The sequence below is a fragment of the Lygodium microphyllum genome, chromosome 22, assembly GCF_053477565.2.
Source record: "Lygodium microphyllum isolate KBCC chromosome 22, Lygodium_microphyllum_v1.1.10, whole genome shotgun sequence".
In the NCBI taxonomy this organism is placed as follows: domain Eukaryota; kingdom Viridiplantae; phylum Streptophyta; class Polypodiopsida; order Schizaeales; family Lygodiaceae; genus Lygodium; species Lygodium microphyllum.
Window position 1 is genome coordinate 97,403,059 of NC_141156.1, and position 72,089 is coordinate 97,475,147.

General features: G+C 40.5%; 1 protein-coding gene across 3 annotated transcripts; it reads right to left on the bottom strand.

Annotated features, from left to right (window-relative positions):
• Positions 1 to 19,908: 19,908 nt before the first annotated feature.
• On the bottom strand, positions 19,909 to 39,246 carry LOC148017426 (uncharacterized). 3 transcript variants are annotated; one of them, XR_015687934.1, is made up of 3 exons: positions 38,597 to 39,244; positions 29,396 to 29,486; positions 19,986 to 20,113 (listed from the first exon to the last, which is right to left on the bottom strand). XR_015687934.1 is itself a non-coding variant. In XM_087663314.1 (2 exons), exons 1-2 carry the CDS (start codon positions 38,952 to 38,954, stop codon positions 19,989 to 19,991), a joined length of 483 nt encoding a protein of 160 aa, XP_087519440.1. In that variant the 5' UTR covers positions 38,955 to 39,246; the 3' UTR covers positions 19,909 to 19,988. The 3 variants fall into 3 exon arrangements, 2 of the variants coding, with proteins under 2 accessions (XP_087519440.1, XP_087519439.1); XM_087663314.1 differs by lacking the exon at positions 29,396 to 29,486 and having other exon boundaries at positions 19,909 to 20,109; positions 38,593 to 39,246; XM_087663313.1 differs by lacking the exon at positions 29,396 to 29,486 and having other exon boundaries at positions 19,911 to 20,113; positions 38,597 to 39,238.
• Between the last annotated feature and the right edge of the window lie 32,843 nt (positions 39,247 to 72,089).

The window sequence follows — 72,089 nt, forward strand, 5'->3', positions numbered from 1 at the left end:
AGGCCTTTCAAAAGAAATTTTTGCAGAATTTTCTTCCATCTCAATTCCATGAAAAGGTAATCAAACAGTGGGATCTTCTGTAACAAAGAGATCGTGAATCCATCTCGCAATACACTAAGCGATTCTGGAGTGCCTTACTAACTTCAAATGCTTGAAGATGTTCTTGAGGCGATCCACAAGTGTAAGTATATGTCCATTTTGCTTGGTCACTTCTATGCAAAAGTTAACATGTTCAAGCCAAAGACTTTGGAGGATGTGATTTCTTTAGCGCATGATGCTGAAGATAAAAATCCGTAGATGAGAAAATCAACTGCAACAATTTTCAACTAATGGTAACTTTTGTACAAAGCAATTCAATTCTAACTTCTGAAGATTCAATCAAAATCGCTTTGTTCTTTCTTCTTTCCGTAAACCTTGGACTCGACCCCCTGCTTTACCATCAAACACAAATTCAAACCCTAAGCCTTCTCTCCAGCCAAATCCCAACATACCCAAATTTTTAGCTCTTACCAATAATGTTTTTAAAGCAAAGCCTATAGGTTGCTACAAGTGCCATCAACCTAGACACTTAACAGTGAACTGCCAATCCAAGAAGCAAGTTGTTCAAATCAATCATTTAGGAGCGACTGAAGACGAAGACCATGAAGATATGTCAAACTTCACTGAAGATGACGATGATATCAACAATTCTTCAAATACTTTACTATGTATGCCAAATTCTCATTCATTATTAACGATGAAATATTTTGTATATGGTCAAGAAAAGATTGTTTTACATGATTATGGAAGCACGCATGATTTTATTTCCGCAAAGTTGGTAAAAGAATTAAACTTACCTACTGTTCCAACTCATTATCACATAAAGGTTGCATTCTTAGGCACTAGATACAATGGTACACAAGAAGTTTATGATTTAGAAATTAAAATTGGTGATTATGTCGAGTGTAGAAATTTCTTGGCTGTGCCTTTGCAAGCTAGTGATATTATTTTAGGAATGCCTTGGCATCACAAATATAATCCCAATAGTCCACACACTCCATGAAAATTCATTCTAACATAAAACAAATCACATTACGTGGAACGTATACCTTTGATAATTTTTCCTTTCTTAGTCACACACAAGCTAAACATGCATCGAGAAAAGGTAGCAAATCATACTTAGTATGTGTAAATGAAATTGAAGCTAAGGAAAATCAAATGCATCTTAGTCCTACACAATTTCTTTCACAATTTAAAGATTGTTTTGTTGTTGATTTACCACCTGGTTTACCACCTACACGTCTTGAAGACCATCAAATATATTTAATCCCTAGTTCTCAACCACCATGTAAAGCACCTTATAGACACAATCAAATTGAATAGAAAGAAATCCAAGCACAAGTTGAAGAACTATTGAACCAAGGACTCATTAGGCCCATTAGTTCTCCTTTTGGTGTACCTGTGCTATTAGTCAAGAAGAAAAATAATACTTATAGGATGTGCATTGACTATTGTGCCCTAAACAAGATCGCCATTAAGAATAGATATCCGATCCCTAGGGTAGATGACCTCATGGATAAACTCCAAGGAGCCACTATTTTTAGCAAAATAGATCTTAAATCTGGATATCATCAAGTACGATTGGATACACCTGACATTTTCAAGACTACATTTAGAACTCGGTTTGGTCATTATGAATTCCTTGTTATGCCTTTCGGTTTGACTAATGCACCAGCTACATTCAGTCGTATGATGAATTGTATATTTTTAAGTATCAAAATTATGTGATTGTCTTCTTTGATGACATATTGGTTTTTAGTAAGAATGAGAATGAGCATTGTGAATATTTATCTTTGATTTTCAAATTGTTGAAAGAGAATCAATTATATGCTAACCCTGAAAAGAGTGAATTTTTTCAAACTCAAATTGAATACTTATGACACATTGTTTCTTTTGATGGTATTCATGTTGATCCTAAAAAGATAAAGGCAATTTTGAATTGGTCAATCTCTAAAAATGTACATGAGTTACGTTCTTTCTTAGGTCTTACCAACATTTATAGAAAATTTGTGAGAAATTGTTCATTGCTTGCATTGCTTTTGACAAAATTGTTAAAGAAAGGTGTTGTGTATCATTGATCTGATAATAAGCAAAAGTCTTTTGATTTATTAAAAAATGCTTTAACACATGCATCTATTTTGCAATTACTTGACTTTAATCGATCATTCTTTCTAGTAGTCATTGATACTAGTAGCGGATCCAAAGTAGGAGCTGTTCTCATGCAAGATTCACATCCCATAGCCTATTTTAGTTGCAAACCTAAACCTTGTAAACTGAAGTATTCCACTTATAATAAAGAATTGTTAACTGTAATTCAAGCCTTACGTTAATGGAAACACTATCTAATGGGATCTAAATTTATGATCAAAATTGACCAACAAAGTATCAAGCATCTCCTTAGTCAGCCACAAATTTATGATTGTCATATTAAATGGGATGTTTTCATTCAAAGTTTCCATCCACTTATCCAATATTGACCCAATAGAGAAAATGTTGTTGCTGATGCATTGAGTAGAAGACCAAGTATCCATAATATTTCCATTCTATCTTTTGATTCCCTTGTTCCTATGAAGGATACCTATGGCCATGACCCTAGTTTTCAAGCTAATTGGAATAAATTAGTTGCTAATAACTGGATTTCAATTGATTATTTGTCTTATTCTGCTAGATTTATGTTTTATGAGAAAAGATTGTGTGTCATTGTTCGATTTAGATCATTTGTATTGCATTAATTCATTGTCCGCCATATCAAGGCATAAAGATATTATTTCTACTTTAAGAACATTGGTTGAAGATTTTTACTAGTCACAAATGAAATTTGATGTTTCTAATTTTGTTTCTGAGTGTTTGATTTGTGAAAGAGTCAAGCGGCACCGTGGTAACCAATATGGCTTGTTAATGCCTTTATCAATTCTTGAACGTCCATGGGAACATTTTTCAATAGATTTTATAACTAGTTTGCCTAACACACATGCTAATCACGATATGATTTGAACTATAGTAGATCGATTTAGCAAACAACCATATTTCCTACCATGTAAGAAAACATTAACTGCATCTCAAGATTCACAATTATTTTTTAAGACTGTTTTCACTAACCATGGTTTGCCAAAAGTTATTATTTCTAATTGTGATTCTAGATTTTACAATAATTTTTGGACAATGATTGATTTCTCATTTGTATTCCATCTTGAAACCGATGGGCAAACAGAAGCTACTAACAGTACAATTCTAGATCCTTTGCATGCATACACAATTTCAAAACCACAAACATAGGATACACATTTACATCTACTTCAATTTACATACAATAATACACTACACACAGCTACACAGAAAGCACATTTTAAAATCATTTATGGACATAGATTGCCTACACCTGTTACATAATTATCAAACAAAGTTAAAGCTGCTGATGATATTGCCAATAAGCATGCTACTATTTTTACTGAAGTTATGCAAAGGCCCAACAATCATACACTAAACAAGCTAATAAGAAAAGAAAAGCCATGAGTTTCAATGTTGATGATTATGTTTGGTTACGCATTGAAAAGAAAATATTGTAAAGTGTTGAGAAACACCCTGTTGTTAAGTTAGCCCCTAGATTTTATGGACCTTTCAAAATAATTCACAATATCAATGACAATGCATTTAAATTAGAACTACCCCAACATTGGAAGATACATAATACTTTTTATATCAGTTTACTATGACCTTTTAGAGGCCAATTATCTGTCCATCCTGTCTATGAAAACCCTCCTTTGTTAGAAGAAGAAATCGAAATCCTTAAATTACATGACCACTAGAACTAGCAGTAGATATTCTAGATATTTGGTTAAGTTTTAAAATCATCCTGTTGAAGAAGCCCAATGGATGCACGTCCGCGACCTAAGTGCTTACCCCTCACTACTCGCTCCACATTGAGCTAATAGCAATTGAAGACAATTCTTATCCCACCTCGAGGGTATGATACCAGGGGGTATATTCCACAATGGATTTCGTGAGGTTTTTCGGTGGATTCTGTAAAACTATATGCATTTGTTGGGGCTCATACACAATGTGGATTCCTTGTGCGAGAAGTTGATGGGGACGCTTCTCCTTTTCGGGCGTCAGATTAATTTAATATGCACGTGGGTGGTTCCACAACGGGTGATTTCGTAAAATACATATTTAAATTAATGGACGTTTATAAGTTTAGAGTGTACTCGTAATAAATTAAGGTTAGGATAACAAAGTTCTAACCTATTTTATTATTTTGTAGCTGAAGACTGCTAGGTATTCACTTTTGTGGGTTTTATCTTATTATTTTCTAACAACTGTGAATGCTTCACTTGATGTGTAGAGCAGGCAGTTAGGTATTCACCTTTGTGGATTTTATCTTATTATTTTGTAACAATTGTGAATGCTTTAGTTGATATGTAGAGCAGGCAGCAGTGACATTGAGAAGCACACGGCGATGGCATATATTCAGATTACCTAGAAAAAATTATCATTTTTTATGGACATGCGTCTTATCATTTAAGGTGTGGCCTCAATATTTATTTAGACGTGCTTATTTACTAATGCGCTTGATAAACATTTATTATTTTGTATGTGCATAGACGCTTGGTTTTAAATATTTCATTGTTAGACATTGTATTTGAACACAGCAGCCCGATTTTTAACAAATGCCCAACTACTTTACTCTTTATTTGGGCAAAAACAAACACAAAAGCCAAAAGCATGCTAATTTTAAATTGGGCTATTTTTTAGCATGGAGATTAATAAAGTTATAAATACATGCCTTGTGAAGCGCTCACACAAGGCCTGGGGGGAGATTGTGACTAATTTGTCTTTTTGTCTCATGTCGTGTAAACCTCTCTTCTTGCTTTATAACACAATATTAATAAGTTTGGGAATCTCCCGATTCCCATTTTTTTGATACTAAAAAGGTAGCACCATGATAACATGCCCATAAGTTTCTCAAAACTCATGATGTGACCTATCATTGGAAAGCGCTTGAAAAATGGAATCGATTGAGCTACAGAACGCTTGATTTAGAGTTATTATGTTCCAGTTATGACAAATCCAAAGATTTGACCATGTGTCCCAAACTTATGGGAAATTCCCATATTTCCCAATATGGTGTTTTATGAGCTTTTGTAGAGTTCTTTGTTCTTGGGGACCTTCCGGCGTTCACTACGCGCGCATACAGTATCCGATTTGCGCACCATTTTAATTGAAAGGTCATATCCATCGGGAATCAAAGAAAGAAGGAAGTCGGGAATAGGAGATAGAAGAGAAGAAAAAGAATAAGTAGGAGATTCAAATGAATCCAAGAATGCTAGAAATCAAGTTCTCTCTAAGACATCATACATCATGAATCAATTATAAAACCTTTTGCCAAATCTGCCAAAGCCTTTACACAATGATTCAAACTCTGTATGTCTTACATGTAAACTCTATTGTACATCCAAGACAAAGAGTCTAAACAATCTAAACGTCAATAGGTTTCGATGATTTCTTGGTAGGAGAAGCCCAAGTACTTCTCCCGGGAGCACTATGTATTGATAGAACCTGAGAAGGAAAACAAAAGCCTTGTATGGGACTCCAAACAACTTCAGCCATGTGTATTTCTAGTTATTACACCAGTCATAAGCTGATTATTTGATGGCTAAACTCCAAGAGACTTGGTTCTTAGATTATCTATACAATGTTTGCTACTACTCGAAAGCAATCTCCAAGCATTAGATCACCTAAAGCTACCTATTATACCCAAAAATGTGCACCAAATACTAGCTTTTATTCTACTGCGCTCAGACAACAAATTTGATTGTTCTGTTGGCTTTGAAAGGGGGATAAAACTCTAGAACACTTTCTTAAAATTCTCTCGGATCACTCCTTCTTTCCTCTTCCCGTGTGGAATGTTGTTTCCTACCTGAAAACTGGGATCACGCATTGCACAAATTCAGAAGCTCTTCTTTTTTTATGAGATTTTTCAAAAATTGGCCGAATAGCCACTTGGTTTCTATATGTCACCCTACTCTAGAAGTTTTCTACACCTTTTTAGGACATTTACAAAAAATAATATTAAAAATAGACCAAAATTATTCAAAAATCCCATATTTTTGAACCATCCATACTATGGATACTGAGACTAATTATTAATATGGCATTGACTTTCTGGATTAACAAGAAAGATAGATGATGATGTACTTGAGGATTTTTCACACTGTGTTTGTATAGCAACACAACAACGAGCACACACCTCACACCCCACCTCCTACACACACACTAGGCAAATGTATATACACTACACATATACACTCACTACACACATACACATGCCTCCCACCACACATCTACACATATATACATATCCACATCGATAGACACGCATGCAATAACTTTGCACCTAGTACACCCCACCCACCTTAACGCACACACTTACATAGTGCACCTAGTCCACCAATCACCCTAGCACCTCTTGCATTTGCACATGACCCAAATACATCTCATTACATGGAAATGTATCACAAGGCACTATTCACCTCTTCATAAATAGAACCTAATCACATGCTCACACAAAGTGCACTTACACGCTAGAGGCCCACTTAGGTACACATTGTGCTTAAGCACCTCATACCCCCGCCATGCACACAACTAGGCATATCACATAGGGTAGGCCCAAATCTAAGCACCTTCGGCACATATGAGAACATGCACGCACTAGGAGCCCTCTACCATTGCACCCATGCACATTGTATTAGTGTAATACAAGTAGGTGCAAATATGACCAATACCTCTCATGTACAACCTTAAGCATTGTTCCTATTTTCCTAGTGTAGTCTTTTGGGTTCCAAACCCTAGGTCACACCTTTCCAACCCTAAAAAATCTTCCAGTGCACCACTATGATCCCTTAGGACACTAACTTGGTGCATTACCATGCAATGCTAGTACGCAATATCCAAGAAATAGGTGCACTAGGGTAGCACACCAATTCATTGCACACTTGCACATACCTCCTGCACTAGTGCATCATTTCACCCACTTGCATACAATGACTAGTGTGCACCTAGTATGCACTCGCCATATAGACACGCACATGTAGGCACTCCCCTAGTGCACTACTATCACACATGCATATGTAACTTTGCTTGCACACTCAAGCACCAATAGTTACATGTGCACATGTTAACCTACACACTCATCCTAGATTCCACAGTCTAACATTCACCTTTGCATCTTACATTCACCTTTGCACACTCAAGCACCGATAGTTACATGTGCACATGTTAACCTACACACTCATCCTAGATTCCACAGTCTAACATTCACCTTTGCATCTTACATTCACACATGCATACAAGTAGGGCACATAGGTTAAATTGCATCATTGCATGTGCAACCACTGTTGTGCATGTGAGCTTGGAAGATAAAAGATTGAGCCAAAACCTACAATACGAGGAGTCAAGGACACAAAATACCAAACTACAAGGATTTGAGGGAAGCATAAGCTAGAATACGACAAGCCAGGGATACTGAAAACTCAAGAGCCAAGAAAAATGAAAGGTACCACCATCCCTACTATCATTGTTAACTTAGGCTAGCTTATTTAAAGCATTGCAAGATCCACAAGTGTTTGAAATTAGGTTAACTTAGGTCATCTTCATGGATTTTGGGATCATTATGGAGAGGTTTAATTTTGGGGTCACTATCTTCTTCAAAAAATATATATTTGCCCTCAACAAAACTCAAAACATTAGTGCCAACAAGAAAGTATGACTTCCTAGCTATCATAACTTCTTCTCACCTTACTATGAAATCAAACCTTTCCATAATGACCCTAAAATCCATGAAGCTAAATGACCAAGGTACAAACCAATTAGCAAACATCATGGGGAGTGAGAGGATTGAGTGCTCTAATATTGCCACTATTGAATCCAATAGCACTCTTGAACTAGAACAAGTGATCCTCAATACTTCAAAGGACTAACTCTTGGAAAGGGAACTCATACTTAGAAATACCAAACTTCTTCTCCAGCTCCATAATAGGACAACCCAACTACAATGCAAATGCAAGACATAGGTACCCAATTCAAATGAACCCTAAATACTATGAAGTCATCTCATGATTCACTCCAACAAACCCCCACCCCACAACCATACAAGCCTAAAACTTGCTTGAATTGCCATTAGCTAGGCCATGTGGCCCACTACTAGCCAAAGCAACAAATCCATAACCCCGAATGCATTGTGTGTACCTACACTCATATGCATGAGGAATGTCCAAACACAAGGCACTTACTAGCAATCCACTTATGTCAAATATTTCACACATTGTGGCTATTGGAGTTCCCACACAAACACACACACACACACACACACTCTCTCTCTCTCTCTCTCTCTCTCTCTCTCTCTCTCTCTCTCTCTCTCTCTCTCTGTGTGTTGTTCTTGCTCCTTCCACCATAGCTCTTGCTTCTATTCCATACTTCCATTTTAGGGGTCACTCCCTTCATAAAACTTGTAAGCTAAAATTTCTTGTGCAACCACCATGTCTTTGACCATTAACCAAGCCCATGCTCGTATCCAAAGGTAATAAAGATATAGAATGACCTTGTCTCTTGAGAATGGCATTGTTTTTATGTCTATCTCTTGCAAAGTTCATAAATACATGCATATTCTATATGCAAGAATTAGCTACATGTAGCTGGCGCAATTCTATTCTAACTTTTGCATTGTGTCTATGTCTACATCTAGTTACATTAAGAATGTGTCCATGCGCATTTAAGGCATGATCCCTATGTAAAGAATGCAATAGGAGCACCCTCGTGGAGAAAAACCTAAGAGAAAATATAGTACAAACCTTCATCTTACCTAAATAAAGAGCAAAAAAAAAAAAAGCAAACAAAAAAACATGATTTAGATCATATGTGTGTAGAAATGGGAGCCATGTTACAATTCATCAAGGTATGAAACTACCAAAAAAAAACACAACTTGAATATCAAGAGTGTATGAACAGAGACCTAAGAAAATACATCAAGCAAAACACAACAAATTGGGAGAATTGAGTATGGAGCTTCGATTTACTTTAGATCAAAAAACGCTTGATTAAACCAAGACACATACACAAACCAAAGGAGGTTCATTGAGAACAAAAAGAAAGATAGGGTACCCAACCTAATCCCATGTATAAAAACTGAAAAATGAATGAGTGAGCTCATTTGTGTGTGCAAACTTTGAAAGATCCACTCGCTTCTTACTTTTTCTTGCTATCTTACTTGTATGGTGGGGGGGACTGAGGGAAAGAGTGTGTACGTGAGGGAGGGAGAGTGAGGGACCTTGGGAGAAGCTCTTATCCATTGTCACCTTCTTCTTGCTCTTCTTCTTTTCTCTATCCATGGAGCTTGCAAAAATTAGCATGAAGGCTATGGAGTGAAGGTGTATTTGAAGGAGCTGCACTTGGATCATGGATCTATTGATTATCTTTTGAGTCACAAGTACAATGTGGAGGTAAGTCTATAAGTTAACTACACCAGTCTCATCAATCGTACTTTCTTGCTTTTTAGGTTGGAAGAGGAGAGAATTATTCAATGAAAAAGAGAGTTGCAAAGGTTATGTAAGAGATAGCCATATTTGATTTGGTCAAAGCTCTTGAATGGATAAGAACTACATCCAACATCTAGTCATTGCGATCGAAAGACATGATGCACATACCTAGTCCCAAGAATGGATGTTATGGTGAGCATGGAAAAAAGAAGCTTAGCATATTTTTGATAGAGAAATGTATTTAATATTTGTACAAGTTTTCCCAAGCCTTCAAACCAAGTAAGCACAATGTGATCCATGGGGATTGCAAACAAATGAAAAACAAGTGAGTTAAATGGAGCTAACAAGACAAGCATTGAATAAAGAGAAGATGCAAACTTATGAGGAGTGGTCTACAAGTCATAAAAGTCCCAAATCACTTTGAAAGTCGCAATCATAAACCATGAGAATGTATCTCAGATTTACCTCCTAAAGCAGCTTTTTGTATTCTACATTATAGACTCCATGTAAACCTTAAAGAACTATAAACACCATACTAATAGAAATTTATATGTTTTACCCCTGATCCACTTTTTATATCCTACTTTATACACTCCATGTAAACATTGAAAATTTGTAAAGTTAGATTGATAGAAAATTATAATGCAAGAGTTTCTAACATATTGATATGTTAAGCCAAAATACATAGTAAAAGATGTACTATTATAGATATTTTCTTCTCTTTATCCATCCAACATATATAGATTTGCATGGCTGTGTATAGACTCCATATGAAACCTAATGGCATGGACCAAGTGTGAATACATGAGAATAAGGAGCTTGACAACAACAAGCAACTACCAAATATCTTTGTACACTCTTTCATAGTAGTGTCCACCAATCACCTACGAATTTGCTAATAGGACATTACCCCAATTAACAAAACATACTCATGTGACATTTTCCTTTACACAAATACATTTAATCTTGAAAGTTTCTACCCCATTGAGGTTTTTCTTTACATTCATAGTAAAGTTATCCCCAATAGGCAAGGCATCACTCAATGCATTTGGGTACTTTCCTGCATACACTCGAAGACCTGTGTCATCCTTATCACTAGGACTATTGTCTTCCTATCAAATGTCAATAACGGGTTTAATGGTGTGGTACTCCCAATTTACACAATCTACTTGTTTTTGCATCTTCTCTAACATCCATCCATACATCAATGAGACAAAAGCAAGATAGTGCTTGATATCCTACAAAATTTGTATCAGTTGATGAATATCTTAAATGCATGGAGCAAGGATTGAGTATGTGCTTACAATCCCACTAATTTTCTCTCTCCATGTCACCTACCCTAATATTCCAAAAAAAAACAATGTATATTATTGTTAGAAAATATTTCCCTCAAGAAAGCAACACAATCCAAAGCACATTTTAGCATACATTCATTTTGCTTCAATTATTCATGTCAACTCTCTCTTTATCATAGTATATACACCATAATGCTCTCCCTTTTCATGTCCCAACTATGGATAACTTGACAATATCTTTAGGTCAATTCTAGCAAAGTATCTTGCTATAAAACAAAATGGACACTTTGCCTTGAATTCTATTGCACAACCATTGGACCACACCCAATTATGTTTCAACTCATATCCCTAATCCTTTAGCCACCTATCATGCAAAAGAAAAAAAATGCTAGACAAAGAATGTCATGTGCTTTATCATCAAAGATAAAGACATAACTTACATTTATCAATATTGTGACCTTGTCACATTACCAATACATAAACTGGATTTCATTTTCTTCTTTTAAGTAGTTTTCTACAAAGTCAATCACTAAGTCCACTACATCATCAAGAAACCTTGTTAGGAGGTAATCTTTAAATTGCTAAATTTGCCACTTTAAGATAAAATTATGTACAATGAATCTTTTGATCTTCTCTTTTAGCAAGACCATGAATTGTAGACATCCCAATTGCACCACGAAGAGATCTTTCCTCTTCTTTTTACCACTCTCATCGACTCCGCGGGTAACATTTTCATGGAAAATCAAACAGTGGCAGATGGCTAAGCTGGAGTTTTCCTAGATGCAAAACAATGTCAAGAATCCTATGTGGTGCAAAGCCAATTTTTCAATGCCACATTGTGAAAAAATCCCAAAAATGTGTTTTCTATCATGAAATCAAACCCTTGACCCTTGGTACATAAAGGGCATCATACACACATGTAGCTTCTATCATGAAGCCTTTAGTGCATAAAACTATATTATCCTTCAAAAACAACATTTGAACATAAGCCATGTGATAACATTTATATATGTCTTCAATTTTCATATGAAGTATAGCTTCAAGCCATGAAAATTTTCAAAGAGACCTAAACATAAGGATAGGTTGCCATAATCTCCTACAAAGCTATTTTTGCATGCCAAAAAAGTTATATTATATATGTTTTTAGTTGAAGTAACAAGTGGTTCTTAGTAGATTTCTTAAAGCGAAAGTTATCACTATGATTGAGCTTACTAATAAACTATATATCAAAAACGAAAAATACAATCTTCTATGTGAAAAATGTGTTTTAAGAGTAAAAAGATGTGCTATTTTAAATAAAAAAGTGCTTCCTAAAATTAAAAAGGGCTTTTTGAAATTAGAAAGCCCATTTCAAAATGTAAGTACTCTTGAAAATGGAAACATGCTTCCATAGGGGAAAAAAAATATTTTCTGTTTACTAAATACTTTCCACATATAAGAAGTGTTTTATTTAATATTAATAGTGTTTTCTATAGTATAGTAAGTGCTTTTCTATACAAGATCATTACTTTGAATACCATAAAGTATCTATTAATGAAGATAATTATTTTCCTATATATGCTTGATTGAGAAAGAATATGAGAAGACTACTCTCAAAAGAACAAATTAGACTTTCCAAAAAAGAGTGTTTCTAAACTAAGAGAAAGTACTATCAATAGAAAACAAAGTACATTTCTATACTACATAAATGCTTTGAACCATGATAAGAAGGAATTAGGAAAGAAAAAGTTACCATTAATAATGTAAATTATGTGAATACAAAAAAGCAAGAAAATAAGAGAAATGGAAGTATAAAGAAATGGAGATATTTTTTGTATTAAAAAACTTCTTTGGACAATATGTATCTAAGGCTCATCGAGTAAGTGGATGTGTAAGGACACACCTTCCAATCTGCTTACATCTTTTAATTTAGAGATATAAGCGTTGTCTCTAGAAAACAATACTCCATCTTCATATTGTAACTGAGAATTTGCTACAATAAATTTTCTTGTGGACACTAGGACATTTGCAACCTTTGCCATGTTGACTAATTTATTTATACATATCATTTTCATCATTGTTAAACAAGGAAAAATGTATCAATCTCTTTAAGAAAAATTCATTCTTTGATATAGACCTTTTCACTTGTAACAAGGTTAATGTTGGCCATGAGTCCATCATATCACAATATTGGAGACTACAAATCCCTCAATTTAGAATGTTACAAGAGATCTTTAAAAATATCTTTCTAAGTTTCTATATCAATATCAATACCCTTTGTTTGTCAAACCAAACAATTAGCCACAATTGTACATATTTTCCTCTTCCTCATGTTTGTCAAACCAAGCAATTAGCCACAATTGTACACATTTTCATCTTCCTCCTATTTGTCAAGCCAAGCAATTAGCCACAATTATACATATCTACTTCTTTCTCTTGTCATCAATGTACCATGGTCGAATAATCATATTCCTTGTTCTTTCGTAATGCTCTCACTGCCTTATAGCCTAGTAATTTCATATAGCTCTTATATCTTCTTTCTTGTTGCCACCTGAACCACTTACTTCTACATCCAATTGAAGAGTTTGACCATGTGTTATATTATTACAATGGGCCTCACCTTCATGATAGTAATATTCAATTGGGCCAAGATCTAATAGGGGCTTGAAATTCTATCATAATAGGGTTGAACATGTGTAACACGTGTGTGGAAGATCACACACACACAAATACCAAAGAGCGAGACAAAGAGAGGAAGAGAAAAAGGTACCACACTCAAGGAGAGAGAGAGAGAGAGAGAGAGAGAGAGAGTGTGTGTGTGTGTGTGTGTGTGTATCCACACCATCGGTTATTCTATTTGTAAAGAAGAGAGAGAAAGGAGTGCAGGTGACCCAATTTGCTATTGATTAGTACAAAAGAATGTGGAAATTTAAGATTTCAAATTTCCTACACATTTTCCCTCTTAGAGTCCTCTAAATTACCTTCACAAACCACTTAAAATGTAGTGTCAATGACATCACTTTTTTGTGCCTCCAAACCATACTTTCACCCAAACAAATTTTGACTATAACAAAAAACTATGAGATTTCCATAGGAAACCTTATTTGCATTTCTAAGTCTTGTAGGTCACATTTCATGGATGGATAACCCATCTTCATTTCTAAACAAAGTAATATAGAACAATATTCTCAAAGTAAGAGTGAAAAATTAAGTACAACATTATCCTTTCAAGGGATTAAGGGGTTTTCTTACATCAATAGCCAACCTTGGATATTCACTTTCATATTAACCAAACATTCTAGCAAGTAGGGTTAAATACTATCATATAATCAAGGTATCTTATGGATATTCCAAAAGCTAACAAGAGGAACCTTGATAGCTTTGAGTAATCCTTAAACATAATCATTCCTTATTTTCCCAAACAAAATCTATCCTACTAGAAATCCAATGTGGCACAACTTGCTCTTCTGTGAAAGTTTTTTAGTTGTTGTAAAATCTTATAATTATCATCATGTTGGGTCCAATTAGCGTGGCTTCTCATGATTGCTATTTATATGATTAATATCAAGAATTATCATGATGTTGGGTCCAATTAGTGTGGCTTCTCCTGATTGCTATTTATATGATTAATATCAAATCTTCTTAAGACCTTAAAAGGCCTAAGAGTTCGATACATTACAACCTTGAAATGCATAAATATATACATTGCTTGCCTAGTTGTGCCACATAGTCATCCAACACCCTCCAAGAAATTCATTCAAGCACCTAGCTTTCCATTTATGTTATGCAAAACTAGGCTCTTATAGTAGGAACCATATCTACCACTTAAGATTGCAAATTACACAATCCACACTTATAGTTCTCTACCCAACATATGGGCATTAGACTTCACTTTTAGCTAGTTCTAATTGAGATTAGCTATTTGTATGTCTATTTTGCAGTGTTTTGCAAGTTCGAACTAATAGCTCAACCTTGACAAGCATTATGCAAAATGGAGCGTTGAAGCACACATCATCTTGTTCCTACCAGTTACATGTTATGAGGCCTTTATTTGTTAAATTCCATGAAATGCTCTACCTATTTGACACCATTCTTGGCTTAGCATGGGAGTTTGTTAGAAGCATGCTATGGTATGAACTCCTTTAACTTGGAAATGCGATTGGTTTATTAAGGTGCGAAGACATTCGGCCTGAACACACACACACATTGCTGGTGTAAACCAGCTGGCCCTTCAGATCATTGGCAACTCTTAACTTGCGCGCGCGCGCGCGCGGGGTCCCTCTCTCTCCCTCCCTTACAGGTGTCTGGTCTGCAACCCTACCTGCCTGCATCGCGCTGCTCTCCTCTCTGTAAGTCGATGGTCTCTACAACCCTACCTACCTGAATCATGCTGGTGTCTTCTCCCTGCAGGTCACTTTCCTAGTGACTGCAACCCTCTCTGCAGCCCTACCTGGACTGCGCCTCTGCCTGCATCGGTCGCGGGACTGCACATGCATCACGGCTGTCGGCTATAGGTCTGCATCACGTTTATCTGCAGGTCTTCTGTACTATCTGCCGATCACTTTGTCATCTGCAGGTTGTAGGTACTCTATTACGAGCCTGCCTGTTGCACCATCTACATGAGGTTGCAAGGTCGGCCAAGGAATACCTACTTGCCTGCAATACCACGCCTACAAAGAAACATTTATAACTGAAAGAAGAAGGGTGAGAAATAGGAATCGTTTGCAGAACTCCTGCAGAAGTATCAAGAAGGTTAATAATAACAAGGATCGCAGACAAACCGGAGAACAAACTACAAGATTAAAACCACAAATATACAGTCTGGGACAACAAATATGTAGCCCGAAACAACACTAATAGAGGAGCTACCTTCAGTCGAGCAGGAATGGAACACATTGAAATTGAGCAAATGATCAGAAATTGTATCAAGACAATCAAGAGTGAAAATGGCAATGCCTTAAACACAGTGAATAGGCAGCTTGTTGAGCAAATTACCAAGATAGAATTCAAGTGCATATTGTTCCGTGCCAAAGTTGCAGTACAAGATGAAGAGATCCACAAACTTAGAAACATGCTAGAATAAAGCCACAGACTAGAGGATGACAAAATTCGGCCAAGTATCATTGAGAAAATGACCAAAATCAAAGAGAAATGTCACAATTTGCAAGAGAATGAGGATATGCAGTATTAGATAAGGATATCTTCTATAGAGATGGTAATGTCGTTCTACTGGGGGGCTTTAATCCCCAGGCATCCGATCACTAGCCTCTGGGTGATGCCATTCTAGAGGGGCACTTTAATGCTCACGCACCTCTAGAGAAGCTGATGTCATCCTATTGGGGGCCTTTAATGCTCAGATATCCTACCACCAGGCATGCTTTTTGACACATCAGAGAAGACGTTACAAGAGGTGGACCTATCAGATTTGGAGATGGATCACACCTCACAATATATAGAACACACAAAGTATGGGTGCTAGATACAACACATGGATTAGCTATACTCAACGGCATAACCAGATTCCCCTCATCAGGAGCATTCACACGTTACCCCCACCAACATGGCACCCGCACAATGGACTATGTATTAGCTCTCCCCATGCTCACTCCCCATATCATCAACCTCACAATATCCCAACACCCTATTGGAGTTGCACTCAATCATGCCTAACTCTAATTCGCAGTGGATCTTCCATACACATAAGATAGTGCCCCCCATGTAGTTCCCAAATACTCAAGATACGACTTTTCCAGGGATACAGCAAGTATATCTACTCAAGAGACATCTTTAGGCTATTGTATGAGATCTTGATCAGTATGATGATGAGTGCGAGGAGACTAGAGCACATCTACAAAGGGAGGTAGTACTAGGATCTATTACTCACAAACAAGCAAGGGCAACAGATGTCCCATATAGCAGAAAAAGATAACCTTTCTTGTCCAACTGGAAGGGGATTTGTTTCGGCTATTTTTGAGCTAGGATTCTAGAGAGGCATGGAGACTTTTCAAAAAGTATTGTTTGAACATACCCATCACATTCCCTTACACATGGACACATTAGCATCTAGCCTATGCACACTGCCAAACCAGTCCCCTTTACCAGATCCATCAAATGTTGCCCACATTCAGCTTCCTTCTTCACAAAGGTCATTAACAAGCTATGCATAGATAAGGCATGTGATCATGATGAATTGGTCACTGAAAACTTAATATATGCTACAGATATGGCAATAAAACTATTGGCATGCATGTTTACAGAGCCATTTGTGAAGGCTTCTAGTGCGCAAATCGGATATTGTATGAGCACGTAGAGAATGCCAGAAGGTCCCCAAGAACAAAGAACTCTACAAAAGCTCATAAAACAAAAAGAGAGTTTTGCATGACAAGAGACAAAAAGACAAATTGGGTACAATCTCCCCCCATGCCTTGTGTGAGCATTTCACAAGGTATGTATTTATAGATTTATTAATCTCCAAGCTCAAAAATAGCCCAATTTACAATTAGTATACTTTTGGCTTTTGTGTTTGCTTTTGCTCAATAAAGCGTTTGGGTGGTTAAAAATCAGGCTATGCCCAAATACAATGTCCAATAATGAAATATTTAAATCGAGCGCCTATACACATATAAAATAATAAATGTTTGTCAAGTGCTTTAATAAATAAACGTACCTAAATAAATATTGACGCCACACCTTTAGTGATAAAACGCACGCCCATCAAAAATAATAATTCTTCTAGATAATCTAAATACACATCATCGCCCGGTGCTTCCCAATGCCACCGATGCTTGCTCTACACATCAACTGAAGCATTCACAATTGTTAGAAAATAATAAAATAAAACCTACAAAAGTGAATACCTAAAGTCTTCAACTGCAAAATAATAAAATAGGTTAGAACTCTGTCCTAACCTTAATTTAATACGAGTGCACTCTAAACTCATAAACGTTCATTAATTTAAACATATATTTTGCAAAATCACCCACGTGTACATTAAATTAACCTGACGTCCAAAAAGGACAAGCATCCACGTCAACTTCTCGTACAAGGAATCCACTTGTGTACGAGCTCCGACAAATACATATAGTTTTACGGAATCCACCGAAAAATCCCACGGAATCCACCATGAAAAAAAAAATCTCACGGAATCCACCGTGCAATATGCCTCCTGACATCAGCTTCCCATAAAGCTAGAGTACTAATACCATTGCAGTCATTCCTATATCAAGTGATCCTACCTTACCCAATAACTACCACACCATCATGGTTGGTCACACATTGGCCAACTTATGTACTTCCATCCGTATGTAGAAATTGAGTCATGAGAGAGAGAGAGAGAGAGAGAGAGAGAGAGAGAGAGAGACACCAAGATAAGTCGGATTTAGAGAGGTTTTTTGACATAAGATCATATCTTCACACTTTAGAGCCATTATCGAGAGAACTAGAGCTCATGGGACATGGATCTATTGTATATGGGCTATTTTAACAAAATACAAGAAGATGATTTGCCAAGCAAGGATACCTAAGGGACTCTTAGCTCCTATTCACTCCATCGTTGGAATGAAGTAAGGATACCCTCTCTCATCACCACTTTTGGGACTATACATTGGTGAGATCTCTAACTACATCTTGAAGGAGATAGAGGAGCCCCACTAGTTGGTATTTGGATACCCCTCCTACCATATGCAAATAATGTTGTGCTGATAGCTAATTCTCCACAGGGGCTACAGAGCCATTTGGATGCACTATGCTCATTTGCACAAGATAGTGGACTCTTTGGAAACTAAGGTTATATCGTTTAATATGGCATCACTATGAATCAAGAGATCAATATAAGCTTTATATGCACAATTAGCCCTTAAGAGTCCTCGTGGCAACTTGCTATAGAGAGTGATACAACATGTTGTTATGCCTAGATGACATCATGGTTCAGTAACATGGTCTTAGCATGGATCAATTATGCCCCTTTCAGTACTCCCTTGATGCACCATCTCTCAAGGCTTTTACATACCCAATGGACATGGATACTCATCTATCACATGGGACTAGATGTGAGTTATTGGTCAGATACACATCTCACACCATCTAGAGATCAAGACTTGTAGATATAGATCTATACCCCAAGAGAAGTATATGTGTCAAATCTGCTAGTGAGAGCTAGAGACAAAGGAGCGTCATGTTTGCCAACACCTAGCATAATATGAGATCTAGGACCGCTTTCATTGTTTAATCATGGATAAATTTGGACCATTGTCGAGAGTCATGGACTACACTAGCTAGAGATACCTTGGCCTTTTTCTTTTGGAGATGCAAGGACTAAGAGAGACCATCCTTAGAGACAAAGGACCAATTTGTCGACAGCCTATCTATAGATAAACTCATAAATCTCTTCAAGAGAACATCGAGAAAACCTCAGACTAGACTCAAACTGCACCTGCGATGAGTATAAAGGAGCCCCCTACAAAGCCAAAACTCACATCTACACGAGGGACACCCATGATCGGGCAATTCAGCCTAGTCAATCCAGATGTCCTAGAGCTTGATAGAAATATTAATGACTTATGCATAAGAAAATACAATAAATCATTGCTCAAGCAAGAGCTAAGCCACCCAGGTTCTTCTCTGCTTGAAATTACATTGGGACTGTGATTCACCAATGAGGAACTTTATCTACCCTCATATTACAAACTAGATTTCTTTAGCTATTGATATATATACACTCGTAATTTCTTTTCTTATAGTATTTACTTCTTTAGACACTTGTATAATTTATAATAGTTGTAATTTATGGTCTCATAGGTCATTTCGGTCTCTTACAAACACTAATACATCATTTCACTCCATATCTCTATACGCGCACACGTGTGTGTGTGTGATACTTTTTCTTAATGTAGAAAACCCCAAATGGGATGAAAATCCACAAAAGAACATAATGCTAGTCTGTCATACCTTCACAAACCAATGGTGCATGCTCTTTGACAAGGCAAGTTCTTCCTATAAGTAATTTGGAAACTCTAGTGAATGATATACAAAATACAAAGAAGAAGAGAACCACACAATCTTGAGCACAAGTTCAAGTAACTTGATTCAACTTTATTAAAATGTACATCAGTATGGCTCAACTACACTGTGTCACTATGAGTGAAATTTAGATTTGATAATACAATGCCACAAGAATGAAAAGGAAAGGTTGCAATAATGTCGTTTTACTATAGAAAGGTATAACAAGAATTGCGGCTGCACTTCCATGGTTACCGTTGGGAGTTGGACTTCCTAGAATAAAATTACCAAAATGATGTTAGTAATTTTTTAAACTCCCAAAGTTAGATACACATAGCTTTGCCTTCAACACTATACAAAATTCACATTCTCAAAAATATCAAAAGACAGAATAGAACTCTATCTAAAAGACAAATATAGCCTTGCTTTCAACAATATATGTAATAAACATTCTCAAACATATCAAGGACCATAATAAACTCTATCTAAAAGACACATATAGCATTGCTTTCAATAGTATATGAAAACCGGTATATAAAAGCCATTATTAAAGCACCATACAAAATAGTAAATTCTGCTAAATGACTCCATCTAGTGGATTTCAAAATTGATGGAAAAAAGCTACCATTTCAACACACCTGCAAATTAAGGGGCATTAATAGGAGAGAAGAATTAAACCCCCAAGTTTTTACTTCTCAAGTGGGGAGCAATGGCAAATCACATTTCCCACCATACAAAAAGCTAGACTTTATTACCTTATATCATTGATATGACTCAGTTTACTAATGAAAAATGGAGGCAGGAAATATACCATAGGTGGGAAAGTATATGTTTGTGTAATAATTGTACTAGAGGATTCTAACTTTCATAAGCTTGATTAGAATCAAATAGAATTAATAGTTAATAAGAGGGAAATATACATCATATTATTTAGTCTACACTTCCCATGGCTTCTTAAACTAATGCCATAGAAACAGGGAATGCCCATTCTGATACTTGGGAACGGATTAACGCATTCCGGGAGGATTGAGCCTCTAAACACTGGTGGAACACTCCAGCTCATTCCCTGCCCCATTCCAGCCCATTCCCCAGCCATTCCCTGCTTGGAACAGTTGTTCTAGCGTGGCCTTTTTTTTTTAATTAAAACGTACCTTAATATTCCTGCTGTTGCGTGTTTGTCATTCAAGAAGCCCCTGCCACTATCTGCTGATCACTGTCCTACATCAATCTCCCACCCATTGTCTGGGGCAATCACCAGCCAATGCCACGCTGCATGTGCAGCAGGTCGCCTACACGCTGCATGCCTCTCTCTCTCTCTTTTTTTCATGAAGATAATTGAATTAAGTAGTAAATATTTACATCAGACCATCAGGTCAGTATTCTCTCTATATCTCTTACTGTCTGTTACATCAGACCATCAGGTCATTAGAGATGTATGGATGGATATCAAACAAATCGCTTTAGAGAAACTCTCTCTCTCTCTCTCTCTCTCTCTCTCATGCGCATTCGCTTCCTCTCATCTCATTGCCAAGCCCCGTGGGCTGTCACGAGCTCATGCAGAGTGGGAGGTTCACACTTGGCACATCATCAACAATCAAATTTCAGCTTTTCTAAATTCCAAGGTGTCTACTAACCCATATGGAGAAATTTGGGACCCAAAATGTCCCTTTGTTGGTTGCCCCAAATCGCTCCCAATGTCACAAAGTGTTTACAATTGAGGCCTGAATTGCCCCCAAATCTGGGGCATTTGGGATCTAAAATTGCCCTCAATTTTGAGACATTTCAGATCAGTCTTTGCCCCAAATTCAGGGGTGATTCAGCAGGGATTCACTGCTCAAATTTGGCTACAATGTCCCCAAAATTTTGGGCAACTTGTGGCAATCTAGGGCATTTAAAGCATCTATGCTTCAAGGTGCAAACTCCCCCAAATTTGGGGCATTTTGGATCAGTTGTTGCCCCAAAATTCAGGGCTTTCTCAACAAGGATTGGGGCCCAAATTTGGCTGCAATCTCCCCAAATTTGGGGCATTTGGATCCCGGGATCTGAAAGAGCCCCCAAATTTGGGGCATTCTAAATCAATCATTGCCCCAAATTTGGGAACTGAAAGTGCCCCAAATTTGGGGCATTTTCAACAAGAGAATGCAGGCTGAAATGCCATTTTCAGTCAAGGAATGCAAGTTGGAATGCCCAAATTTGGGGCATTTTCAGCAAAGGAATGTAGGCTGAAATAACACCCAAATTTGGGGCATTTTCAGCAAAGAAATGTAGGCTGAAATAACACCAAAATTTGGGCATTTTTAGCAAACACATGCATGTTGAAATTTTGGCTGCAATTTCACTGAACTTAACTAATTATTTGTCACTTTTATATAGATGGCAACATTGACATCTATGGGATCTTCATCATCCTCTGCAAGTACTTTGTCAACAACTGGACGAACTCCAAGCACTACTTGGTCATGGTGGGATGAGGTAGATGCAAGGGTGCCATTGAGAGGTGGAGGGGCTTGCCCTTGGAAATGTAGACTTTGCTCCTATGCTCACACTAGTGGGGCTGATAAAGTGACAGCACAACTTCTACATGAGGAGGAAAAAGAGGCACCTTTTTGCCCCAATGTATCAATTGAGAAAAGACAAAGAGTTACTTGACAGCATAGCCACTTCTATGGGAATTTCACATATCAAGAGGATGCCAAAGATAGTAGTGGATCCAACAACATGGACTCCAAGGCCAACAGGGCAGGGTGCTTCATACAGAAGACCACTAGGATTAGTGGCTACGTAGCCTTCTCATGGGCCATCAATGGCAACAAGTCGTGGTGTTAGACAGAGTTCATTGCGCATTTCATTGGAACCAAAGAGAAAAGAGAAAACAAATGTAGCAATGGCATGCTTTTTCTACCATGCACATATTGCATTCAAATCAGCCATGTCACCGTATTTTTTAAATACGGTGACAAAGATTGCAAAGTATGGACCCATATATAGGCCCCCTTCATTAGAAACTATCAAGACTTTTTCTTTTTTTTTGGGCAAATAAAATGTGGCTGATTATATTACTCAAAAAAACTTATTACAACGGGGTGCTCATGCTCAACAAACTAGCTGGAGTTGATGCAAAGTCACAAATACATCATGAATACAAACCTCTCAAGGCGGTCTGGGGGGGATGGGGGCAAGAAGCCATGTAGGGGGGGTGTATCGCCATCTGGGGCTGCCTGCCTGCATCACAAAAAACAGGTCCTGGCCACCCCAGGTAAGCATGAAATGACTACGGAGTTCCTAACGAGCCCTGGACTCGCCCTGAACCTTATCCCAACGGCCGCGGAGGGAGTGGATGATGGAGGTCTAGAGCTCTACTAAGGTCGCACGTACTGAAAGTCTCTCTCCGCCAAAAGTCTCTTGACACCGCGCCTTCCAGATATGCCATCCAGTAAGACTCCCTACGATCTCCCATACCTCGAAATGGTCTGCTATGGGCTCCAGTACCTGACGGATGGGTAGCGCCTCCAAGCCGACCACTGCGCATAACCTTGCCTCCATGATGAATATCGTGTCCTACATCCCGGCCTCATACAGAAGGTGCCGGCCCTGGCTGACTACCTGCCAACAAAAACCTCCCTATGAGATATATCCAAGGGTGGGTGCTATACGGCAAAGGATGCGGCATGCTCCTCTTCACACGAGCTGCGCCTCCTCACATGACCAAAGGCAGTGCTTGGGGGTTTCTAGAGGCTATTGTGTCCAGCACTTACAACCTCCCTCCTGCATCTGGGCAAGCCAAGTTCCCACCGCCAAGCCTCCATGTGCCACTAGCTATAAGAAGTACGATACCCTCCTCAGCCTCCAACTATCCCATAGGCGGCACCAAAAGGTCAGTCGGAATGGCTCCGTGATGCTATGCTCCGCCCAGTGCCTGCTACATGACTGCGCCCAATCCACGTCCTCCCGCATCAGTACGTGCCTACCAATCCTGGCAGTGTAATCCAAGAACCTCGGTGGCTTCTTGGCGACTGTCGTGGCCGGCCATAGCCACTCTCCTGGATCCCACTCCAGCTCATCAAGTGGTCTGCCCTCCCAGATCCAAAGGCGCCACTCCCTGAGCTCCTTCCAGAAAACATAGGGGTCCAATTGCCATGTTTTCCCCTAAAGGCCCACCACTTGAATCCTCCTCCACGAAAGGGCAACTAATCCCTCATCTTGCTGCCCTCTATCAAGGGCCAGATGCCCCCCTACTGAACAATGAAGAAAGTCCCCTGCGAGGCACCGCCCACTCTACCTACCACCTGTAGGGGGATGCCTGCTAGTGAGAACCTGGCTGCTCATACCTCCCCGAGCTCTATCAGCACTCGTCTTGGGGGAGCAAGCCACTCCAGAGATATTGTTGCGTCTATCTCCCTTCGCCTCAACTCCACTCCTCTCTGGCAGCCAGATACTTGCTGCAGCACCTCCTTGTCCGCCATCCTATACACCTCGTGCCATGTCCTGATGGTACGAGCCGGACGGCCTCCCAACCAGCCCACTAGATGTGGGGGCACTCGCCAATCTGTGCCCTTTCCCGATCTTTGACATGGGGGTTCCAAATCACCGGCTGATGGTCTAGCTCCTCCTAGCAACCTAGGGGGCTCTAAATTAGGGCCTTACGGAGACACTTCCACACGCGGAGTAAGCTGTGTAGGAAAAGTGATCTGGGGGGGGGGGGTGATCTCGGCTGACGTGAAGATCCATCTCAGGGACGGCCTCCACTCACCGCCAAGCCTCGGTCTACAATCCTGAAGACCCTCCTGTAGTAGGACCTTCCACGTTTGCCCTCCCGGTGTGAGGCCGCGTACAACTAGCTTGCCCAAGAGGGCCATACTCTGAAACTCTGGGTCTATGATCCCGAGCCCTCCCTCTGACCAATGCCGTATGATGGTCGCCCACGCCACCTTGGCCCGGGAATCCTTGGAACCGTCGGACCCGGACCAAAGGAAGTTCCGCACAAGGCGGCGAAGCTGCACTACGCAAGACAAGGAGAAACACCAACACAAGGCGATGTACCACGCCGTCGCTAGGAGAACCTGGTTAACCACCAGGGCTCGGCCGGCTAGTGAGAGATGAGCCGTGCTCTAGTAGGTCAGCTTCCTTCGAATAGAATCGAGGACTGGAAGAAACTACTAGGTGGGAGTGATGTCGAGTCCCACTTGGAATCCTAGGTACCGAACGGTCTGCCCTCTGCTCACCCATCTAAATCCAAGGTGGATGCCCCACTCTGTGCTAGAGTCCGGGTCTGTGAGAAAACCAACCGACTTTCACCAATTATTTTTCACTCCCGCTGTTGAACAGAATACCTCAAGGGCCAGCCTCACTCTCTCCAACATCAACTCATCGTCCTCTATGTAGAGTGTTGTATCGTCTGTATACTCTGAGAGTCTAGCAACTCCGTCTTCTCTCTCACTGGAAGTCGGAGGCCGCATAAACCGCTCACACGGGACCTGAGGAAGTGAGACATCGCCTCTGCAAAGAGTAGGAACAGGTACGAGGCTAGGAGGTAGCCCTACCGGACCGATCTCTCCAAACGAAACTCCTCCTCACGCCTAACAACTATGAGAACCTTACTAGTGGCTGATCTATAAAGTGCAGAGACCCTGTGAATCCAAGCCTATGGGAAACCCAACCTCGCCATGGTGCCCTCTAGGAAATCCCAGTCCACCCTATCATAAGCTTTCTCGAAATCCAAGAGAAGCACGACTAGTCTCTGCCCATTGTGCTGAGCCCACTCTGTCGCCTCAAAGAAGGTAAATACATTGTCCAGGATGCTCCTATCATGGACAAAGACTGTCTGTGTGTCATGGATGATGTCTGGCAGCACGAGGCATAGTCGCCTATCAATCATCTTTGCCAATGCCTTAAGGCCATCCTCTCCCGGGCATTTCTGCCCATCCTGTGTATGGAAAGCCTCTTCTAGTTCCTTCTTTGTGAAGGGGGTTAGGAGGGAGCATCCCATCTCCTCTGTGACGAGGGACAAGATGTGATCCCAGACCTGCTGCCTACATCGTTGTCCTCTAGCTGAGGCCGTCTCCTGCTGGAAAAGGCGACCGTAGTAGTCAGTGGCAATCTCCATCACCTTGTCTGGGCTAGAGCGAGTCCTCCCATACTCATCTCGGAGGCTGCATATCTGCTCTCCTAAGATGCGAGGATGGCGCACCTAGAAAAACTTCCTGCACATCGTATCACCCTTCCGCGCCCAAAAAGCTACTGAGGTGCGGAAAGAGAACTCTAAGCGCCTGTCCTCTAGGCCTGCAATGGCTGCTCGTGCTCGCACCTCCTTTGCGTGGAGGGTGGGATCCCCAGGTGCCTCCTGTAGTAATCTCTGCGTGGCTGCAAGGTCCCGCCGGAGTGCTCTCTCCTCTTCCCAACTCTACTACCTGACCTGGATGGCTGCCTCTTGGCAAATTCTCCTCGATTCAGCTAGGACCTTTGCAACCTCCTCTGTGATCCGATCCCTCCTGCCCCATTCCCTAGTCCAAAGCTGCTCTATCTGTCACGTCACCTCTTCCCTCCTATAGATCGAGTTAGGGATCCGACGGGATCGTGTTGTCTAGGGCAGATGGTGGGGGGGTCTAGTGTCAGGAGAACCGGGTAGTGATCGGACAACGTGGTACCCGCCAACTGCCCTATCTGGCCTCCACGAGAGCCTCCCCACTCTCCCACATAAAATCTGTCTAACCGCTCCAGCAAGACTCCACCTAGCCGCCTATATCCCCAGGAGAAGACTAGCAACCTCTCCCTCCTGTGGAAGGCACGGTCTCTCCAGGCATCGCATGCACCTACTGCCAGTAGAAATACCTCCCATGCCTCTTGCTCCTCCTCAGCCATGCCCTGGTAGTTTTTGCCTCTGCCCTATTGGTCCTCCAACGCCTCCAGATTGTTAAAGTCTCCTCCAACGATCCAAGAGTCCACCTCTGGAAGTCCCTCTGCGATCTCCACCCAGAACCTACTGCGTGCCCTAATCTCTGTAGGGGCATAGACATTGCAGACTCCCAGGCACCAGTCCCCAATGTCCAGTCTGATCCATAACACCCTCCCTGTCACTATCGTCCCGTGGTCTCGTACACATGCAGTGAGACTCGGGCCGATAGAGGTGCATACGCCTCCATTCTTGCCATGGGCACCTATGACATGCTCCCAGTAAGTGTGGGAGCTGCCCGGGAACATCTTTCCTATCGCTGGGCTTGGGTGGGCGTGAGCTTGTGCTCTTGTAGAAGTAGGATGTCGATTCGTCCGGTAAGGGTAGGCTACAGCTCCTGCCAAACAATCAACTTCCTAGAACCACGTGCCTCACTATAGTGGAGACTATTCACATTCCATGATGCAAGGTGTAAGCTCATGGGGAAACCTCTAACTGACCGCATAGGCATCTATTCGGTGTGGAAGCTGCTGATGAGGAGGAGAAACTATGAGACATGCAAGTGCGCTTTGCCGTAGGTCTGGATGGAGAATTCCAATCCCCCATAGTGGCCCCTGACTGGACCATAGGGGTAATAGATGCTCCAGGTGGTACTGTCAATGCATCAATCAACCATGCTGAGAGTCGTGGCTCTGTGCACTGGTAGAAACGAGCCGCCTGTGCCAGGGGCTACTCGATCACATCCCGCGGAGCTTTCCACTGTGAAGGGGCTCGAAAAATGATACTCAAGTGCAAGACCTCAGCACCATGCCACCAGTTAATGTCCATCATGCAGCCAGGCCACTACTGAGTGAACAGTGCTAGTCCTTCATCTCCCATCCATTGGGAGATGTGGTCCTCCACCTAACTCTTTAACTCCTCCTCTATCTATGTCATCGTCCAAACCCCCAAGTGGGAGGACTGAAAGAAGAAGGCGTAGTTTGGTCCATCCGATGGTTCTAGTAGATGGACCTTGCCCCTCCTTGACTTGCGAACCACGAAGATCCCCACCTCTAGAGGTAGTGGGAACTCTCTGCGCTCCGCAACAGTGCTAGTCCTTCATCTCCCATCCATTGGAAGATGTGGTCCTCCACCTGACTCTTTAACTCCTCTATCTATGTCGTCGTCCAAAACCCGAGTGGGAGGACTGAAAGAAGAAGGCGTAGTTTGGTCCATCCGATGGTTCTAGTAGATGGACCTTGCCTGTCCTTGACTTGCGAACCACGAAGATCCCCACCTCTAGAGGTAGTGGAAACTCTCCGCGCTCCGCAACTCTCAGGTAGGACCATGGGCCACTACGGATGAACTCTTATAGCAACAGTTGTGCTTGTCTCGAGAAAGTGTGACAGGTGACAAGGGCAGATGAGCTGGTGGCTATATGGGAGAGAGAAAACTGCTAGTGCAATAATCTCCCACCTAAAGGCAACGTGCCTAAAGGTTGAGAAAAAAATCAGCTGAGTCTAAGTATATACAAAGCTGAAATACATAGACTATCCAACTCCCATTATTTGTCAGCAATGAGCAAACCACTCTATTGAAAGACCCTTCATGAGAAGATTTACAAGATTATTGTCTATATGTACATTGAAAAGCTCAATGCTTTTGCTATCAAGTACATCCCTGATAAAGTAATACTTCACTTTACCTATATGTACTTCATCTTTGCATGGAAGTCGGGATTCCATGCTAACATGATAGCACTCTAACTATCACAATGGAGAACAAGAGTCTCAATAATGCCAAGCTCTCCTACCACACGTGAAAGCCATAAAGCCTCCTTGCATGCCTCCGTGGCAGCCACATACTCTACCTCTATAGTAGACAACGCAGCACAATCCTATAGCTTGGAGATCTAGGAGATTGCTCCCCTTGTGAAGGTGAATACATACCCTGAAGCACACTTTCTGCAATCAGTATGATCAGCATAGTCTGCATCCACAAAGCCAACGACAAGTGCCCTTGAGATAGATATCTCATGATACCTTTCACTGCTTCCCAATGCTTTTTACTAAGATATGCCATATACTTGCTAAGCACTTCCACCACAAATGCTATGTCAGGACATGTAGCAATCATAGCATACATCAAGCTACCCACAGTTGAAGCATACGGGATCTTGGCCATTTCAACCTTTTCATCATCAAATGTAGGGCTGTCCTTTGCACAGAGTTTCACATATGGAGGCAATGGTACACCAATTTATTTCTCCCCCTCCATATTGAAACACTGCGAAATCTTGGATACATACTCCTATTGTGACAAATAAAAAGACCTTTCAATATGCCCCTAACCATATGCATGCCAAGAATATAATTTGCTTCACCCAGATCCTTCATATCAAAGTTGCTATGTAGGTTCTACTTCAATGTGTCTAGCGCATAAACTATGAGAGTGCGCGACGAAAGAAGAAATATAAGCGCGCGTGCACGCACACACACACAGAGGAAACAAAAGACGAAGAAAGAAATATTGCACTGACTGAAGACGAATGCTGAATACAATGATGAGGACTAGTCAATCCCTGCACACAGCCCGAAGTGTCAGTGAGGCACCAAATCAAGCTGAGATGATGAAGGCAACACCAATGACAGAGAGTGTCGGAGAGGAGTGTGCTGAAGATAACTTACAACAGTGAGAGAGTGATCAATGAGGTGGCTATAAATAGCCAACACCCTCCAAATCTGGTGGACTGCTGCAGGAGGCCCTAAATCTGGCTGACTGTAGTAAATGCATAAAAACGACTGCATTAAATACAATCCAATTGCTGAAAAAAATGGGAAAAATGATAACAAAAAATAACCAGTGCCTCTCCCTCTCTTTTACACATTCCCCTTCTCTCATAATAAGAATAGCCATTATGTAAGAGAAGGAAGGAGAGAGAAAGACTAAAAACAAGCATTCTTTATTCTTTATATTAGGCCACAAAATTTATATCATCACAAAGAGAACGACGAGGAGGCTTCATTTCATCCATCCCAAGTGAGACAATCGTGGAGCAATCTGACTCTGACTAGAGGTGGAAACCTCTTGAAAAACTAGGAAAATGCATAAGAAATGTGCCTATACCATGTGAGAGTGTGTGACGGAAGAAGAAACACGAGTGCGTGCACACACACACACGCACAGAAAGGAAACAAAAGATGAAGAGGCCCTAAATCTAGCCGACTATAGTAAATGCAAAGAAATGACTGCATTAAATGCAAAAAAATAACTAGTAACTCATGGAGCAATCTGACACTGACCAAAGGTGAAACCCTCCTAAAAGACTAGAGAAATGCATAAGAAATGTGCCTATACCGTATGAGAGTGCACGACGGAAGAAGAAACACAAGCACACAGAGAGAGAGAGAGAGAGAGAGAGAGAGAGAGAGAGAGAGAGAGAGAGGAAACAAAAGACGAAGGAAGAAATACTGCACTGACTGAAGAAGAATGCTGAATACAATGATGAGGACAAATCAATCCTTGCATGCAACCTGGAGTGTCAGTGATTCACCAAATCAGGCTGAGATGATGAAGGCAACACCAATCGACGGAGAGTGTTGGAGAGAAGTGTGCTGAAGATAACCTGAAAAGTGAGAGAGTAATCAATGAGGAGGCTATAAATAGCCAACATCCTCCAAATCTGGCCACCTGCTATAGGAGGCCCTAAATCTAGATGATTGCAATAAATGCATAAAAATGACTACATTAAATGCAGTCCAACTGCAAAAAAAAATGGGGAAAATGATGAAAAAAATAACCAGTAGTCATGGAGCAATCTGACACTAACCACAGATCGAAACCTCCTGACAAACTAGGAAAATGCACAATAAATGTGACTAAAATGGGAGAAATGCACACTAAACTGTCAGAGTTCCCATGTCTCCATCAAACTCTGACAAGAGCTCACAACATCCCTACCACCAATCAACATGTCATCCACATACAAATCAATATAATAAGGCTGCCATCTACTACCTTTTTGATATACAAGCAATGACCCACTTGATTCTTTTAAATCCTTGAGATTACATGAATGTATCAAACTTATGATACCATTCACACAATGTCTATTTCAGCCCATACAGGCTTTAGTTGACTTACATACCATCTTTTCTTGCCCCTTAGCCACAAAACCTTCCAATTGTTGCATATATATGTCCTCATGCAAATCACCATGTAAGAAAGTACTCTTTACATCCATCTGTATGAGTTTCATATCCTCACAAGTAACCAAGCCCACTACGATTCGCAAAGTAGTCATTTTGACTACAAGAGAAAAGATCTCATCGAAGTCAATCCCATGTTCCTACTTGTATCCTTTGGCAACAAGCCGTGCTTTGTTCTTTGGCGAGGAATCAAAGGTGACCTCCATCTTATAAACCCATTTGCATGGTAGGATTTTTTGTCCTTTATGCAAATGCATCAAATCCCAAGCACCATTTTTCTTTAAAGATTCCAATGGCACATTTTCTTAATGAAACTATGGTATATCATGGGCAACTACTTTCAAATGAATTTCAACATCATTCCGTGCATTTATAGGGTCATTTACAACATTTATTTCTCCTGAACAACGAGCACTCTTTGTTGTCCTACAAGTATGTCTTCTCGAAACACAACTCTTCTCACTTCCTCTGTCTTTTCAGGTTGTTTATGCATGCAATCTTCCCAGAAAATTACATCATTGCTACATATAATTTTTCTTTTTTTAGAATCCCATAACTTATGCCCCATTTCACCCTCATCATCATATCCTAGGAAAATGCATTTATACGACTTTGGCCCCAATTTGTTGTGTTGTTATTTGCACATATGCACAAATGCCTCGCAACCAAATACTCTCAAGTGTGTATACCCAGGTCGCTTGCCTGACCACACTTCTTGAGGGACTCTCCCCCCCCCACAGACCTATTTGGTGACCAATTTATGAAGTGTACGCCTATCATAACAGCCTTTGCCCAAAATCCATGAGGTAATGCAGCATGAGTTAACATGGTACAGACCTTCTCCTAAATAGTCCTATTCATACGCTCTGTGACACCATTTTGGGGAGGATTATAAGGGGCAGTGAGCTCCCTTTTTATCCCTTTGCTAGCACAAAAGGCCTAAAAGGCTTTGGATACATATTCCCCACCATTGTCAAAGTGAAGACACTTTAATGTTTTACTAGTCATATTTTCAACTAGTGCCAAGAATTTTTTAAACTTATCCAAAGCCCTTGTCTTTACGACAGATCGGATAAACCCATAGTTTGCATATGGCATCATCAACAAAAGTGATAAAATATTTCTTTCTCCCCTAGAGACAACCCTAGCATCTCACATATATTTGAATGTACCAACTCTAAAGGTGCAGATTTTAATGAAAGAGACTTTTTATGTGATGTTTGAGCATGCTTGCCAAAAATACAATGATCTCAATGATCAAAATCAGCATACCTCAAACACGGTAAATAACCCAAACAAGAAAGTGGTTTCATTCCAATTGGACTCATGTGTCTCAACAGGCTATGCCACAAATATACACTTGGCTACTTGATTATGGCGACAACATGATCACGCACACTAGATACATGTAATGGATACAAGTGTCACTTTTAGAGCCTTTAGCAACAATCCTAGAGCCCTTACATATCTTCCATTTCTATATCCAAAAGTAGTATGATAGCCTTCATTATCTAGCTACCTTGTGCCTATCAAGCTCTTCTTGAGCTAAGGTACATGCCTTACATTATGCAAAGTGATTATCCGCAACTACACACTATCAATCCTTGCAATGTCTCATGCATGATTATCCCCCAAGTGGATAGCACCATGTCTACCACCATTGTAGTCAAAGAGCCACTCACAGTGTGGTGTTACATGGAATGAAGCACCTAAATCAAGAATCCAAGTGTACATGTCATCATTAGAATCTGCAATCAATAACTATGCACTACTAAAAGAAGAAGCAAAGAGTACATCACTGCCACTGTCACTCTCATGACTAACTACATTGACTTCCTCTATCTTCAAATTGCTCTTCTTAGCATGTTGGCTATCCTTTTTCTCATCTTGTTATCATTAGTGTTTTTTTCCTTTGCCCTTTTCTTTCTTCCACTTAAAACAATTATGCTTGAAGGGCCCTTTCTTGCCACAATGATAGCACTCCACATTTTTACCTCGAGACTTGCTACATACTTTGTTGTCAAAGTTGCCCTTCTGCTAGGATCTGCTTCTAGTATGTAGTGCATTGGAAGACTTGTTTGCTGAAATATTTTGCCTTTTGAGCTTTGCCATGAGTAAAGAGCTCTCCACATTTAAATATCGCAGCACAGTATTAAAATAACTCATTGCTGTCCTAAAACTGCCCAACTTTCAGGCAAAGTGCATAGCAAAAGATTGCCTTGAACTCCTCATCAATGTGAAATTCCAAAGCAATCAGCTGGCTGAAAATAGAGCTAAACTCATGGTTGTACATTCCTTCATACAAAAGTCCATCAAATTTTTCAACCAATAAACCTTGCTTGCAGCACTGAGCATATAACTCCTCAAGTCGTTGTCTCTATGTTAAAGAGTAAAGTGTCTGACACTGAAAGATCTATGGTAGAGTGTGCAAGCTCATCTAACTCATTCCACTCATCTGGATCCATGGTTGCTGATTTTACCCTTTTTGTCTTTATGGGCTTCACTTGTTTCTTCTACATCAAGACATTATACCACTGCTTTTGCCATATAGCAAAGTTGTATCCATCCTCAAGCTTCCTAATGTGCAAAAGAGTGTTGCTATCACTGCTGCTAGCCATGATTTACAACTCAAAAGTGAATCAAACGTCAACATATGTGAGCCCAACTGTCACACAAATGACCAAGGTACAAAGCAAGTACCAACCAACAATGAAAATTCAAAGTAATTGCAGAAATTTCAGTTCTGCAAATCAATTTTCAAATGTATAAAATGTGAGCTACAGCACACCACAAGCAATTGTGGCCGTATCATGAGCTAATGCATCAATTTTATGAGAAAGCCCCAAATTTTAGCTGCAAATTCTGGTCCAAATACATCCACATGCAAAATTTGACTTCCCCTCAAAAGCCCCAACCCTGCTCAAACTACTCAAATGACATCAAACATAGCTCCCAAATGGATTGCACAATCAAAATTTGCCAAAATTTCGCAAATTTTGCAAAAGCCCCAATTTGTCCAAGGTCCTATGTGCTAAGTTTGTATAGAAATTGTATTGCAAGTACATACCAAGACCAAATTTGACCCAAACTTTGCAAATTTTGCAAAAGCCCCAAATTGTACAGGGTCCAATGTGTCAAAAATTTCAAGAATTGTACCTGTCCCATTGCAATTTCTACACGTACATGAAAAGCCCCAATTTTTGAGACCCGAGAGTGTGTAAAAATCCACAAATTTTACTCTACTAAGTAAAATCTTCACACACACACCAAAATTCTAGATTCCAAGAGCAAATGTGTGCCAAATCTTAATATTTGTCGAAATGTGCTTGTGCACACGCCATAGAGCACCAAGGAAAGAAGAGGAAAAGGGGCGGGGATCTTTCTTTTTCTTAATGACCTATCGACAGGTCCAACAACACGCAACCTACATGTCTCCTATCCGCGTGTCACCTCCCGCGTCACCAGCCTCCCTTCACTGACACCGCTTGCCTAACACCTATGCCGAATATCACCTAGGCTAACAAATACCTACGCTGACCTGCAAAGCCTATGTTGACTATCCTAGCCTGCAACCTATGACCTAAACGTTACCTGCATAACTGGTGCCTAATCCAAGCTGATGGCCTACTGTTGGCACAGCTTGGACGGACTCTAGAAAACACACTCGCAATAACCTTTACCTCTGATACCAGTTTGTGGTGGCTTATGCGCAATGAAGGTTTGATGTTCAACAATGGCAATGACAACGGAGAAAGAGAGAGAGTGAGCAACAATAAAGAGTGAGAGAGTAAGTTGCACAACGTGTGGGTACAAAGAGTTGTACCTCTCTTAGGCTTTTTTGATAGTTATATGCAAAGTACTAAAGTACAAGTGCCAAGGGTGTGTTCACACCCAAGCACATATAAAAGACATGGTGGCCCTTTATTTCCAACACTTGGTGCAATGAAGACAAATGACCTAGTTTATGTGAGCTCCAATCTTCGCTTGCTAGCTCATATATCAGTAGCAAAGGTTGATTCTTTTATACAATGAAAAAAGATGAGGACAATGATGATGATGATGATGATGATGATGATGGTGATGGCTAGTATGTCGTTTAGCAAGATGAGCATTCAAACACGGGGGAATCATCTTCCATAAATGAGAGCACTTAGCCTCTGGGAACTTTTGCGTATTGACTTGGAACGACAAGCTCTTGTAACTTGGATCTTTAGACTTTAGTGCATATTTTGTGGCTTTGCAATGCACATTTGTTGGACTTATGCAACATTGTTGATTACAATGCAACAACCCATTGCTAATTACAATGTTTTGAATCTTTATTATTGTTGATAATTATGTCTCTAATTTCACTAATTATGGTTGATATCGAAAAAGAATATTAATAGGTCAATTTATAAATTATGTGTACATGCCATATGGCTGATCAATGGTTTTATGATCAATTTACCAAAGTCATTTCTATGTGTTTCAATCCTTCATATCACTAGATTCTAAGTGTTACTTATGTGTGTGTGCGCGCGCCATTCCCTCCGTTCTCGTTCCCTGACTTTCGGTGTTCCCCCCGTTCCAGGGGGTCCCATTCCCGTTCCCATTGCCCATTCCTAGTAACTATGACTAATGCCAACTTAGCTAAATTGCTCCCCCACACACTTTGTCTTGAATATAACCCTATCACCCATGTTCCAATAAGAGACAACTATCAATGGCCTACCAAAGGGTGCCTTGAATCCTTAATTATTGTTAGTAGAAATGAAGTGTTGTTAATCAGTGTAATTAATTTGGTTCACATTGGATGAATGTATACAATGTAACTACCCCATGAGCACACTTCTTACTTTTTGCATGCTCACAAAAGATACCAAAAAGAACCCAAGAATCCTCTTCGTATGTGAGATAGCCATACTACTTAGATTGGCTTAGCAAATCCACCATGACTCATGAACATCTCTTTCAAACACTATCTATTTGGCCCAGCAACCATGAGAACCTTAAATTGACTAATCACCTTACATGTTTCTCAAGTTATTTGGGGTTCTAGCTTTGTGTGAACTACATCCACGTAGACATAAAAGTGGAGACACATATTAACCAAGTGTACACCTATGATGTAGATGTCTTGCATTAAATTGGGACTTTCATCAACATCAATATATGACGTATCACTAAGAAAAGTATGCTGCAAAAGGATTGCTACATTTTTACATCCTTTAAGACCACTTTTCTCTTTAAAGGCTGGATGATGAAAACTCTACTATAGATTCATCTACCACTTTTGTAAGAACAATGATACTAAATAATGAAACATGTGTCATTTAAGTAGATAATATAGCTAAGTCTTTGCCATATGAAACTAAGGGCTCAACTTACTAGTAAACTTAAAATTTGAAGTTCATATTTAGGCTTCAAAGAGATGACGATATTGCCTATGATTATTCACAAGCATCTAACCACAAACTTGAATGTAATTAATTTATTTAACAAAAATGGAAAGTATGATTTATAAAGTTGTTTAACCAATGATAAATTCTGTGAAACATGTACGTGAGTTTATTTAAATATTTAAATACTAAACTCCTTTACAACATATCTTCTTTTTTTTTCATGTTTGCCTCAAATTTTTAGATGTCATTTGATGTCCATAATATCTATAGCATCCAAAATAAGCTCCAAAATGAGCTTCAAATTTAAGTGGTCTATGCACACTCATGTATGTGTAAGTGCATATGTATGTGCACCCATAGTAGCCATGGCATCCATTATGAGTCCCAAAATGAAGCTCTGAGGTGCGAGTGCATGCACACAAGTAGTTGTGCACACGAGACACAAACACACGTGTGTGTATGTGTGTGTGTGGGGCTGGCCCACCTATCTTTTAAAGCTCTAATCCCATGCTTATTTATGTGCATTTTTCAAAACAAGGACCGTAATACTACAAAATGTTGCATTAATGTTTATCAATTCATTAATATAACAACATTGTGATGAATCATGATTGCTTATTTAAACAAAACCTTATGTGTTGTGATGCCTTATGCATAGTGAAAGGTAAAAGACAAGAGTCTCCAAAAAAAGAGGCCTACTAGATTGTGATGATCACACACATCAATGAATCTACTAGGGGTTTTAAACATGTGCTAGAGAATGAAATGACCTTATGTCTCCATTGTGTCCACCCACTGCTAATGCTAATGGATCTACTTAGCAACTACAAAGATATTGTATTAATATGAACCTATAATATATGATCCATCCCCTTACCCTTAACCTAGCATACCATGAAGAGTTATGTGATTGGGATCTTAACCATAGCCCAAACATAGCATAGAATGGATCTATTGGTACTGACCATATAGCAAGCTTCCTTGAGGTGAAAAGTCTTATGTGATTGGCACATGTGTCAAAGTGCAACAAATGTGGAAGCGTATGGTCAAGGCTGAAAGACAATGACCACTAGAGAAGAGGGAGAGAGAAAAGAGAGAAAAGAATGCACAAATCTGCAATCAATGAATGCTGAAATGAAAAGGGCAGATGTAGAAGAGCTGTCGATGTATCTCCTCAAGTCGGATCTCTCTTACCAAACCTGAAAACACAAGATGAATGAAAAAATATGGCAGATCCGCCAACCAAATCTGGCCACCTACTGCCAGATTTGGCCAACCTACCAAATTGGCCAAATCTGGCCACCTGCAAAGTTGCAATAAATGCGACATGCCTGCCTACCTACATGGCACTAAACTGCCCGCCAAATCTGCCCAAGAACTAACACCTAATGAAAAGGATACCCAAACAAACAGGAAATGCATGTCCACCTGAGAGGACTGCACTAACAATATCCCAAGAATCCTAGTCCAAGGGATGATTAATCTCTAATAACATGTACCATTGACAACTTCATACCAATGAGTGGCAACTCAATTGCCAGGATAGTCATTTGAGAAACTGATGCCTGTTGAACAGGATGCGCAAATTGATAGGAAAATGGATAAGTCCACCTGAGGCAACTCAATTGCTAGGATAGTCATTTGAGAAACTGACGCCTGCTGAACAGGATGCCCAAATTGATAGGAAAATGCATAAGTCCACCTGAGAGAATTGACTGCACCAACTGCATCTTGAGAATGCTAGTCCAAGGGATAACTAATCTGTATCGATATGTACCATTGGCAACTTCATACCAATGAGTGGCAACTCATTCACTAGGATAGTCATCTGAGAAATGGCAAGTCGAGGGTTCAAATCTTGCAATTGGATCCCTCTATGGTGCCCTTACCCTCAAGGTGCAAAGATAAGGGCGCTTGAAAAAGGATGGCAACTCTCTCTCTCTCTCTCTCTCTCTCTCTCTCTCTCTCTCTCTCTCTCTCTCTCTCTCGTGTTACCCTAACAACAAGCCACTTTTTTTTAAATCCACTATCTGGGTTTTAATTCTTTCTTTTTGTAACACCTATACTAAACCTTTTTTTTTTTTTAATCCACTAGCTGGGTTTTAATTCTTTCTTTTTGTAACATCTATACTAAATGACCATGGAGAATGTAGGAGTTGTTTAGGAGACCTTCTGGTCATCACCCTGTTCAGCTTAACCTCAGCCACACCCGTTTGGCTCTCTCTCTCTCTCTCTCTCTCTCTCTCTCTCTCTCTCTCTCTGGGGGGAGGGGGTAGACAGAGAAGAAGAGACATGCCTGTGGTGGTGTTGGTGGTGGAGGAGCTGTTGCAGGAGGCCAGGGAGGCAGTGGAGGAGGTGATGGAACAGAGGGTGTTGAGGGAGTTGGCGCGGGTGACGTTGATGTTGGGGACGGAGGAAGAGAGGGTGGCAAGCGTGCACACGCACTCCGGGTGGGCCCCCACCACGTTACCCAGCGGCTCGCAGCAGTCCCGCCCCACCGCGCTGTTGTTGCCGTTCTGCACGTACGCCACGCAGGGGCCCAGGGTTACCACGTACTGGCTACAACGGTCCTGCGCCTGTGCCGCCAGTCCTGCGCCTGCCACCACAATTATCACCGCACAGACCGCAAATGCGGAAGCCTCCATGTGATCCATGCTGTCTTGTAGATCTGAAGAAGCCCCTCTTCTTAAAAGATCCGTGTCAGAGCTAGCAAGCTCACAGACGAGAGAGAGAGAGAGAGAGAGAGAGAGAGAGTCTATTCCCTATCGACAAGGCCCTCTTCTTCAATGCTCTGTGTTAGAGCTAACTAGCTGAGAGAGTGTGTGTGTGTGTGTGTGTGCGTGTGTGTGTGTGTGTGTGTGTGTTCGTTCACTCTTCCCCCTGAACGGAGAGAGACGGAGAGACAGAGAGAGGAGAAAAAACAATCCTTGTCTTCACCGGATCTCCCTTTTCTATCCCCCTTTGTTGAATTTGGAAAAGTAGGCCACCAAGTTCCAACATGTGATCATTTCCGTTTGTCCAAATATTGATTTATCGTCATTCCAGCTGTCTTTTAAAGAAATTCAATCCGTTTGTCCAAATATTGATTTATCCTCATTCCAGCTGTCTTTGAAGAAATTCAACCGCTCTTGCCTAAATTAATAATTAATTAATAATATTGAATGAATGAACTCGCTGGTACTGCTCTTCACGCAACGTGAATCATTCCAAAGCTTAAGACATTTTTATATGAGAATATTTTTAAGGTTCATAACATCCAAGTTGAAGTGGGTGCCACTAACTTTTTACACCAAAAAAAAGTCCAATAAGAGTTATTCCTTCATTCAAACCATATCTTAGACAAAGGTGAAGAATACACCTAATTAAAATTTCAATTACACTCATAAAATCCATTTAAAGAACATTAGATGTTATTATTCTCATTTCATACAAATGAATAATATTACAAATTTACACACTAGATAATGCTTGCTTTTGAACATAGAAAGGGATAGTGTACCCATCAAAGTATGTATTTAGAACAAACTTGAGGGAAGAACCTATGGATGAATCTCTTAATTCAAAATCATGAATGGTGTAACATGTATACACCCATATAACTATAAACCAAGGACAATTGTACACACGACATATACTTGGATTTTTAAAAACTCTAAACTAAATTACCAATCTTACTACTATATTATTTTAGTTGTAGATTCGAAAAGCCTCGAACTTCCTATCCAAAACCTATCTCCTTCCCAAACCTCTCCTTTTTAATTAAAGCCCCATTTTTTTTCCTTTTAATCACTCTCTCTTTCCCCTCCCCTTTTAAATTAAATACCCCTCTCTCTTACATGTAGGCTCTCTCTCTTCCCTCTTGTTTTTTTTAATTAAATTAAACTTTTCACAAACAGTCTCTTTCTCCTCCTTTTTTAATCAAAGGTTTCTCTATCTCTTCTCCCCCTCTTTTAGTTAGATAACACTTTTTAATTTAAACTTTCCTTCCTTTTTTCCTCCTCTTTTAATTGAATATTTTATTAAAATTTTTAAATTTTCTTTTTCTTTTAAACTAGACATTTTTAAAAGTCATACTTTAAGAGAGAGAAAGAGAGAGAGGGGAAGGGAGAGAGAGAGAGAGAGAGAGAGAGAGAGAGAGAGAGAGAAGGAAACAAGAGGAGACATGGGTAGAAGAAAAGAAGGGGAGAGAAAGAGAGAGAAGCGTAGAGAGAAGAAAAGGAGAGGAGAATTTAAAAGAGAAAAAAAATTAAAGAGGGAGACAAAGAATAAGAAGAAGAGAGAGAGGGGGAACACACAGAGAGAGAGAGAGAGAGAGAGAGAGTGGAGAGAGGGGGAACACAGAGAGAGAGAGAGAGAGAGAGAGTGGAGAGAGGGGGAGAAGAAAAGGGGAATTATAGAGAGGGAAGATCTAATTTAGAGAGAGAGAGAGAGAGAGAGAATGAAAAGAGAGGAGAGGGGAGAGAATAAAAGCGAGGAGAGAAGAAGAGGAGAAAGATGAATTTCAAAAGAGAGAGAAAATGTGAAGAGAGAACGAAGAGAGTGAGAGAAGAAGAAGAAGAAGAAGAAGAAGAAGAAGAAGAAAAGGAAAAAGGAGAAGGGAGAGAGAGAAAAGAGACGAGAGAGGGGGGAGAAGAAAAGGGGAGAGAGAGAAAGAAGAAAAGCAAGGAGAGAGAGAGAGAGAGAGAAGAAAAAGAATAAGAAGAGAGGGGGGACACATAGAGAGAGAGAGAGAGGGGGGGAGGAAAGATTGAAGTTAAAAGATCTAGTTACATGCAAGGACTTATCTTTAATGCTACAAGTCCAAACCCAAAAATGTCAAAAAGTGGTGTGTTTTATGAAAATCAACGTTTTTGCCTATTTTGGACAAGGAGTCCTTTAAAATTTCTCCTCCAAATACACTTGCAGTGGGATTTTGAGGTGTCTCTCTAATCGCGGCATAGATCGATTGGATTGATGTAGAAGGGCTTCTATTCTGATTCTTATTCAAAGCTCCTATTTGGACTCTAGGCTACTATTGATTACAGTTGATAAGGTTCCACTATTGTTGTTGATTTGCCATTGGAAGAACTATTTGGGGCCATTGCTGTTGTGATCGAGCCATCATGCAAAGCGCCCTCTACAACCATTGTTGGGTTGGAGCAACACATTTGGGTACTATAGGCATCTATGGGTAGGGATAGAGTATATTCCTAGGGACTAAGTTAGGTGGGTAGGCTGCTCCTAGCATTGAGGGAGATAGGACAACTCGTCCTTGATTCATGGCCAATCTTGCCTCTACTTTATCATATAGTATTGTGCCTTCCATTGCAATCTACAAATTTACTGACCTTCTTAGTTCTATAAACTTTTGAACTTCTAGTTGTAGTTCTCTAAGGAAGATCCCCTTTTGATTTCCATCATTCAGATTATGGTTGGGCTATCTCTTTGGTATAGACTCCATCCTTGAGACATAAGCTTCAAATTTTTCTCCAAAAATTTGACTTAGATTTATGAATTCTTCTCACATCCTCTCTCTAAAACCTTCATGCTTGAACTTGATGAGGAAAGCTTGTTTCAGATCATCCCATGTGCCAAAAGTACATGCTACTTGTCTCTCATACCATTGAAACCTCACACCCATGAAAGTGGTTGAAAATATCGCTCGCCAATGCTCTAGGACCCTAGCATTGTTAGCTACATATGCTTCCATAAACTTTACTACATGAAGATCATGGTCTTCATTGTAGTCTCTCTTAAAAATTAGTATAGCGAGACAACATTCACTAGCCTATCATCAACATTTCCAATACATATTAGTTAGGAAGGGGACCTTGATTCATTTGTGCCATCAAGACTTCTGTAAAGATTGATGTATTGAAATCAAAGGATTCTTCTCCCACTTTGTCATTCTCCGATCTGACTTTGATTTTTGCCTTCTCACATACCTCTAGAGATGCTTCGATGCTTGTCTCCTTATTGTCTTATTCATAAGAGACTTAGCTCCACCTAGCTTTTCAGTGCTCCACAAAAGGAAATAGAGGTTTCCTGCTTACTTTAGTCTTTAGAGAACTGTCTTGCCAATATTTATTCTACTTTGTCTTTCTCATAGTCTCTAAATTCAGCCTTCATGCCACTATAGAGGGGTAGGATTTTGGTTCTGAAGGTCTCAAAGTTCATTTGTATGAGGATAGCCATGGTTCCATCATTCTAAAAATACCAACTTCTCAAGGTTTCAATAGTGCATGTTATGAAGAAGACATGAACCACCAGCTTTTAATGGATTGCCAATCAAACATATAGAAGGCTATCAGTGCTAGCAAGCATCCCATGTATCCTATTGTTATGCATCTATGGATAGATTCTAGCTTTTCTCCTTCATATGACGATGGACTTCCATTGTCCAAGCCTGCTAAAGCTTCTTCACAATCTCCCACTTGAAGTTATCTAGCAAGTCTTAAATAAAGGCCAAATAATCCATGGATGATCATTGTTCTTACTTCTATTCTTTTAGTTTTTTTCCAAACAATTGGCTACAATAATATACGTTTTTGTGGCTTTAGACGACATTGGGAACAATCCATCATAGAAGGCTTGCATCAAGATGCCATTTTTTTTCTCTATTGAGGGATGAATTTCTTATAGAAGGTGGCCTTGGAAATGATTTTTTTCAATTATTTGGGATAGAAGGAATTCTACAATCATGCATTGATTTCTTCTCCTTTCAATAGTGATGTTTCTTCCATTCTCAATCCCTATTGGTGCTTATTGATGGTAGTTTTCCTCAATTGCGCACCAAAACATGAAGCTCCCAAGAAAAACCACAAATATAGAAAAAGAAATGCAAAAAAAAACTATATTGTCTCATTCTCTTTATAGCACCATAGAAAAAAAACAATAGGAACAACAACAATGTCTTCATGTGGTATCATCATACATAGTAACTCCTGTGGATTTATCTTCAATAGAACATCGTAAAGTCTTCAGAGAAATGAGAAAATAAGGGAATGAAAACAAATTAACTCTCATAATTGAATGAAAATCATAACATAAATTCATATTAGAGCTTTTATGAATGTATCAATGTCTTTTGTTCTCATAATCTCTCTCGTATACAATATTTCAATCTTTGAATTGGCTATCTCTCACTCAATATCTCTCACACACATACCCTCTATTCATTATACAATAGAATACAATAGAATGAATGCCCAAAATCCTCCTTTGTTCGTGGACACACCCTCCAAGATGTATAGCAGATCCGAAGGGTCATTAGAGCCACTACAATGCCCTTCATAGCTCATCAGTGAGATTTTCACTCCTAGTCTTTAGCTTTAGTCTTTAATCGCTAGTTATTCCACTAAAATCAGCTACAAAGAGCTTATGTTCTTCTCTTTACATAGTAGAAACATCTCTAACATAAGAACCCATCTAATAAAACACACATAGAAGCATATAGACCATTTATAGAGAAATATAGCAACTCACACAAGCTAATAGAAAGTCAACACAACTCAATAAAACCCAATAATTCAAACCAAAACCACTTCATCTTATAAAAAAACATCAAAATATCTTCAATTATAGCCCAACATATCCATTCACAACCATAAAGCTTGAACAAAACAAAAACATGATCTTATAGAGGCAAACAAAATTGGAGTCATACATTCTAGCAGCAAGTGCCTCCAAGGCACAAGAGAAATTAAGGTGGACTCGATCATCTCTAAGCTTGAAGATAGCTCTATCATAAGCAAGGGCTGCTTCTTCAGCAAGGTCAAAAGTGCAAGAATATTTTATGCCTTATAAGGAAGGTAAAACAGATTCTCAAAGCTTTTGACAGTGCTGAAAAGGATATTGAGAAGCATGAAGCACAATTGTGTGTTCTTGATCAAGATTGCAATCAACTCGATTATAGTAAACTCGTGCAGGCTATATGCTTAGAGCACAACATGAACTTGATCTTTGTTTCCAAGTTACAAAAAGCTTGGTGAATGCGAAGGGTTGTGCAAGATTGATTCCGATGGGAAGGCTTGAAAGGTTGCTGGTTACTCTTGTGTTGTTGTCAAGGATTTTGGTCAAGAAATAGAAAAAGTTCTTTTGAACACTTAGGTTTTCTAGACCTGAGCTTCCTGAAGGACTATATCTCAACTACCATGATGCTTTTCAAGGTCAAGCTTCTATTAGGCATGTATGCACCTGAATTTTCCATATGTTTTCGAATTGCCTATTTGTAGAGCGAGAACTCTTGCTCTTGGGCAAGCAGCTTATGCCTTTTGAGTGATGAGTGGCATCAAACATTTGTTTCTTCCACTGTGTCAAGGTAAATTTATCAACTACACAAACCTCAAATTCTACTAGTTGATTCTAACTAAGAACTTTCTTTACTTACTTGATTGCATCTGGATTTTGTCAAGATTATGGGAGAGAAGGAAGGAGTCTCGCTTGAAGCTTTCTTGCTTGCACAATGGGGGAAGACACACAAGGGTGGAGGCTGAAAACAGTTTTCCTCTTCTTAGTTGTGTAAGCCAAAAGAACTCAAGTACAAAGAAATAGAAGAACCCTATATATGGGTCTCAAACCAAACTCAACTAACTAAGGTGGCATACTAACTGAGCCACGAACTAGAGTAGATAAGGATAGCTATCATGTAGCTATTATTCATGGGCGGTGTACCAACCGCGTCTGCAACTGACAAGTCGGTGACATAAATATACAACGGTCACCCTGGCGTATCACGAGTGGAGCTCGATATCTCAACACTCCCCCTCGAGCTCAATCCCAATTCCTGCACACCAAGCAGGTCTCTGAACTTGCGCAGCTTCTCTGCGCCCAATGCCTTCGTGAATATGTCAGCTACCTGATCCTCTGTGCTGACATAAACTAGATCAATAAGACCTAGTAAAACCCTCTCTCGCACATAGTGATAATGCACCTCAATGTGCTTTGTTCTAGCATGATAGACTGGGTTATTTGCCAAGTGTATACTACTCATGTTGTCACAATAAATGACAACTGGCCCATCTGTAGACTGATGCATATCATAAAGTAGCTTATGCAACCAAGCTACCTCACATGCAGCCATTGCTGCACCCCTGTACTCAGCCTCTGTGCTCGACAAGGCAACTGTAGGCTGTTTCTTGCTGCTCCAAGTGACTGCAGCACTCCCAAAAGAGAATACATATCCACTGGTAGATCGTCTATCAGAAATACTACCAGCCCAATCAGCATCAGTGTATCCATGCAACTGTATCTGAACCCCAGTCTCATAAAATAGTCCATACTGCAATGTGGACTTCACATACCTAAGTATGCGTCTAGCCGCATCCAAATGTGGTTTCCTTGGAGCCTGCATAAACTGACTTACCAATCCAACAGCATAGCTCAAATCTGGCCTGGTAATAGTCATATAAATCAAACTTCCTACTATGCGTCTGTACATAGTAGGGTCTTCTAGAAGCTCACCTGCATCTGTGCTCAGCTTCACATTTTGCTCCAAAGGAACTGAAATAGGCTTACAGCCTGTCATCCCATATTTGGACAGCATGTCCAATCCATACTGCCTCTGCAAGAGCTGTATCCCACTTGGTGATCTAATCACCTCAATGCCCAAGAAATAACGCAGCTCTCCCAAATCCTTCATCTCAAACTTCTGCTTCAATAGCATTTTCACATGAAGGATATCTTCATCACTGTCACCTGTCATAATCAAATCATCAACATAAATGACAAGCAGCATAATACCTTTCTCTGTTTTTCTCACATAAAGTGAGAAATCTGCCTTGGAAATCTGAAAGCCAATAGTGACAAGATACTGTCCTATCTTGTCAGACCATGCTCTAGGTGCTTGCTTCAAGCCATACAAGGCTTTCTTCAACCTGCAAACAAACTCAGGATGAACAGCATGCACATAACCTGGTGGCTGCTCCATATAGACCTCTTCTTGCAAATCACCATGCAAGAAGGCATTCTTTACATCCATCTGATGTAAAGACCATCCCTTTGATGCAGCCATAGCAATGACTGCTCTTACGGTTGCCATCCTTGCAACCGGACTAAATGTTTCTTCATAGTCAATGCCATATGTTTGTGCATACCCCTTGACTACTAATCTTGCCTTGTATCTGTTCACAGAACCATCAGCATTGTGCTTCACCTTATAAACCCACTTACAGCCAATTGCATTCTTACCTTTAGGCAAAGGTACTAACTCCCATGTAGCATTTGCTTCCAAGGCATCCATTTCTTCATCCATGGCTTTCTCCCATTTTTCTTTTCCCATGGCTTGCTCAAAAGATGTGGGTTCTGGTTCCTGTATCACTTTGACCATATATGCATAGTGAATGGCTGTAAATCCATCATATTTCAGCCTATCCACAGGATACCTAGCTCTTGTAGACCTGCGCAAAGTAGGTTCACTCCCAGGTGCTCTCAAAACATCCCTGGTCTTCCTTACTCCAGGTGTAACAATAGAAGGAATACCCAACTCATCATCAATGCTCTGTTCTGAGCCACTGGATTCACCATCCACATAAGAGTGACCTGCATTCACATCAAACATGGGCTGATCAACCTTCTCTTTTCCTTTTCGTGATACCTGCATACCACTATCTGCATTGCTTTGAGAAGATTCTCCTGATCTCAATCTGCCTGTCCATGGCGAAGAATGTGAACCACTGCTAGAGGACGCTCCAGGTCCACTAATATTTTGTGACTGCTGCTGTGAATTCTGTGTAGCATTACCATTTTGTGCATCTTCATCATCAATCACATTTACTGGTTTATACCAGCTACTCATCTCATCAAAAACAACATCTCTGCTCACTGTAAACTTACGAGTAGAAGGGTTATAGCATCTATACCCTTTTTGCTGCAGAGAGTAACCAATAAAGATGCACTTCTCAGCTTTTGGATCCAACTTGGATCTCAGCTCATCTGGCACATGTACATAGGCAATGCAACCAAAAATTTTCAAATGAGAAATATCTGGTTTCCTACCAGTATACCTCTCCTCTGGAGTCATTCCATGTATTGCTGCAGTGGGAGTCCTGTTCATTATGTAGACTGCTGTAGCAACTGCTTCAGCCCAATAAAAATCTGGCAAGTCTTTTTCATTGAGCATGGCACGAGATACCTCTCCAATATGCCTGTTTTTCCTTTCTGCAATTCCATTTTGTTGTGGGGTATAACTGCATGAATATTGCTGCTTTATGCCATGCTCCTGCAAGAACTTTGCAAACTCATTTGAGAGGTACTCTCCCCCTCCATCTGACCTTAGGCATTTTATCTGCAAGCCTGTTTCTTTTTCAACCATAGCTTTAAGAGTTTTGAAATGCCCAAAAACTTCACTTTTCTTTTTCATAAAATACACCCAAACTTTTCTGCTATAGTCATCAATAAAACTGACAAAATAATGACAGCCTCCAAGAGATGCAGCTTTAGTTGTCCACACATCAGAGTGAATTAATTCCAATGGCTTCTCACTCTCTTGAACATGTCTAGGAAATGGTTTCCTTGCCTGTTTTCCAAACTGACAGGCTTCACATACCTTATGCATTTCTGCAACCTTGAATTTTTGGCAATCCTGCAACAATATTTTGGGCCTGCATTGATTTAAGTCGCTGTACATTAACATGACCAATGCGTTTATGCCAGATATCAATATCTGCAACTACACCGGTCCCATGTGCAAACATTGCTGCACTCAATTCAGACATGTCTGCATCCAATGTAAACATTCTGCCCTTCTTCTTTCCTTTTGCTATCAAGCGACCTTTATTTTTCATATCCTCAACAAAGCATCCATGAGGATTAAATCTGACCTGCAAGCCCTGTTCAACCATTTGACCAACTGAAACCAGATTCTTGGTAATATTCGGGACATGAAATACATCGGACAGGTATTTCTTTTTCCCACCCTGCATAGACAAGGGAATTTTTCCAATCTGCACAATAGGATGTGCAGTATCATCACCAGTCTCCACAAATCCTGGTTTTTCCATTTTCCTTGCATCCTCCATCCATTCTGCATGACCTGTCATGTGGTTTGATGCACCTGAGTCAACATACCATACATCATTGCTTTCTTCTGCACTTGTCATAGAATTGTTCATGTGCTGCACCATGAACAAATGCTCATTTCTGTCATCACCCTGTCTACTAGAAGATGCATAATTCCCTTGTTGCAGTTTTCCATTCATGATGTCATTCTGCTTTTTATAGCAGTCTTTAGCCATATGACCCATTTTACCACAGTAGTAGCATTCAACATTACTGTTTGCATTTTGGCCTCTTTGCCATCCACCACGACCTCTTTGGCTCCCCCTGCCTCTAGAGTTACCACGTCCTCCTCCATAGGACTGGTTTTCTTGAGTTTGCTGCATATTCTGATTTCTGCCACGGCCTCCAAATCGGCCTCCTCTACCTCTGCCTCTACCTCTTCCAGCATTTGAGTAGAAGACAGCTTCTTTTGAAGTTCCTCCTGAAGAAGATGCACCACCATTTCTCTGTTCCTCAGAAATTAGAAGAGCAATCAACTCCTCAAAATCAGGAAATCTTTCACGAACTGAAATGGATGTCCGAAACTGTGCATAATCCTTTCCTAGACCATTCAAGGTCACGGAAACTAAATCATCATCTTCCACTGGCGACCCAATGGAAGCAAGTGCATCTGCAATCTTCTTCACCTTCATGTGGTAGTCGTTGATGCTCATACTTTCTCTTTGCACATTATGCAACTCTTGCTTGAGCTGCATTTTCCTGGCTTGCGTATTTGTGCTATACATTTTTGACAAAGTATCCCATGCCTCCTTTGGCGTACTTGCATCCTGAATATGCACAATCATAGAGTCTGAAATACTGATAGACAGCCAATACATAACTTTCCTGGCTCTCTCATGCCATGTTTTAAATGCCTGCATTTGTTGTTGATTGGGAACATCAGGAAGAACTGGTTCTTCTTCATTTCCTGCAACAAATTCCCAATATCCTTTTCCCATAAGGAAATTCGTCATTCTAAACTTCCATGCCTGGAAGTTGTTCTTGTCAAGCTTTTCAGTGACAATCTGTGAAAGAGAATCAGACGCCATTACAGAATACTGCAAGAAATTCTGTCACTGCAAAAAACACAGCTTCACCCTCACAAGGGCAAATCTGCAAAACTGGCGAAAGTGGTATTTGACCACACAGTCACTTCCTAGTGACGATTTTGCATAAACAGGAACCAAGGATGATTCTGAAACTCCCAATGTCTCTGCGCACAAGCATACGATGCAATTTCTACAGTAACTTTTCACCGACCTGTAGAACAGTGGTCGCACAGCATGAAACTGAGCCTTTTCTTGAGTGCGTGCAGAAAACTTCCGTCTGCAAAACAGGCCCCGAAATGGCCTCAAATCAAAAAAACAAGGTCGCCGAGGGCTAAAGCCCTCACCCGCAGCATATACTGCCCTCTTGCTTCACCGCGAAGGGCGTCTCAACCTGAGACAATGCACTCCTGCAATTTCCGGCTATGCTACCTGCAGAGATCTGCTCCCAAAAAGGAAATGAAAGCAACACTGCTCCTCTTACCAGACCACCGCGAGCTTGGCTTGCTTTTTTTTGAGCTCCTTACCACGAACAAGGCTCTGATACCATGTCAAGATTATGGGAGAGAAGGAAGGAGTCTCGCTTGAAGCTTTCTTGCTTGCACAATGGGGGAAGACACACAAGGGTGGAGGCTGAAAACAGTTTTCCTCTTCTTAGTTGCGTAAGCCAAAAGAACTCAAGTACAAAGAAATAGAAGAACCCTATATATGGGTCTCAAACCAAACTCAACTAACTAAGGTGGCATACTAACTGAGCCACGAACTAGAGTAGATAAGGATAGCTATCATGTAGCTATTATTCATGGGCGGTGTACCAACCGCGTCTGCAACTGACAAGTCGGTGACATAAATATACAACGGTCACCCTGGCGTATCACGAGTGGAGCTCGATATCTCAACAGATTTTAGTAGCGATTAAATTCTCACATACTACAATAATTTCTCAAAACCTGTGATACTTGAGATGATGGATCATTAGCCAAGCTCTATATGTGCTCCTACTTTGTTTTCGAATGACTACTACCTTAGAGTTCATCAAGCACTTTGCCTTCTTTAGAACTACACCTAGCTTGATCTTGGAGACACATTGTAGAGAAGCTTCTTGAAAGCAATTAAGCATTGTAGATTTTTTCTCAGACATCTGATGGTGAACCTTGATTCTTAGCTCAATGGTTCTTCAAGGCCCAAGACACAACAATTGGTGAAGATGAAGGAAGTAAACATGATAATAAAATGATTTTTTTGGTTCAAAGATTATGATTGTGGTTGCACATTTGGAAGGACTTGTGATTATATATGTTGCCTTTGCCTAATAGTGAACACACGGAGTTGCAACGATTGCCATCTTGGAAATAGCCTTTGGGGTGAAATGCTAAAGCTAAAGATACATGTTCCACCCTTGTAATAGCCTTCATTAGTCCATATTGTGATTTCATAGTTCAACAAGCCATCCTTCACATTTGGAAAAGAGATGGATGTTATCTTGGCCATATTCAGCCCACTAATATCTTTTTGAACTTTGAGTTTCGTAGCACTTTGCTTCTTCAAAGGAGCTCCTCCATTAGCACTTTTTTGCACATTGAGAGATGGATCTGAAACTAGGTGGGTAACTCATAGGCCATTGATTCATGCTTCTCCAACCTAAGAAAATCATCCATGAGATTACAACTTGAGGATTCCAGCATGCAAGCTATAAGAAAGTAAGGAAACTGGAAGATATCATGCCTTTCTCTCATAGTTGTGATGTCCCTGAAGTGACTTGAGTTTATTATTATCTTATTGACATATCTAAGAATGGATTTGTGAGCATCCTTATGGACAATGGTGGAACTAAGGATGCACCTTTCGTAGTCAATCTTTTGCATCAATTTCTTGAGAAATCAAATACCACACAAGAAATTCATAAACTACTTGTAAATGTTTCCACGAAGGGTCCACTGTAGGATCTTCCTCTTCCATGTCAAAGGGATTGGCACTTGCAACATCATGCAGTGGAACAAGCAATGAACTAAACAAATTAAGGGATATCATTCTGAATCTGTCCTCAATAGCTTCATTGAATTTTCTTGTTCTTGATGCCATTTAATATCCTTCTCCCTTATTCCTCAATAGAGCAAATCTTTTTGAGCTTGCACATCCCTCAAAGCAAGTAGGTGGCATAAGAGAGGAACTAAGACTTGAAGAAGGTATATGTCTTAGCTTTAGTGAGGAAGCCTGGAAGCAAGAGCAAGACATCTTGAGGTGAACTTAAATCAAGAGCATGGGTGAGACAATTAAAACCTTTATAATCAGGTTGTTTTTAGGAGCTATTGAATGGTCTACTTTATGCTACTACCAAAACTCACTACTCTTTGTTTAGCTGAGTTGCCTGTCTTTCTTCAAGCATACTTTCACATAAATTAGATTATTTTGAAATATGCAAATGAGTCCTTGTTGTGTTACCACTCACCTTTTGGGTTAGAAGGGATTCACTTTTAAGACAATTTCTGGTGTTGCTTCCCCACGAATCAATGTGTGTGTCAGTTCAAGCTCTATGGTTCCTTGATTGATATGGCCAATGCCTTACTGCATGCAGAAAAAGCACTAAATGAAACAATGACTGTAGTTATGGATGAATTGAATGCAATAGTGATTCCAAGACTAAATAGTGATAGCAATTGTGAGGCTTGATTACATTGCAGGCATTAAATGCAACATTATACACTAAATGCAATAGCAAATACAGAGGTGGGTGCAATGGACATAATAGTGATTCCAACATTATATAATGGAGACACCTACATTGTTATACACAGTGAAGGAAATCGTGTTTGTGGAAGATTCAAGGCTTACAACACTAAAAATTGCAAAAATTGAAGCAAGTTGTCATGCATTATTTGAGAGGTTAATTAGGCAAGCTTTCATGACTCAAGTGTAAGAATCAAAAGGAAGAACATGAAAACATTGAAGCAAGTTGTCATGAGTATCTAAGAGGTCCATGGACATTGAGCAACAGTCAGCAACCCCTAGATAAACTCAATCATGGCTCATAGCTCTAGCTCCTTTTCTCACTCTTGGCATCCCCACATAAATGCATTGAATGCTACTCTATGGCAACAAGAAACTATCAAGGCTAAAAGACAAAATTGACTAATTGAGAGACACAGTAAATTAATGTTTAAGATGGACCCATTGATCTCAACCATCTCAACCACCAACACTTAAGCTAAGGCAATCAATGATAAACTTGTATCCTTGACAACTCAAATTACACAAAATGCCTACGATTAAAAGGATGGATCAACATGATCAAGAGCAACAATATGGGCATTCCCATGGGAGTTATGAATACCATGACCATTATTGGTATGGGTCCAATGAGCAAAGGCAACACAACATGTGCATACTTATGGCCAACATGGATATGATGATTGTGCATATTATGAGTAGTAGCATGCATCTAACGACTATGTGCATTCTAATGAGCTACATTATGGTTATGGGCATGGATAGCCATCTAGGCAATCTTATGTACATGGGCAACATCATGCAAATGCATATGAGTATGTACATGGGGAGCAACATCACTATCAAAACGATGGAATAATCCATATGATCCACACTATTATGGACATGAGTAGATATAGCAATGGAATGATCGATATCATTAGCCACTTGATCATTACTCTATGAGTAGTATGAGCATCCTTGTGAGCAATGTGATGCTCCTCATGAACAATGCCATGATGAGAGCATCTCAATGTAGCTTCATGAGAAGGAGACCCTTTAGTTGTCCAATGATCTTGACTTTGAATGCTTGGAAGTAGCCAAGAATGTGGGGATCATGGACATGTTGTACCTAAGGGTCGATGTAATAAATGTAGTGGTGATTGTAGTCTCATCTGCTCTAGCCATACATAGCATGGAAGTTCCTTATGAGTTTATGGAAGAACTAGTGCATGCTACCATGTTGGTCATCGAGGATCTTGTGCCACAATTAGTGCATGAGGATGATAGCATGGATCACTTCTATGACTCGTCAAATGTATTGGATCACAATTATCCTTTTGACACTGGCGGTAGTGTAGAGACCTACGCTTGTATGGATGACCCCTATGCTCCTAATGCCTACCATTCAAGTTATCCATTTGATCCCAAGGAAACAAAGTAGTACTCTATTAATCCTTCATTCCTAGCCTTGTAATGAGTTTTGATTTTGGTTTTGAGGACAAAAATATTTTAGGTGTGGACCAAATGTAAAGAAGGGGGATATAAATACCCGTGGAAAATAGGGAAAAATACTAGCTATATGACCAAGTATACAATATGTATGGGGTTTTATTTTGCAGCATCAATTAATACAAATACCCTTTCATCTTCATCTTCTTCTCCTTCAACTTCCGTGGTTTCTTCTTTCTATTTCCCTCTCTTCTTATTATTTTCTCTCCTATACTTGTCTTTCTCTCTCTTTCTCTCTTTCTCTCTCCTCTCTACAGTTTTCTTCCCTCCCTCTTCTCTCTCCTAGGTCTCCTTCATTACAATCCATTGAGGTTTTCCAATTTTCTTCCAAGCATTATGCTTTAGAATTTTGTAATCAAATCTCTCATCAATGAGAGTATCCAAGGTATGCTATCATATTTCTAGTTATCTTGATCCTAAGATATGTAGGTGGTGTTAGGTCCTTGTCTTTAGAGTTGAATTCTATGCTTTCTTTTTGAGATCATTTGGTTTAATAGCTAAATTTTCCTTAATGATTGGGTCTTTATCCTCATGTTAATCATTGACAAGTCTATCATTTGAGACATTTCTATAGATGGCTTGTTTATCGAGTTGTTGATTGTTAGCTAGAGATTCATCCTCGTTTAGAAGGGGCATAGTTGTATTTGAGGGTCAAGTCATGCACCTTTGTCCACTTCCATTTGTAGATTTTTAGGAGTTTTTCTAGGGACTTTAGAGTTGCCACATGATTTTTTTTAGAGCTCCTCTAAGAAATTGAAGAGCTTTAATTAGCTCTGATTATAGGTTGGCACTTAGAATTCATGCTAGAAGTTGCTCCAGTGTTTTACCAATGCACAAAGGTATTGTGGGTAGGACTTCCTTCGAGGCTCAACCTGCAATCATGGCCTATCTTCTTAGTTTGCTTACTTCCTCAATCATTTTCTTGTACTCGTCGTCATGATCTAAGAATGGTAAGGTGACGATTGCAAGAATATGCATTCAATCACACGCGTCATTTGGGCAAGGTATACATTACATGAGTGGTCCATAATTAGGCATGCTTTATGAATCTCCTTTCAATAGTGCAAAGATGGAATCTTAGGTTGAGTGGTGAATTCTTCCATGTGTCCATTTCTAAGTAGACTACTTTAGTCAGGGTTACAAGTTTATTGCTCTAGTCTTTAGTTATTCAAAAATTTCACATCCAAGGTCTACCTATAGCAAGATATCCTAGTCCATTGTTCTCATAACAATAAAGTTCATAGAGAATTTGACACCTACAATTTTCAATGGCCAATCCTTTAGCACTTTGAAAGGTTTCAAATTTTCCCATCGGCTAATGTCACATTGAACATATCCATCTCTACATGAGGATTGCCTCATAAAGAGATGGATATGTAATTACATGAGGATTGCCTCATGTAATTAGTGTGGCTTAAAACACTCACACCTACTCTAGTATCTACAATCTCTTGTCGAGTTGTGTCTCCTAAGGCCACTATTGGTAGGATTACATGCATTTTAGTTCCTTTCCAAAAGGCATTGAATTTCAAGATTCCATGTAGTGGGCTAGGTGTTAAGCCTGGTATGTATGTTTTAGGGCTAGGTTCTTGTACTTTGCATTAGCTCTATAGTTATATCCACTTTAAAATCTCGCCATAACACCAAATTCTACTTTATCACCAGACTAAGAGACATTGATACTTGTGTGGAGGCTAGAGCAACTAATAAGCTTGCATCTACTTCATCATACTTATGCCTAGACCTCTAGATTCTAGGGCATTTTATATGGAATAACATGACTAGTTCTTCTTTCTACAATTGGGTAGGTGGGTTGAATGCTATATTTTGATAGATTTGATGTATGTTGGTGTGGCTCCATGCTCAAGGGATCTTGAGCATTGTGATCTAACACTAAGTTTTCCTTTTTGCATGGTTTGGGAAGTCGATTATGAAAACTCTATGAGCAACATATTTGTACTATCTTGCAAGACTTAAGAGTCTTACATACATGCAAAACCCTCTTACTTGTGGAAGACATGGAAAACTCAAAGCTTCTGTATAAATTTGAATGCACGAGGGTTAGGATGGGGATAAAGTTAAAAAAGTAAAGTATGGATTATGGGGAGTTTTGATGCTGAAGAGAGTCATGGAAAGCAAGGAGGACAATAGGCATAGATCAGCGAAAATCATGGGTTGCAATGAGCTACTTCAATTGTGGGTTTGGTTGGGATGCTCCATGTAGGGTAAAGCTTGGAGTTGCTCTATAGGACATAAATAAGGGCTCAAAACACAAGGAAGTACATGGCATAGGTAAGGAGAGGTATATATAACAAAAAAAGATAAGCAAGGTTACTTTGTGGACTAAAATATGTTGAATTCTACTACTCTAAATGGAAATGAAAAAGATTTATAATGCTGACCATTGCTGTCCATCAATAAAATAAGGAAATAATAGGGCATAAGAAGAATGAAACAAGAATAGCAAGTACAAGAAGGAATAGGGCTCCTTTGGTGGTTGCTTAATGCTAAGATCTACCTTATAGACTAATGCCAACAAGGGTTTTGACATAGGCCCTTATTATCATGAAATTATACATTACCATATTCTCATTACTATCTTGAAACAAGAGAGACTATGAATTGTTATGAAGCAATCTTAAATCACTCCTTTATTGTAGGGTATTCATGAGTTTATGGGGTAAATAGGTCCATGGTTATTCCTACACATGTGCTTGCTAGCTCTCTTTGTATTTAACATTCTGTTGAGTTTTTATGAATGTTCTTGCAACATCTTTTGTGTCCCTTTGCAATTTCCTTATCTCCTCTTGCCCTAGATCTTTCATAGGCTCTTTTCCCTAATACTCCTTCTAACATTGATGAGTATCACTGTGAACGGCCTAGGGAGAAGATAAGGACGAAACTTTTTTACAGCAAACATTAGAGATAAAACCATCACCTCCACCCTCTTGTACCCTTGTTTTGATGCTGTCATTACTCTGCTAGAAAAGTAAACCGGTCTCATTAGGCCAGTTTTAGCATCCTTTTGTATTAGTGCTACCCCTAGAGCATCTTCCCCAAAACTCGGGTTGACAAAAAACTCTTGATCCCAACAAGGCTGTAAAATTATAGGAAGGGTGCTAAGAGCCTTCTTCACCTCGTGAAAGCACCTTTCACTTTCGTCACTCCACAGGAGCTCCTCAGAGTGGGTTAACTATTGCAGTGGAAATATTAATTGGGAGAGGAGATGAATGAACCGCCCCATATATCGCACCTTCTGAATGAAAGAGGTTAGTTGCTTCACAGAAGATGGTGATGGCACCGCCAATAGGGCCTTAACTTTGTTTGGATCTGCTTCAATGCCCCTCTCACTTACGACATGCCCTAACAAAGTTATACTGCTTTCGCCAATGCGACACTTCTCATGGTTTAACTTCCCCCCCATTTGTGCGAGGCGGTTGAAAGCTTCATTCACCTTTCCTAGATGTAGAGCCTTAGAACTATAAATACAAAAATCATCAATAAAGACCCTGATGGATTTCCCAAAATATGGTTGGAAGACATAATTCATGAATCGCTGGAAGGTAGCTGGGGCATTTGTTAATCCAAATGGCATTACTTTGTAAGCAAAACAACCCCAAGGTGTAATGAAGGTGATCTTCTGTTGATCCTCCTCAGCTATTCGGATCTGGAAATAACCTGAATACCCATCACAAACAGTGTATCTCTCATGCACGGCCACCTCGTTGAGTATTTCATCCTGAAAGGGAAGAGGAAAGTGATCTCTCTTTGTTGCAGCATTTAGCAGCTTGTAATCCACACAAATCCTCCATTTTCCATTCTTCTTGGGTATCACCACCACAAATGAAACCCACTCTGAGCCCCCTATTGGATAGATGAAGCCTGCCTTCAAAAGTCGCTGCATCTCAACGAGTAGAGCATTTTGTTGAACTACTCCCAACTATCGTAGTCGTTGCACCACTGGCCTTGCTCCCGCTTTTAGATTAATGTGATGTTGTACTGCTGTCACACCTGTGATGTGTTCATAATCAGAAATAAAAAGTGCAGAGTGTTTTATCACCACTTCCATGTAGGCTGCCTTCTCCTCAACTGATAAATCCTTAGCCAATAGTTTTTCTAACCCCTCCTTCTTGACCTTTGGAAGCTGCTGTGGAATTTCACTACTAGAAGGCCCTTTTAATGTGATCCCCATCACTTCTAGAGAGTTTTCTTCCTCCTCATTAGAAGACTCTCCCTCTGTCACATAGATGACCAACCCTCGCTGGAACTCCATTCATCAGCGGTGGTCTCTAACACAAGATCCTCTTGTCGGCCCTCCTTCGTGTTGTAGATAGTGCTCTTCCATTTTTTATGCAGCCCCTTTTGTGGCCTTAGCTCTAAAGCCCCTGTCTCCCAATCTTGTCTGGCTTTCATTCCCATTAGCCATGGTCGCTCGAGAATGAGCGGATAGCCATCCCCCTTCACTGGCATCACATACATGTCAAGCTCCAATTGCACTCCACACACCTTTACCTTGACTTTCTTTATAACTCCCAAACAATTTACTACTACATTGTTAGCCATTTTGGCCCCAAATTTAGTAGTTTCATTTACCTCTAATCCCAAACGATGCATCAACTTTTCCGTCATGACACAAATCTCTGCACCTCCATCCACATATATCTTTGACACTCTCTGCCCATTGATTTTGGCTTCCACTAGAGGCACAATATCTTTCATCTTTCTAGTCTAGATTGCATTCACATGTCTATTCTTTATGGATCTAATGCTTACCATCTTTGACCATTGTCGCCGCACTGTTGGAGATAGATGTAGTAATTGTGGCCATGAAATTTTTGGCCCTTGATCCCTCACATCAGCAAGCAAATCATAAGCTCTAGTACCTTTACCCAGGGAAAAATCATCTGGCTCAATGTGTCGGCATGAGCGAGCCCTCCTCTTTTTACTGTTGCGTGTCTTTGCAGCCATTGATGACTCTGCCTCCTCTTCCATATTTTCAACCTCCTTTGGTGGTGTAGGCTCCATTCTCTCAATTCTACGAGCTTTCTTCACCGGCATTGCTTCAACCTCTACTACTTTGGCCTTCCCTTTGACATCACTCTTATCTAAGCTAATTATCCTAACATCATGATTCTCTGGCGGTTGGACAGGCAAGGGAGGCACCTCTGCAAGTGGTCAAGGATGCTGGAAAACTTGAACCAGCGGTGGAGGCCCTAGATTCGGTGGAACAAACCTTTCCCTAGGTGGTGTCACTTGTTGTCCCCTCCTTTCTGTTTGGAACCCATTTCCTGGAAAACGCCTCAGATGAGGGCAAAAGTACATACCATGGCAGTCTCCCCACAATTATAGCAAACATACTCTCTTTCTTGTCTCCTTGGGCCTCGATTGCCTTCATTTATGAGGGGAAGGGGCCATAATCCTTGCATCAAATTTAACGAAAGGCTTTCAAGTTGATTAGTAATGCGTTGTAGGAGCTCTTGCTGTGGTATCTCTGGTTCAGGTGGGGCTTCTGCTATTTCTCTAGGCCTTGGCATGGTTGGTAAAACTTATATGGGCTCAACTCCCCCTTTCAACTGGGCTTGATACTTCAATTTTCTATCTTTCTCCCTTGCATAAGTGACTGATTCCTCATAGGATGTGGAAAACTTTCCTTTGACCTTCTCCCTTAGTAGAGGATGGAGTCCGGCTAGAAAACAATCTTTCTTAAGGCAATCAGGTACACTTTCTCCCTCGGCTAAGGAGGCTGTCCATTTATCCCACAATTTTATAAACATGCCTTCATATACTTAGTACTCCCCTGGTAAGGTTTGGCGAAGATCTAAGAGTTGTCTCCAAATATCTTCAGGTGGCTCTGTATCTTGGTACTTGTGCATGAATGCGGTCTTGAGATCCTCCCAATTACCCCTTGTAGCCTCCGAGAGAGCTTGATACCACACTTGAGCATCACCCTTTAGAACTAAAGGGAAGGCCCGTACTTTGGTTGCTTCATCATCTTGGCCTGTGACTAGGAAGGCCATTTCTAAGTCATCCATAAAGTCCAGAGATTTCTCTCCTTTGTGCCTAAAAAAGCTTGGAAAAGCCATGATAGGAAGATGTTGATCTAGCTCAATACAAAATAAAGATGAGTACGTCTAGGCCCAAGTCATATCTTATTAAGGGTAGAATAAATGGATTTACAGATGCATTAATCTCAGCAAGACGACAAGGGTCCAATAAGCCCCTTATAATATTTTGAAACCTGAGCTTTGTGCTAACGATTATATGCACGGTTTGTCTAGCAAGTGGATGGATAGGTCCGTACAAATCCCTATGGTTTATGGGATACACTTACAATAGAATGAATATGTGTACATTAAAGGAGATGTTATAATCCAAAATAGGGAGTATTATGGGATCAGGGGACAACAAGATCTCTCTCAACCTCTCAGCTCCAAAATAGAAGACCAACCTTTGCTGAAAATGTATCTTTCTACTAATGCACACATCCACCTGAATGTTTTGAACTGATTAAAAGTTGTAGAAAGTAGGAGTAGTCATTTATGCATTAACTACAAATTTTCACTACAAACTTTCATGAAGCCTGTTGTTGAAGCTATGGCCTCTTAGATCCCACCATTCGAGAGATGCGAAGGATTTGCTTACCACTGATTAGTGTAGCTTTTGTGTGACCATCATCAGCCTTGTAAAGTTCATAGGCTTCGATAGCTACCTTCTCAATTACTTTGAGTCTTCTTGCTAGTAGTAGTTGAAGCGCATCACCATATGTAGCCTCTTGCCAATACCGCACACCATTGATGTGTAACTCACCCTCCAAAAACTTATTAATCCTCGAATTTGAAAGCGCCTTCACTACTTGAAGACGAAGCTCCTTAGGGAGTGTCTTTACACTAGACATCAAGCACTCAACACAATGCCTTGGCCTAGAGACTTGATGAGAGCAAGATTTCTCATGAAGTAAAGAAGGGTGTGTGTAATTAACTTGCTTTACCCGCATATGTGCCATTTGTCGATAAAGATCCTTCTTCTCTTGAGCTTCTTTTGGAGACCATAGCGGTACTCTTGAGTGGTGAATCCCTTGAATAGGGTTTGATGAAGATTCCTCCTTAGTGATTTCTTGACAAACACTTGTTGAAGAAGAGGAAAACTCCTTAGATGTTTCTTTCTTCATAGAAGTTGTAGAGCGTAGCTTGAGAACTCCTCAGCGGGGGTACCAAAAATGAGGGTTGAAATGATGAACGGGTTGTCTCTTACCCATCCAATCTCCAATCCTCACACTAAGAGAACTATAGAGGGGCACCACCTAGCCAAAGGGAGGATGGGCTAGGACATCCCTTTTCTCAAAGAGAATCGAAAGAACCAAGACACAAATTTACAAGAGAGAATATATGTACTAGACACCCTATTAGAATATGAGAGAGAGAGAAGATGAGAAGAGAGGGAGACAAGAGAAGAAGAGGTAGAGGAAGCTTGCCATTATACTATATAATAAAAGAACTTACTCATAGCTTACCTCAAAGAGATGAGGGTATTCTAGAGTGCTCTCATGTGCTTGTCATTCCCCCTCCCCCCTCCATTCTCCATGGGCTCTTTATATAGCCTCCATAAGGGATTAGATTAAGCTAATCTTCTTGATTAACATAATCCTAGATGATGTATGGCATTTTTAAAAATATAGAGAATAGTGGATGGGACAAGTTTCCACCTTGGTCATCATGCAAGAAGCCAAGGGTGGTGGTAGACAAAATAGAGAAAGGGAGCTAGATTACAAGAGATGGGTGCCCAAAGCACATTATTATAATATATTTACAAGAAGGATAGAATGGAAAGTTGGTGTGGTAAAAGAGAGAAGCAAATTGCATGTAGCAAATTGCATGTAGCCAGCAGTCTACGCCTTTGTAACTTCAAATCCGTGAAGAATTTGAAAAAAGTTTCTTCTGCAACTTTGTAGACCAGGTTGATACCGATCAAGCATCGCAAGAATTTTCTTGAAATTTGCTTTTTCTTGAAATTTATTGAGATTATTAAAAACGGCTTCCAAAAGCTACTTTGACTTTAGTCCCCCATATATATATAAATACATATAAGCATGTGATAGAAGGGGTCCATGCTTGTAAGCTTTTGTGTAAGATCCAAATGACACCATGATGTGAATATTGACTTGTGTGCTAGGGTGAGGTGTCCTCTAATGATGGTGATAGATTCCAAATCTTAGTGATACAGGCGGAGCCCATGTGTAGTTGGAGACTAGTCCTTTAAAAAATCTATGCACTCACTCAACTCCTAGGTGTAATCTATTTTCATCTTCACTAAGATAACCATCCCTTTTACCCTTTACATTAACATGCCTCCTAAGAACTTGTTCCCTCCATTTGCTAGAGTTATCATAATCGAGAAGCAATGTAGCATACCTAGTGCTTGAAGAGTAAACCCAAAGTGATATGATAAGCTCTTGATAGGGTTTTGGCCAATTTTTGTGGTAGTAATCCGGGTTGTAAAAAACCCGGATCAATGTGTTACTTCGAGCAAAGCCAATCATCCAAGAACTTAGATTAGGCAAAGATGTTTCTCGAGATCAAGACAAGAGATGCCACTTGTGCGGAGAGTTAGGGCACATCTGTAAGAGATGGCACAACCGCCAATGTTTCCACTGCAATGAGCTAGAGCACGTCCAAGCAGACCGCCCTGATCTAAGTCTAGAAGATATGGAGCCTCCAAGGAAATGAAGCTATACAAGTGCAGTCTTCGGATATATAGAGGAGTCAGATGAAGACAAAGACCTAGAGCCTACAACACCTCTTCAGGATAATTAGAAATCCTAGAAGTTCTATCAATATGTAACACAAGTTGTATTGGGAATAAACCTTGCTCTTGCAACTATAGTTAACCCGAGTAATATGAGTTGCATCTATTTTGAACCTAGAACTTGCAAATGATTAGAGATACTCTAGCAAGGAATGGCAGCCATAATTTGCAATGAATTTTCTTTAAGTATTCTTCTCGACTAATATAGTTGGGTCTTGCCAAAATGACGAAGTTTGGGAGTATTCTTTAATACTACAAGCAAAGCCGATTGATCATGGACCTCAGTCCAGGTCTAAAAAGAGGACAATTCAGAAACAAAGTTTCCGCGATAAAGGACCACTTCAGTCTACTGAAAGTATCCTAGGACAATTTGGCCTAAATAATAAAATCCTGCCAATGACGACTAGAAATCTTGTGACTCCAAATGATAAAGCTTCATGTTGTTTCTATTGTAAGGAGTTAGGTCATTTCAAAAGGGAATGTCCAAAGCACCCTAAACACCGACACTCCGAGTGCCACAACATTGGACATAACCAGTCAAATGTCCCAACATGACTCAAAGAGAACTTGAACTTACAAGGAATGAAAGTGTACAAGCTCTAGTGATCTAGAATATACCAAATACTTAGGAAAAACCTAGGAGATATCCATGAGATGTAACTACAATAAACTCTTCTCTTGTAATCCAGACTCGGATAAATCCAATACAATTTGTGTTTCAAAAGACCGCATGCTTATGAGTGATCAGAGGAGCACAACAAATGCATGGTGAGTCCTATAGGACCCACAGGCCTTAAGCCCTATTAATGCTTGCCTTCCCTAGTTCTTCCGAGATGAGGACATCTTGAGTTCTCTAAGGGGGAGAGGATGTAACGTCTCGCAGCTGTTCTACGGTCTACTAGACGCCCCCAAGTTTTTAAAATAAATATTAGAAAAATTTTTATCCCCCCTATCGTTGTCAACAACAAGTGGAGAGGGAGGAAAGAAAAGGAGAAGGATGGCATGAACATGATCGTGAAGGAGAAAGGGGAAGTTGACGTGGACGGGAGGGAGATGAGGTTGACGATGAAGCCGAGGCAGATGATGACGGCCAAGTTGAAGTTCCCCATTGCCGTGCAAAATGGGTGGTGGTCACCACCACCACCACACCACCTTCTCCCTGTTTTCCCCCCCAATAATACCCCTCTTCCCACTATAAATCCCCCCCGCCCCCCCAACCCCCCTTCCCCCTTTCTAAGAAGAGAGAGGTACCACCTCTTGTCTCCCCATTGCCACCGGCATGAGTAAGAGGGAGAGAGAGGGAGAGGAAGCGAGAGAGGGAGGGAGGAGAAGAAGAAGAGAAGAATAAGAAGAAGAGGGAGAGAGAGGAGGAGGAGAAGAAGAAGAAGAGAAGAAGAGAGGGAGAGAGAGAAGAGAAGAAGAAGAGAGAGGGATAGGGAGAAAGAAAGAAAGTTATATTAACGTCTTCTAAAGACCAAAACTGGCCTATGAGACAAACTGTGATACAACTAATGAGGTCCAGCTATCCAAAATAAAAGTGCTGAATGAAAAGCTAAAAACTGGAAACTGAAAATACGGTGCTGTGAGTGTGATAAGTGTCGTGTATGTGTATGTGCGTATGTAGCTCTAGTACTCCAGATAATGGCTACAAAAGGGGAACAAATGTCGGCTGTGATAGGGGAACAACTATCGGCTGTGATAAAGTGGTGCGATGTGTATATGTAACAGATGCAGGGAGATATACTATCATGGGATGTAGTAGCAGTCGTCGAAGTCGCTAATAGCAGGTGATCCCTCTTGGATGCAGGATGTGATACATCGGCGGTGGAGAAAGAGCAAACTGGAGATATGAGATCCAATGTGTCGAGTGTCATCGGATCTCAGTTTGCTGTCGATGTAGATCAAGAATCCTCCGGATCTCCTGTCGGTGTGGCTATGGGGTCCGAAACCCACGGATCCTCGTGCGGCGTCGGGTACGCTGGTCCTCAGCCTGTTGTAGTGTGAGCCCGGAGGTCTGGCTAGAGGCTGGTGCAGTAGCTCTCACTCTGTCTGTCTGAAAGAACTGTGTAATAGTCATCTAGGTAGGCCCCTCTCTGACTGGGACCCGCTGTGTGCTCTGCTCTCTGATGTGCCATGCCTCTCCCAGAAAACGGCCAAATGATCTCTGATCCATATCAGTCATACATCCCTGAAGTGAGCTGCTCAGTGTGTATCTAGATCTCAACTCTGAGTATGCTGGGCATCTGAGAACAAAATGCTCCTCACTCTCCACCTCTGATATGCAAAGGGGGCATATCCTCTCCTCCCGTGGGATGCCACTTGCTCTGCCACTCTCAATCATAAGCTGATGTGATGATACCCTGAGCTGTCCAATAAGAACTCTCAATCGATGTGGCATATAGATCTGCATATATCTCAGAATCTCTATGAATCCCTGCTCTGATATACTCAATAACTGTGAATAATAATGTGCCATCTTCGATGGCAGTGGCTGTGCAGGGCTGACCCATGTCCTCTGTTTATAAATATGCCATATCTCCTCTCTGATGACTCTGTTCCTCTCAGAGAGAGAGAGGGTATAAGTGGGAGCCTGAGTATCATATAGAAGAGGTGGGAGTCTATCAATGTCCAGCCCATGTCTGTCAAACCAAGCTCTAGTCTGTGCATACCATGATGTGGTATCCCCCGCTTGAGCCATCTCCTGAGATGCCATATATGCTCTGTATGCAATGCGATCTCTGTCCATATCCTGAAATCTGTGTAGGAAGTAGACTGTCTGAAATAATGCCTCGACTAGCATGGGCAGTGTGGCAAGCTCTGCTCGCACAATGTCATGTGGGACTGAGGCCTTGCTGTGAATCAATCTAGATATCATGATCACCTGAGGTCTCTCCATCAATGTCCATACATAGTCGGCAAGGCCTGGCCCCCATATAGCTGCTCCATACATCAGTGCTGGAGTGACTAGAGTATCAAAGAGCCACCCCTTGGTGCGGGGCTCCTGGAAATGTGCCTGATGACACTGTCGCTCCATAAGAGCCAACGCTGAGTATCCTCTAGTGAGGCGGTCACGAGCTGCCTGTGTCATCGAGAAAGTCCCTGAAGCTGCTGTAAAGGTGACTCCCAAATATACATATGATCCAGTGACCTCAATACTCCCTCCTGCTGCCATGAAAATACTCTGTCTGCGTATCTGAGCTGATGTATGGAATATAAGAACCTTGGTTTTACCAAGGTTCACTGTCATGCCTCTCTATATGCAAAAATCATCCAATGCTAATAAATGCTGCTGTAATCCCTGAGCTGAATCTGAGACCAACACAATGTCATCTGCATATAGTAAGATATGAACTGTGGCTCCACTGAGATCTATACCTCCACCGGCTCGCTGTTGAATAAACTCTGCTATCTCATTAATGTATAGCCCAAATAGAGTCGGTGAGAGTGGGCATCCTTGTTTCACACCAATGGTGCTCACAAGGGGATCTGATATACCTCCCGGACATCTGACTCTGCCAGTAACCCGCTCATATAGTGCATAAATACCCCACATCATGTCATCATCCACCCCCAGATCAAGCAGGCGTCTGAAAAGTCTCTCTCTCGGAACCATGTCAAAGGCTTTGCGGAAATCCACAAAGCAACAATACAATCTCTGTTTCTTCACTCGTGTCTGGTCGATCTGACAACGGAGAGGAAGAGAGAGAGGAGAAGAAGAAGAAGAAGAAGAAGAAGAAGAAGAAGAAGAAGAGAGAGAGTGATAGGGAGAGGAAGAGAGAGGGAGAAAAAGAGGAGAAGAAGAAGAAGAAGGAGCCTTTCCCTCCGTAGAGAGTGTCCACATGCATACCTTCTCTCTCGTTGGCCGCGGACCGATACTTCTTTTCCACATGATTATCCCTCGATCACAACCTTATCTCGCCCTCTCCCCAATTGGCCCTCACCAATTGAATACAAGACGCATAATTCCTGTGTAAAGCACGTCTAAGAGAGAAGAGACCGGGGATGGCACCCAAGCGAGTCACACCCAGATGACTATCCCACAATGAAAACCTCGAGCGAGGGTATCATCATCCATCCAACTGTGGTACCAGTCGTAAGTAACGTATTTTCAGTTTGATAAATGCTTGCTTTGAGTCCTGCATGAGATGCATTAGGTCCATACAAGGATAGGACATTAAGAGGATAAATTGCATCGCAAGTATTCGACAGACTGAATTTTCCCAAATGCGTGTCTCTAGAGAAGATCATTGTATTTAAATGCTATACAATGAATTCATAAATATATAAGACTCAAGCATTGTCAGTTTTTCCATCCTCGCAAGAGTAGGTGCAATTTTCATCATTTCAAAGGTATAAGTCGCAACTCGCATGTCTGACAGTTTGCACGGCAAGCAACTTATTCTAGAAGAGAATCGTTTTCAAAGCTCTAGACCTTGGCCAAACTCTCGCTAGTAGCCCATGCCATTAGATTGGGAATCCTGACATTGTACTTAACTAGTATAAATAATGATCATAAGGATTAGAGGCTAAGTTGCCTTGGGATCCTCCCGATAAACACCATGTTTAATCAATCCAAATTTGGGATTTGGGCTAGATACAAAAAACTCCGAGCCTCAAAGACAAGTAGAGAGCTCAAGGGGTTAGAGAAACCTGAGACAAAGGAAAGCCGATGCTTTTGAACTTGCTGAGAAGAGGGTTAGCTATTGATCAATATAAGTGCTCAATAGAATTTACATTCTCGCATAGTTGTATAAGACCTTGGCATGTGTCTTAGTCAAAGTGTTGAGTAGATTTTGCATGAAATTGCTTAGACCACTCCAAGGGGGAGAGTGAGTATGCGATGGAAGGTTATCATGACTATTCCTGCAATGCTAGAAAAGGTTATCAATGTTTTGTTGAATTGATCTAACATCATCTTAAAATGCTTTTGCATTAAACTCATTGATGGATGCGATTTGGATAATTATTCCAAGTGCTTGTGTTTGATGGTAAATGCATGGCAAGGGTTGGTAATGACAAGTAGCCATGGGAACATAAAGGAATGTTTCTCTGGAATAAGATATTAAGTTGATTGGTTTGATTGTGCTCGATTCTTTATTGGATTAATTAAGGAAGGATATTTGCAGGGGTGGATCATCTCCAAGATCGCACTGCGGATTACCCCGAGAGGGCATTGCTCGATTCACGGGCCGAAGGTTGAGTGGTAAAAAGGCCAACCACGGAAAGTGTGTCTCACTCCTAGGTCGCTTGGGGTCAATGGAGCTCTGGACACCCCTTGCCTAGACCGGAACGGAATTGTGGACTGCCGTGAGCCCAATGTCGAGGGAATTGGAAGATCCTATTCTAGATAAAGGATGGAAATTTTGGTGCCATGTGATTTGGACTGAGTACTTCTATTGGACAAAAGGGATACATAATTCTCATGTATGGGCAAGAGGCAAAGATTAACTGGAAAATAAGTTAAGCAACTTGTTTGTCAAAAGGATTGCTTACATTGTTTTCGTGTGTGTGCTATAAGTTACGTGAACGAATCCTATTCCCTAAAACGCTTAATTAATGAAGTTTATTTTAAATGTCACACATAATTGTGGTAGGACCTAATTAGAAAACTAAAGCTATCAAGGGAAGCGGGTGGGCAGAATCCCCAACGGGTCCGTCCTACGGCTAGGTGGCCCCAAAGAATTGAGAGGCTTATCACAAGGTTTTGCCGACGTTTGACCTTTAGGAATTGTTAGGTTAGAATCCCGAGTCATGCCATTTTAGGGGACCAGAATGGGACTATGGCCTATGGGCAGAGGTTGAGCAATGCATCCCTCTCGTTTCCCATTCTCCTTGAACCAAGTGTGACATGGGTCTACTTTGAATTGGGTATCTCTGCATAAAGTAGGATGTCCAAAACCCGATTCTAGAATGTTGTTAGGAGACCTTGACAACTAGGAACCCAGATTTTAGGTCGATCCTAGTGGGTTCGGCCGTGAACGTTTCGTTGCGAGGCGGACTAGGGAAACCTTAGGCGATAAACCCTAAAACATTTCATGGGAGTGCCGAGTGGCAACGCTTAGATTCGTTTCTCAATGGACTGCTAAAACGTGCTTGGACAGTCAATAGGCGGGCACATTACAATTATCCAAGCTACATGTGATGTTTTTTCATTCCTAATAATATGCCCCAACATAGTATTGTCAATTACTGCAAATAGTCAATGCATCATTGTTTTGTCCTTTGCATTCCATTCTTTCTATGCCTTTAATTCATTTTCGCAGTCACAGGGTTACTCATCTCTGGCTCCTTTTCTTCACCTAAAATTAACTCATGAAGGCATTTTCCAATAAGGAAGTTTGGCATATAGAACTTTCATGATGGGTAGTTGTTCTTGTCCAGCTTCTCAATGATGGGATTTTCACTATTCTCTACCATTATCACAAAAATTATACAAAACAACAAGCAAGCCTTCTGAAACCTTTCACAACAAGTGCACAACAATACACTAAGCAATCTTTTTCACTGACCGACTAAACAATGTAATCTACAATTTGTTTACATATAAAACTTATGTTTGCTTCTTGGCAAACACCTTAAAAATTACAAATTTTAAATCTATAACTTGTACACCCACTTTCGCCAACATAGTTGAAATTGTAGTATGCCCTTTGAAACTATTGTCCGCTTGTGTCCAAAATAGGGCCTGAAACGGTCTCAGATGGCTGAAGAATCTGTAGTTAAGTCCCAAAGGGCTTATTTGCAAAATATGCAGTGCTCTACTTGCACACCAAATCTCACAACAATTTGAGATTTTCACTTTGCACTGCTTCTGGTGCCTCCACAAGCACTATCCAAGAGAAAGAGTGGAAGAATGGGAGAGCTTCTTACCCATCGTTTGCTTACTTGAATTCTTGCTTCTTATCCTTCACTTTAGCCTTCAAAACTAGCCTCTCTCAATGAACCCACTTTGATACCATGTCAAGAATTGTGTGGTGGGATAACTTGCTTTGAGCTGCTACACCAAACACACACCATACACACAAGAGGAAGCCCGCTCAATAACACAAGAAGAAAAACGGATGCCAAAACGTTTTCTTACTGGTTTTCTCTTTTTTTTTCCATGTATAATATAATGTGTACAAAGTATAGATAAGATACACTATAAAGAAAAGTAGCGTACTAAGTCAACCAATGTATAATTGACTATACTAATCGACTCGTGCTTTAACTATGCCAGTTGTAGATAAGTGTAATAAAATAAATATAATAAGTGATAAGTCAGTGGGGCCATGTGAGGATCATAATGACTACTAATGTGCTAAGTGTAGACGTGCAGACCTATCTAGCTAGGCGGTCCATCATCAATGTCTGTATATGTTGAGCTTGCCATCTCAACAAAAGAATGCTCAACTTTGGATGAAATTCATTACATAGTATTTATATTTCATCATCTTCATAGTCTTTCTCTCAATCTCTCTCATGTAGATACGAAGTTTCTTTATAGAAATTGGCTATCTCTCATACACACACTCTCTCACATTAAGGAAGTTGATGCCAAGGTCACGCTAAAAACCGAGAGTGCCATGATGCTACCTAGTGGAAAAAAGGCGACAGACGCAAAGGCAGAAACATCAGCTCCAAAGATGGCTGAGAAGGGGAGTACAAAGGTCAGGGAGTATCCCAATCCAAAATGCCAACTCAAGGCCATCAAAAAGGTCAAGGAGTGGGTAAAAGAAGCCTAGGAGCACCTAAGGGATGTTGAGCCCATATTGGAAGATGAGATTGATGATCTCTCAAGCGTAAGCATACCAGTCTTGCCTCTGCGACCAAGGTCGAGGGATGCAACTGTACCATAAGCAGTGCAACTTAAACAGGGTCTATACGCTATGGGCCAGTAAACTAGTTGGGGGACTACTGGCCAAGAAACGCAGAGTTAGGAGAGAGGCAAGCAACGAACGACCTCCTCACCACGCTAGTGAACACCCTGATGACTCTAGGCCTAGGAGATCTTCTTAGGCAGCATCTGATGCTATGGAAAGAGTTGAAGTAGTGGGAAGGACCAATGGAGCAAGGGGGAGTTGATCTACACGATCATAACACAGTAACTCAGATACCCAGCCTGACATTGCACTCGGTGTCCAAGTCGTTGCATGTCAACGCTTTTTGGAAGGCACCGAAAGGCATGTAGTCTTACCGGTCCTAGTCCTAGGAGACACCACAAGGAAAGGAATTGTAGATATAGGAGCATGTCTTAGTGTGCTAAGCCATGCAACACTCTAGGACTGGGGCAACCCGCCTGTTGAGGATGCTAGATTCAATGTCACCCTAGTCAATGGAATGAAAGTGCGGCCATTTGGAGTGTTAAAGAACTAGCCCTTGAAGATCGCAAGAATCCAAATCTTTTTTGACTTTATAGTCATGAAGAGAGTGGACTATGACATCCTGTTAGGCTGGCCCTAGATGCGCAATGCACGGGTCATAGAAGACTGGGGTAATGATTTAATCTTCTTGGGTCGAACAGAAGCAGTAAGAGTAGAGATGGATACATGGAAGATTACACCAGTCAACCTGGATGCCATCTCCACCATGCTGAAGGGTGATATGTAGATTAGGAACTTTTACGGGCCACTCACAAAGTATATCCCTTGACCAGAGGATGAGCAAGATTGGATGCATGTACTTGCTACAATCGATCTGCCATTCTTAGACGGGGAAGAGGAGTACAAGCAAGCTACAGAGAAAGAGAGAGTGCCCAAGAAGGAGCCCATAGTGCCACTCTACATGATGGCCAGAAGCCCTTGTAGCCAATCCAACCTTATCACATTCCATGTCCCTAGCAATAGGCCGGAACTCTAAGAGGTCTTGGAGTACCTAACGGGCAAGTTAGACAGAAACCCTACCACTAACTTGAAACCTCTCTCAACAATCTCTTGTATGAACCCAAGTGGTGGTGGACTAAGGTACACAACCTGAACTTAATGTACAATCGGGCCTTAGTCATCGATAAAAGGAAACACCACATCAAGTCTTAGGAGATGATGAGCAATCAGATGAGGATAGTTCTCACAACAAATATAAGGACTGCTACTCCTTCAATGATGAGAGTAAATATGAGGATTACTTCTCCTTCAATGCCGAGGACTGCGATCCACTACACGAGTCTCCATTGCTAGAATCCCCTATCAAGGTACGAGTGTCCACTATCACGAAAATCAAAGATAAAGATGAAGAAGCTGTAGCTTCAACTTACTTGCGCATGATTGTCATTGCCAAGAAAACACACATATTTGAGGGGTTGATCGATGAGGGCACTGATTTTAATATCTTGACTCATGACCATTGGGTTCAAATTGGCAGACCATAGTTAGAGCCCACCAATGCCAAACTTAGTCCATTTGGGGGTTGATCACATGCACTTCTGGGAAAGTACAAGGTTGCAATCTCTATCGAGTTTGAAAGCATACCCCTAATCTTTTATGTGTTGCCAAATGTGAGGGGTGCAAGTATGGAATTGCTGTTAGGATGTATGTTTAAAGATAGACACTCTGCAATGTGGACTACGACTCACATTGTATTCACCTTACTATTAGAAATGTACGAATAATCACTACTTTCACTAAGGGCAACACAGCTCCATCAAAGCTCATGAGGCCACTGGTAGAGAAACCCACCACAAAGGCTAAGGAGGGGAGTCGTGACTTGTCACAACCCGCCAAACTTGAAAGC

What these genes read in the sequence shown, in the direction of transcription:
- LOC148017426 (XM_087663314.1), bottom strand. Translation starts at nt 38,954, where the DNA reads ATGGATCACATGGAGGCTTCCGCATTTGCGGTCTGTGCGGTGATAATT. An exon ending in ACCAACACCACCACAGGCAT is followed by an intron (nt 20,110 to 38,592) that starts GTCTCTTCTTCT and finishes TATTCTAGGAAG; the next exon opens with TCCAACTCCCAACGGTAACC.